At 42.0% G+C, this 72,089-nt stretch overlaps 1 pseudogene; it reads left to right on the top strand.

The window, feature by feature from the left end:
* The first annotated feature begins 50,038 nt into the window (after positions 1-50,038).
* Positions 50,039-51,652, top strand: LOC147443692 (uncharacterized; annotated as a pseudogene).
* The last annotated feature ends 20,437 nt before the right edge of the window (positions 51,653-72,089 follow it).

The following is a 72,089-nucleotide window of genomic DNA, read 5'->3' as shown; positions in this document are numbered from 1 at the left end:
ATCTGCATCAATAATAGGTTGATCTGTAACATTTTCAGAAACCCCCATAGGCTGTACATTTGCCTCATTGGAACTTACATTTATATTTCCAGCACTAAAAAGAGGCAACAAAGTGTCATAAATGTCCTCTGAGCTTACATTACTATCTCTAGTACATGACAGCAAGGGCTGAACAGAATCTTCCACAAACACTACATCCCGTGAAACCAGAATATTGTTTTTTTTGCGGATTATACAACCTGTAATCCTTGCTTTCTGCACTATAACCAACAAAAATACATTTGACAGCCTTATCATTCAATTTTCTGCGTTGTGTTTGTGGCATCAAAGCATATGCCAAACAACCAAAAACACGCATGTGCTCAATAGAAGGCTTTCTATCATGCCATGGTTCATATGGAGTAATAGATTGCAAAGATTTTGTAGGACACCTGTTAGTACATAAGTGACACACATGATGGCCTCAAGCCAAAAAGAATGCGGCAAAGCTTGACTTTTGACCATACATCCTACCATTTCCGTAAGTGACCTGTTTTGCCTCTCAGAAACACCGTTTTGCTGAGGTGTATAAGGAGCTGTACATTGGTGTTTTATCCCACAACTAGCCAGAAATGCATTGAATCCATGAGACATATACTCCCCCCCTCGATCAGAACAGAGGGTGCCCATAGTACATTTCGAGACATTTTCAGCCATAGCTAGAAATTGTTTGAAGCACATAAAAACTTCGGACTTCGCTTTAAGCGGAAATACCCATGCATGCCTGGAGTAATCATCAATGAAATTCACAAAGTAAAGGTAATTTCCCAACGACGGAGTTTGCATGGGCCCACAAACATCACTATGCACAAGCTGCAACCTGCATGTGGCAGGTTGCAGCTTGTGCATGTGTCCCGAACTGAACCATCCTTTGGAAACTTAGAACGCTTCATCTTACCCAAAATACAGCCTTCACAAACATGTTTGACAGTTACTTCAAGAGGCAGCAAAGAAGAAACCATATCAGATTTCTGCAAGCGCAGCAAACTGGGAAAATTCAGATGACCAAAACGTGCATGCCAAAGTTTTGCATCTGAAATAGCCCTTGAATCTGCAACAGCATTTGCAAAATTTTGTCCACATTTGTCGCAACAATTTCATCACCAAAACTGAGATCATGAACTGTACATCTGTCATCCATAAATGTGACTACAAGTCTAAGTCTAGCAAGTGCAGATACAGACAAGAGATTCTTCTTGATCCCAGGTACATAAATGTGACTACAAGTCCAAGTCTAGCAAGTGCGGATACAGACAAGAGATTCTTCTTGATCCCAGGTACATAAAGTGCATCAACAAGTGTGAAAGAACTGCCATTAGCAGCAGTAGTGAGCACAATCTTTCCAACTCCCTGAACCGGATAAGAGGCATTGTTGGCACAAGTGACTGAATTCCCATGAGGGATAGACTCGAGAGAGGTGAACAATTCACGATGTGAGGTAATGTGCTTTGTAGCACCACTGTCGAAATACCACACATGTGAATCTGTAGCAACTGACAAGCATGCATCATGGACAGTAGGATTGCCCGGGGGATTCACCATTTACCGCACCACGTAAGTGCAGGGGAGGGTTTTTTTTTTACAAGTTACATAAGCGTATAAGTTAGGGACAGGCCCCCAATAATTTATCTCCCAAGCTTAAAAACAAGGGACGAGGTTAAAATATTTGGTGGGGGAGGGGGGGGGGACTCATCCGGGTTGATTACTTGTAAGGATTGGTCACCAGTGTGCACTAGAACTCGGATGAATTTTGGAAAAGTTTTTTATTGGGTCACACATTAAATTTTGCATCAAGCCGGTCATAGATAAAGGCTAATTTGGAGCAGGTCAAGGATTGGTTTATACCAGCTTTGGATGGGTAAAAAATGGACAAGTAGCCAGAGTGCAGGTTGATTGGATACATAATTTGAAAGTCAAACTAAGACACATTGAGGATACATCTAGTTATCAACATAAGTGGTTCCTTATTACATTGCCAGTCACTATGCTACACACTCTTTGACAAGCTTTACTCAATTAGATCATGGAGACCTAAATTTTTTATGTACGATAGGGGTATGATAGTTTTCTTTATTGATTGTCGTATAAGCGTAGAAAGGGGGGTCATATTTCCTAATATGAGTCGTATATAGGGGTTTTATCAAAGTTGTCCGTTCGCAGGTGGCGTCTCGTTTTGTATATAGAGTGAATCCCCCGGATAGGATTGTAAGTGCACTCTGCGCTAAAAGCCCATTCTGCATCAACATCAGCATTACAGTCTCCTTTTACAGAAGACTCAACAATGGCTGTATTTTTAGTGGAACCATCATTTGCAGTGCAACCACCCTCTTTCTTCTTAGCCTCTTTGGCCTTCAACTTAGGACATGACTTGATCAAGTGATCATTAGCTTTACAATAATGGCAACACATCTTCTTTTTTCCCTTATCACCAGAATTGCCAGACGAAGTACTGCCAGCAGAAGCATTGGGAACATAAGTTTTGCCACTCGCAGCAGAACCATAAGAAGTGGCTGCATTGCTCTTACCACCCTTCTTTGAGATGCAATAAAAGCCTATTCAACTGCACGCTGTCTAGTCGTGTTTTTTTTGGAAAGTGACTCTTGCAACAACAATGTCATAATGCATCAAACTTGACAACTTCTGGATTTCCTTGGGTCATGAGTCTCCAAGTACTAGCAAAAGTCTGGTAAGAATCTGATAAGGCATCAAGAATAGTCTGCACAAGGGAACTGTCTAAAATGACTTCACCTGCAGAAATAAGTTGCTCATTGATATCCTTGACACCAACAAGAAAAGTGTGCATATCATCTTCCTCATGCATAATCTTCGACTCCAGCTCTTTACGCAGCAAAGCAATTTTAGCCTCATTGCGGATTTCATAAAGACCTACTAGAATATCCCAAGCCTGTTTTGCATATTTTGCTGAACGGATGTGAGGAAAAATGTGCGCTTCGTAGACAACGCAATCAATGCATGAGCCTGCGCATCCTTTACATCCCAACGATCTTGTTCTGCCGTAGGCAAAACAACTCTAATAGCAGCAATCCTTGCAGCAAGACCTGCAACATCCTCAACATCGCCTACATCCTTAGAACCATGACGTACATCAATGCCCTGCACAATATTCCAGACGCCCTTTGACACAAGAACGTGTTGCATCATATAAGCCCACATAGGGTAATTGTCCCCATCTAACCTGTCCTCAGGAGCGAACATCTTGAACACATTTGTGTTGCTGTCAGCCATGGTAAATGTTGTACCTGATGTGAAAACTGTCCAAAAATAGGAGAAACCAAGCGCGAACAACACATGCTATATAGCACAAACCGTAGAAGACTGTAAGGCACATGTTATACACAAAATGGCACTCACAGAAATTCTGTACAAAATGATGAAACAGCCTGTGCAGACCTGCCTGTAGTGGAAATAGAGGTCAAAATGATGCCCAAATCAAAAATCTGAGCAGACTGAGCTCTACAAGCTCACCCAAAATATTTGTTGACCTGTGAACGCTTGCCAAACCTCACTGTAATCGGAAAAAGTGAGCGGGCATGTGCTGGAGGAGCTGGCGACTAAGCCCAGGAGGACGTAACCTACTCTGATACCAATTTTTGGAATTAGGGTTGCAGAGAAACGCACACAGCTTGGAGAAGAAGATGAAGGAATCTCAAGGCACACAATAGAGAGTGTATTACTTAGTGTCCAATGGAAAGATAGATAGCCCCAGAGTGATGGGCGTATATACAATGCTCAGGGGAAAAAACCTCCTAAAGAGAGACAAAATGCCCCGACTGTCCTAGTGTGTTCACACACATCACTACCACATGTATATGGTAACATTTTCCATGTCTTGTTGAAGCCTAGAAACAAGATAGTTAATAGGCATCAGGGCATCATTAGTAGCTTGCTCATTAGCGAAACCAAAGTTATCAACATTAATTTCACTCTCTTTACTATTGTCAACCATGCTAACAAATTTTAGGTGTACTTTGGCACTTCAAGCCCTAGTTGCTACTCCTCTTTACCCATTTAGAAAAAGCACTCAAGCTACTGTACCCATGGCTCGAATATCGTTAATTGCAAGGAATAGAAGAGAGGGTCGTTCAACACCAAAAAATCACCAGCTCCTGTCAAGCTTCTAATAGCTCAATAGTGGTTAAGCCGTAGGAAAGCCCCGCAGGACTCCACTATTAAGACCATAGCTCTCGACGGTGATGCTCCGTTAACTGCACAAAGACAGGCGCACTACAAGGTTGAAAAATCCCTATTCTACTTAGTCACATGCAATTAATAGTATCAACCATTTATAGCTTGAGGACCTCCATTCTTGAGCAAGAAGAGAGAAACCTTGTGCTCAGATACCGATGTAACATTTAATGGCCTAGTAACTTGTGTGTAGAGGAAAATAGCATGAACATAGTGAGCATTTCATTAGAATAGATTCCTAATGAGATTAACAAGAGTGCTTGGGTGGAGAGAGCAACAAAAATCATAACACCTAGTTAGATAGCATGAACAATACGTCTAAAGAGAGAAATTAAGCAATTGACAATAGTTTAGGATCGGATTTGCATGGAGCCGGTCCCCCCTCCAAAACTCTTTGTATTATGGTTTCTCGCATCAAGAGACATTTTACAATACAATTTCTTGTGTTCCTTCAATACTAGCTAGTGCAATGAATATGGAAACTTCATGCACTACGCAAAACACTTATCAAACACAACATCAATTCCCTCACGGTCTCAGACCCAAGACCTCACACACCTTCAAAGATGGTGAGAGCTAGCGGGGTATGAGAGTAGATTGAGAGGAAGAAGGAGTATTCTTTACGAGAAAGATGTACATCTCCTCACATAATCACTCATATTAGCATAGCTTAGCTTAGTAATTAGCATGGTAGAGGAGATGAGCATGCATTGAAGCTTGGCTCTTGGTTGGATTTGCATCACAAAGCCAAGAGTTGTTGGTGTAAGCCCCCCTTCTCACAAGCTTGGAGTAGGTGATAAGCTTTCCATTAAAGCTTGATAAGGAGAGAGAGAGAGTCTTCTTTTCTGCACACATGAGCTAGTGTGAGTGTGTAGGTGATAATGCCTTTGAAAAATCAGCCCCCCCCCCTCTCTCTCTTGGTCGACCCCTCTTGGTATTTGCTCTTGCTAGCATCTTATTGGACCTCCCCAGCCTTAGCGAATGGTAATTAAGCAACGTAAGTGATAGCCTTTTGATATGTGTCCCCCTTTCTCGTCCCCAAACATCTGTGTGCACCACCTCAAGTGGTGTTTTAAATACATTGCGCTCATGTGGAAATGAGCCCTTTGACTGTGTTCCAAACTGGCACGCTACACACACTTTATGCATACCATCCACCTTGAATTTGGGCAAACCTTTTACAATCTGTTTTGATTGCATGTTGTGCAATCTCTGCTCATTGACATGGCCAATGCGTTTCTGCCAAATGTTAACATCAGCCACAACACCTGTGCCTTGTGCAAATAATGCAGCTTTTACCTCAGGCATGTCTACATTCAGCATAAACATTTTGCCCACACATTTGTCCTCTATGATCAGCTTACAGCCATTCTGGAAATCTTCTACATAACAGCCATTTGGATTGAAGCGAACCTGCAAACCCTGCTCAACCATTTGTCCAACAGAAACAAGATTCTTTGTAATTTTTGGGACATGAAGTACATCTGTTAAGTACTTTGATTTTCCACTCTTCGTATTTAGAGGTATGTCCCCTACATGAGCAATGGGGTGAGCTGTGTCATCTCCTGTCTGCACATAGCCTGACACATCTGGTTTGCGCATATCTATAAACCACTCTCCACGAGACTTCATGTGATTAGAGGCACCTGAATCCACATACCAAAGATCATCTTGGGTGGAATTCTCTGCAGTCATTGTATTCATTACATGCTGCATAACAAACATGCGCTCGTTTTTGCTGTCATCTGCATCTCTGCTAGTAGATGCATAGTTGCCCTGTTCTCTCTTTCCACTTTCTTTTCCCTTTGGACAGTCACGTGACATGTGACCTCTTTCACCACAAGTCCAACATTCTCTACTATCTGGAGTATGTTGCTGCCTGCTTGATCCTGCACCACGACCTCTTTGACTCCCCCTGCCTTGAGACTGGTTTCCCCTGCCACCTGTATTGTTTTGATTTGATTGACCTTCCAGAAATTGGCCCCTGCAACCCCTTGGGCCTCGACCACGACCTCTACCTCTACCTCTACCTCTGTTGGAGTTAGAATAGAAGGCCTGTTCAGAATTATTTCTGCCATGAGAAGAAGATGTGTCAAGGTTCTTCTTCTCAAGAATAAGCATAGAAATCAAATCTTGGAACACGGGGATGTCGTCTCTTTTATTCATGGAAGACCTAAAATGTACATACTCATCTCCTAGACCATCCAAGCATGCACGGACAATGTCATAATCTTCCACTGAGACTTTAATAGATCCAAGAGCCTCAATGATACTCTTGATCTTCAAGGCATAATCATTGATTGAGAGGTTGTTCCTCTTAACCTGATTTAGCTCCGACTTTAGTTGAAGCTTCCTGGCCTTGGTGTTCACCTTGAACACTTTGCCTAAGTTTCTCCATGCAATGTCGGGGGTTTCAGCATCCTGTAGATAGCCCATCATGCCATCTGTGATGCTCATAGAAAGCCAATACATCACTTTGCTCTGGCCTTGTTGCCAGTCCCTCAAAGCTTTCCTTTGTTCTGCTGTAGCATTTGCCTCGGGAATCTCTGGTTCCTTTTCATTGTCTCCTTCTACATAGTCCCAATAACCTTTTCCTTTAAGGAAATTTGTTATTCTGAACTTCCATGCAGGGTAGTTATTTTTCTCAAGCTTCTCAGTAACAATCTGACTGAAACCGTCAGACATCTTGAAGCACTAAGACAAAATAGCTGCAATCTGCAAAAACCTGCAAATCTGTTGAACCTGCTATCATGGTACCTGTAACGCTTTCTACGCTCAACGAGTGTCCACAATCAAGCGTACATACAACCACTATACTTGCACATTAAATCTCTGTATACTGCACTTTGGAGACCTGTTCAGAAACTTGTGCGAAAAACTGAGGCATCTGGTCGTGGATTGCGAACGAAGGGATTGTAATGCTCTTGCTCTCTTAGCCTCTCTTGCCTGCACCAGGCTCTGATACCATGTAAAGAATGAGGATGCAAGAGAGCTACACAAGACAAGCACAAAGCACATAGAGATGGAAAGCTTCTTCTTCTTCTTCACAGAAAAGAGAGTACAAAATGACTAAGTGCTAAAGCTGAAAAGTAGCACATATGTACATGCGGTCACTAAGTGTGAACTTGCTAGAAGCGTACTAGGCTGGCACTATAAGTGTAGTCCAGCTGTAGAATCACTGGCAGAGATCCTCCGTGTCGGTCACCTAACGTGCCAGTGAGTAAATGTCGTAAGCGGCCAAGACCTGTAGTGGATGCCAGCTCAAGGTGTAGAGCTCGACATCTCAACATGTCCCTCATTCCCTTTGTGTAAAGGGATCTTGTGTGTGTGTGTGTGTGTGTGTGTGTGTGTGTGTGTGAGTTTCTCACTCATCCCCTACTTCCAAGGCTCACCCCCTCCTATGTAGGGATTGCTAAAGACTTTTGGGACACACACAAAGCATCCAATTCCCCCAATGTTTGACCTTTGGACACAACCTTTGAATTTTGGAACCTTAGCATTTTGGAAGTTTTAATGGGCTGAACCTTAGGGTCTTTTAAGCCCATTGTTGCACATGGATCTTTTATAGATGGACCCCCCCTTTGGATCCCTATTTTACCTCCTTTGGATCCCTACTGTGGCCGGTTTGCTAGCTTAGCCAATATTCTAGCTTTTTCTCCCCTGGCACTTCCCCATATTAAATGATCAGTTTAACATGAGAAAATCATTTAGGAGAATTAGATATTGATTATTATGACAATAATGATGCGATCATGTAATCCATATGCGGATGCCTCCTATAATGTTGGACAAATGTTACGTGATAGCCTTGGTATCGAGATCAAAATGACAAATTGTGAGAAAAGAAATACTTATAGGCAGTATTTGATACCTGTTGGCAGTGAGGTTGCTGGAATTATGTTAGGTCAAGGGGGGATCTACAAACAACTGGCCATCAAGACATTATGATTCATTGTCGCGATGGAATATTACATACAATATCAAATCTACACAGGTTGTACATGCCACTTTTGGAGGTTCTTCTCTTTCCTTGGGGAGAATATGGATGGTAGATTAGAGCCCTTTATGCTGATGCGCATACTTTTTTGGATGCACTGAGTAATCAAGAATGTGCCAGTCAAAGAGAGTACTATGCTTATCGGCTACAAGTTCATGCTGATACAAAACTATGCTTGCTTTGTGGTGGTGGTCATTTACTTCAACAGTTTATGGTCGACGCATATTGTGCCATTGAGGAGTGTCGCCTTTTGTGGGTTCATAAAAATCAACAGACATTGAGGGAAGAGGTATACACAGGCTTAGTTGACATGGTGCATTCATCTGAGAATGATGTTCTCCTTGGTCGATGTGTGAGTCGAAGAATTGTCTTGCCCTCATCTTTCACAGGTGGCCCTAGACACATGTACCAATTGTATCAAGATGCAATGGAAATTGTGCGTGCAAAGGGAAAGCCATACCTGTTCATCACGCTCACATGCAACCCTAATTGGCAAGAAATAAATGAGGCATTGCTACCAAGACAGGATACCACTGATCGACCAGACATAACACCAGGGTTTTTTTTCAGAAACACTCCAGTATGATGAAGCATATATTGAAAAAAGACATTTTTGGGAAAGTGGTGGCTTACATGTCTGTTGTGGAGTTCCAAAAGAGGGGCTTGCCACATTCTCACACCCTGCTAATTCTAGATCCTCGATGTAAGCCTCAATCAACATTTGATAAGATGGTTTATGCAGAGTTTCCCGATAAGAACCGATTTTTGTTGCCGCATGATATCATTGTCAGTTGTAACATTCACGGTCCATGTGGTGAGTTCAACACTTTATATCCTTGCATGGTTGATGGACGATGTATTAGAAGATATCCACAACCATTCTATGAGAAAAAAATTGTGGATAACAATGGTTACCCCATTTATGTGCGACATAACAATGGCTCCACTGCCAAGGTTAGGGGTTCCACTATTGATAATCGATGGGTGGTGCCATATAATCCTATATTATCAATAATTGTTAATGCACATATAAATGTTAAGATATGCTCCACAATTTCAGCTGTAAAGTGTGTCTACAAGTACATCTACAAGGGGCATGATAGGGCAACTATAAGAATTCATACGTCGGTGCAAGGCGTTGAAACGGAGAATGTTGATGAGATAGATATGTATGTGGATGACCGCTATGTATCTCCATCTGAGGCTTGTTGGAGGATTTTTTATTTTCCTTTACACAGTGATGCACCAATTGTACAGAGATTGAGCGTGCATGTTTCGGATGGTCAAACTATGATATTTTGAGATAATGACAACCAAAATGATGTCTTGCAAAGGGAGGGCATGGAGGATGTAGATCATTTGAGGATTTGCGTTCTTTAAATGGTGTATTGTTCCCCACCTTCAAGGCAGCATGAATTACAAGAGGTATCCTAGAGGATGATGGGGAATGGTTTGCTTGCATGGAGGAAGCTTTAAGTACACATACAAGCTTGCAGTTGAGGCATTTGTTTGTGACAATCCTATTGTTTTGGGAGACTTCCTCCCCTGATTACTTATGGGAGAGACTTTGCCAGTCTTTGTCTGATGACTATCGACACGGATTGGAGAGGAGATATGAGTCCTTGGATGAATGTGCATAGAAGGGTATGCATTACGAGATTTGCAAAAAAAAAATTTGTACATTTGGACAAAGTTTATCCGAATATCCTGGAATTCCAATGCCTAATGAGTGCTTTTTTCCGCCTCATGATAATACTTTGATTGTCCACGTGCAATGATTTGATGCCTATGAAAGAGCTATTCACATCACGTGCAATGGAGTAGAGTCTGAATGAAGATCAAAGAATTGCCTTTTAGACAGTTCTAAATGCATTGGCTGTTGATGGTGGAGTTATTTTCTTCCTGGATGGGGCTGCAAGGACTGCAAAAACATATTTGTATAATTGTTTTTTGTCACGATTGCGTGGCCAAGGAGATGTTTCATTGGCTACATCATCTTCAGAGATTGCATCATTGCTATTACAAAATGGATGCACCACACATTCTAGATTCAAGATACCCTTGGAGTTAAACAATTGTAGTACATGCAATATCCCTGCTCAAGGTCAGCTTGCTGAATTGCTTAGACTATGTAAGCTCATTGTGTGGGATGAGGCTCCCATGATGCATCAATATGCCTTTGAAGCTTTGGACAGGCCTTTGCAAGGCATCATGTGTTCAAAAAGGCCATTTGGTGGTAAGGTGATACTTCTTGGGGGAGATTTTAGACAAATCTTGCTAGTGGTGTTCAATGGAACACGTGCTGACATTGTTGATGCTACACTCTATCGATCACACTTATGGCCATATGTGAAGATTCTTATATTGACATGTAACATGAGTGTGGGGGATGGTGATGTTGCAAATGATGCCTACAGACAATGGCTTATAGATAAAGGAGATGGGACTTTGGTAATTGATGGTGAAGATAGAATAGAAATGCCCCATCACATGGTGCTTTCTTCATCTTCAGTGGATGGATTGATAGGTTGCATCTATTCAAAAATGGATAGAGATGTGGATCATGATAAATACTTCAAAGAGCCTGAGGTTGATAGTCTCAATGCTAGTCCTTGTATGCAATGAAAGGTGATGTTGTGACATACTTTAGCACTAAATCTGTGAAGGGAAACTCCACGCAACATGCTTCCTTATACTCCGTGGAGTTTTTGAATAGTCTCACCTTGGGTGGTGGATTCCCAACACATTGCTTGGAGTTAAAGATGAATGTACCCATAATTCTACTACAAAACGTTGATCCAAGTCGGGGTCTATACAATGGGACATGATTGGTGTGCAAGGGATTTCAAGGAAGGATCTTAGAGACAAAAATTATCACATGTACGCATGTTGGGGCCAGGGTTTTTATCCCTCGAATATGTTTTGTGTACTCTGGTACAAATTTGCCATTTTTTCTTAGACGGAGATAGTTTCCAGTCAAATTGGCTTTTTGCATGATGATAAATAAGTCATAGGGCCAAAGCATATCATTGGTGGGTCTTTACCTAGTGACTCCAGTCTTCACTCATGGACAATTATACGTTGCACTCTCACGTGCGCGTTCAGCTACTGGAGTGCAGATTCTCTTAGGGAACTTTGATGCAAATGGCAGAAATGCATTAACAACGAACATTGTATACAAAGAGATATTGAACAATTCCATGTGAAGCTCCATTCCTTCGCCTCATTGATGTCTATTTTGTGTTCCAATTAATATATTGTGAATTAATTTATCTTTCCTCTCCATGTCATATCATACTCTGTCATGTGAGTGCTCCATCCCATCTTCTCATCGCTTTTTTTTGGGGTTTCCACTTTGTTGTATAGGTCATGGATCACTACAAGTACATCTTTGAGGTATCCTTTGATATAAACATAGAAAATGATACATATCGTGGTATGTTTTTGTCCATTAAGTCATTGTGTGATGCTTATCGTATTCGTTTTTGAACCTTGAAGTATTTTTTGTTCCTTTAGCAGAGCCACATTTTTGGTGTGCACCTTTGTCACACACAAAAATTGTCAAGACCATTCGCAAACACTACAAGATGAGGTGTGTGCACATGAAAGTAGGAATTGGCTAACCATAAAGTAAGATGGATGGTTTTGATCCATTCTAATGTGTTGTGAATTGTAGGAAACTTTGATCAATCGATGCTTTCATGTTGCTTATTTTGGCATACTCATCCGACATTGAGTACGATGTATACTCAGTTAGGAAAGAGTGTGTCTCCTCCAAGGAGCAAGATGATGTTCGGTGGTTTGCAACGTACGAAGGATACTCCATTCCGGATGATTTGGAATACCTTCAAAGTTCAAATTCTCTGTGCTCATCTACCAGATTTACTTGCCTAAAAAACTTGCACACTTAGCATTGTCATACGTGTTTAGAATAACTGGTGCGTACAAAGTGTTAGAGTTTGGTGCTTTGATTGCATTGTGTGAAAAAATTCTTGCTTTTTTCATTGCTTTCATTGTTTTGTTCAGGAGATAATCAGCCTTGGGATGGTAAAACGGTTCGTAATTTAGCGATGGAGAAACTTCAAGCCAGTTTTCAATTACATGATGAAGCGAGTTGCCTTAATTTTTCTTCATAGATCATTTTTGTGGCACAATAGTGTCCCTCATTTAATTTGTTTCTTTGTCACTTATATCGAGAACTTAACCATGGTCATTAAACATTTCTTTAGATATCTTAATACATTTGTTAAGGTCTTCATGTTTATTGTGACTTTTCTAGTTGTCTGTGTAGTAAATCTTTTTTTCTCTACATACAAACCATTTTGTTCCTATTGTAGGCATTGTTTTTTAAGAATGTCAAATTTATGCATTGATCCTCAATGCATAAATTGATCCTCAATTTTGTAGAAGGCTCTATCACGAGAGAGAGAGAGAGAGAGAGAGAGAGAGAGAGAGAGAGAGAGAGAGAGAAAGAGAGAGAGAGTAATATACACTAAGGTAGAGAGAAAACCATATACGTTGCGAAGACGTAAGGTAGACTATAAATTATCTCCATGTATTCTTGCTACACTTGAGCACCTTGGTCATTGTGTAGTATACGCTTCTTTTGGCATTGATGGGGGCTTTCCACAAGCCAAGCTCCCATACCCCTCTTCTCTCGTCTTCACCCCATGAAAACCCCCTCTGTTGTACAACACCTGGATGTGTCTGCTAGAATTACTAAATGGCTAGTTCGTCTGCAAGAGTTTGACTACATGGTACAGGTAGAAAGCACGACAAGGGCAAGTTTGGGGGGACTCATGACCTACCAAGTCTTTGAAAGGAAGGAGAAGCAATCTAAGGAAGGAGAAGCCCGATTACCTCCACTACCACCGATGGTAGAAGGAGCATACTCTCTCTACTTTGATGGAGCCTACAAGCGAGCGTCCAACAAAGCAGCTGCAGGCATAGTGGTCTTTGATGACAAAGGGACAAAGGTATTTTCGTTGGGCCAATTGTTAGATTCACATTCTAACAATGAAGCTGAGTATGCAGCACTAACCAAGGGTCTACAATGGTGCGTCTCGCAAGGTGTACAACACCTTAATGTATTTGGGGATGCTCTACTTCTGGTAAAGCAAGTAAATGGAGCATGGACATGCAAGAATCCTAGTTTAAGGACTCACTTAAGTGGTGTAAAAACCTTGTTGGGTAAGTTTGAAGAAGTTCAAATACACCATATCCCAAGGGCTCAAAACCAAGAAGTAGATGCCCTAGCAAGTGAAAGACTACAGGAAGTGGTGGTTGGAGCAATAAAACTAAAGCTCCCTCTATTTCAAGGCAGTGATGCCTTGCCTGACATCATGCATTTTTTGGAAACAGGGGAATGCCCATCAGATTTAACAAAGGTACAGAAGCAATGGCTGACGCGGAAGGCCACAAGGTATCGAATCATCAATGATGGTTTGTACTGTAAGGGTAAGGACCAAATACTCAGGAAGGTCCCTCTCTCTCACGAAATCACGGGAGTAATTGCTAGCTGTCACGACAGGGTTTGTGGTGGTCACTTTGCCCTAGACATAACAAGTAGGAAAATCTTGCAGGCAGGCTTCATATGGCCTAGCCTCAACCCTGATGTACACCATTGGTGCAAAACGTGTAAGTTGTGTCAAAAGGCCGGCACTAGGTCACTTATGCCTGAACCACAGACACCTATTCTCTCATATGGCCCATTTGAAAAATGGGGTATCGATGCCATTGGGCCATTACCTAGGGCCAACTCAGGAAAATTCTACATTATCATGGGGGTCGACTACATGACTAGATGGGCAGAGGCTACAACCACCACTAGAATCACAGCGGTAGAGATAGCTAAATTTATCTACGAGCACATATGGTGTAGGTTTGGCACACCTTTAGAGATCATCTATGATAGAGGGCCAGGTTTCAGAGCAGACTTGGTAGGAGAATTAATGCAAAAACTGGGCATTACAAGGAGGCACTCTTCACCATATTACCCTCAATGTAATGGCCTAGTTGAAAAGGTAAATGGAATGGTTTCTAAAATTATTACCAAGCAGGTAAACAATCATCCCGGAGACTGGGATAAGTATCTACTACCAGCTTTATGGGCCTACAGAACTTCATTTTGTACATCCTTGGGATTCACACCGTATCATCTAGTATTTGGTAAGGAAGCAATCTTGCCCATTGAAGTGCAACTACAAAGTCTCAGAGTAATGGCAAGCCAACTTCAACAACCCAACATGCATTTGAGAGATCACATCATCAACTTGGAAAGACTGCAGCTGGACAGAGAAGAAGCAATAAATTATTATGCAGCACAAGCAGAGCATAGACGGCTTAGCTTTAACGAGCATCTCCGGAAAAAAGAATTGAAGAAAGGAATGTTGGTGTTCCGCTACGACAATCGCTTCGACACGCGCAAGGATAAGAAAATTCTGCTCCGATGGAAAGGCCCTTTCATCATCAGGAAAAAGTATGCCAATGGAAGCTACCAGCTTATGGAGGCTGATGGAAAACTTCATAAAACCATGGTAAATGGTTGGCGACTTAAACCTTATTTTCTTCGATTTGACCAGGCTCCACCAATTGACATTCTAGATGAGGACACACCATCAGCCGCCACCTCCGACGATAATGATCAAACAGATGAGCTAGAGACATGAATGCCTCTAGCCAAAAGGGGAGGGATAATGATGGGGGCTTTTCACAAGCCAAGCTCCCATACCCCTCTTCTCTCGTCCCCACCCCATGAAAACCCCCTCTTAGGGAGGGAGTGATAAAAGGCATTGGAAAAAGTAAGAAAAAAATAAAGTATGATTATGTAAATATATAAGAAAGGTAAAATACGCCACCTCATGCCTGCGGGGTAGCCCATCCCCACCTTGCCTCCTTTTTCTTCACTGTTGCCCCGTCGGGTGTCCCTTTTCCTCTCCTCCACTCAAAAGGTCAACCCCCTCTCTCTTCCCCTTGTCCTTTCTCCTTTCTCTCTCCCCTCAAGCTACCCCACCTCTCACCAATAATGCATTATAACTCACCAATAATGCACCCTAACTCACATGCAACTTACCCTATCTTCCAAAATAGTATACCCCACCCCCTCTTTCTCTGTCCTATCATATCCCATGACCCAAATACCCCCTCTCTCTCTAAAGGGCGCCATGTCTCTTGTCTTGTAGCTAAATAACCTCCCCCACACTCACACACACTCAGTTTCACTGAAAAAGGTGCCCACAGACCCATCCCCACTCGGTGGTTACCTGATTTTTTCTTGTGTTCACACACATCTGCACACAGATTCACCTCTAAACACACTCCCCTCTCTCCCCTCTTGTAATTACTTTATTCTCCATGTCACCTCTCACTTTTTTTCATCAACCCATCTCTCTCTCTTAGTCTCTCTCTCATGAGACTGCTGTTCTGGCACATATACACACAGCCAGACAAGTGGGGCCCACAGTCACATGGCCTATGTAGATAATGATTTCTTCATTTTTAAATTCTAGAATTTCTTCCCCCTCCTCCCCTATATAAAGAGGGGTCACCATCACACTAAGGACACAAACCATCACCAAAGAGTACACTATGCACTGTGTGTGCCTAGTGCACACACCCACACCACACCATCACCATCACCGCAATCACCATGCTCCTCTTGAGCATGACCTCTACACCCTTGGGCTATGGAAGATGAAGGGAAACTAAATGAAGGATGATGGCCATAACCCTCGTGCGAGTCTTCGCCATCAACTCCCACCTATCCGCCATGTGCTCTACCACGCTCTCCCTTCTCATTCCCCTACCCTATGCTCCCCATTTCATCGCCTTATTCTCTAAATAAAGCTTGAGGTTTTGTGAGTATGTTTTCTTGCAATGTTTTGCCCATGTGAGGTGTACGGAATCGCCACCTAGTCTTGTGTTTGGAGTGAGCTTGTGTATGTGTGAAGGGTGTGCGGATTCGCCATCCTTTTGTGGTGCCTAAGTACTAAGCCGTTGTACCCTCTCCCTCACTCTCTCTCTCTCTCTCTCTCTCTCTCTCTCTCTCTCTCTCTCTCACTTGATCTCATTCCCTTTCCTCTTCATCATTACTCCCAAGCATCCATCTCTCTTGGATGAAAACTTTTTTATGGTGGTGTGTTGTTTGCGTCCTAGCCGTTGAAGCTAGGTGGTGCCCCCTGTTTGCTTTACCATGACAGGCTCGAGGCGCGCCATTCGGTCCCCGGTGTTTTAGAGGCCGTCGGGGTTCGGGGTTCGCTCTGCTCCCGTCATTTGGTACCCCCACTGAGGATCTTTTCATGAAACCCTTCAGTTTACAAGACTGAAACCCCTAAACTATTGTGAATGGATGAATGGCTAGCAGGATTTGCTAATTGGACGACAGAAGAAGAAGAGCTCCAAGCACAACTAGACGAACTCCGCATCTCCATCGAAGCTCGAGTGCCAGGCGTAATGGTAATTGATTTGCAGTGGGAGAGTCAACCAACACGCCAAACCTAGTGGATATACATAGGCAAGTGCCAAGAAGAAGAAGGAGAAGGTCGAAACCATGTCCGCAACCTACAACCAACCCACAACAACAAAATGGAAGGAGCTCTACACAATAGAGAATCAACACTATTCTACTTTGAGAATCGGGTAACTCAAGTCACCGAGGTAATTATCATAGTCAGTTTTCAAGTCGCACCTGATGCTACAGCACAGATAACGGAATCATTGGCTAACACTCTCACTAGAGAAACTAGGGATCTACTGAGTTTGTTTCAGGAAAGAACACCACCCTCTTCCACAAGCTTGGACAGTGACTAAGCACCTCTAAGCTTCACATGAAGCAGTACAACCTACCTCAAGACAGATCACACATACCAACACGTGTACGCTCAATCAATGTAATACTAGATTTGAAGGCTCACTACCAGCACGTCATTGACACCATGCTGGGTGGGGAGCGATTTTTTGAGGTTCTGGCATCAGATCAACCATTTGTCCTACCTTTGGTACAAGGCAATGTACCGTTTGAAGTTTTAATCTATGTCCTAGTATAAGAGGGTATACACGCCTCCTTATAAAGAAGAAAAAAACTTTTGCAAGTTAAGCAGTGTGTCTTTCTAGCTCTCTCTCAGTAATCATGGCAAGTGTAGCATTTCCAACATTTAAAGGAAAGAAGGGGGAGGATTTGGTAACAGACTTCCTAGATGACTTTGAAGTAGCATGTGTAGTGAGCAACAAAGATACGGATGAATCCCGGGTTAGAATCTTTAAGCATCTCATGAAGCTAGAAGCTAGATCATGGTACAATGCACTTCCACAACCAACCAAGGATGACTGGGAACCCTTAAAAAACGCTTTTAAGAGGCACTTTGGGGGAGGTACCACTTCAGAAAAGTTGAGAGACTTGAAGCAGGAGGGTCTTTTAGAATATGCCACCTATGAGTCCAAATTTGTGGATTTGTGGGAACGGTGGGTTGAGTCATTGGCAAGGGGGGAAGCTGCACCCGATTTCCTAAAAAAAGATCGGTTCACGCATGGTTTATGGCCGCTTCTCAAGGAGAAGGTGAAAGGTAGATTCCCGTCTACGTACGAGTTAGCCGTTGAGATTGCTCGCCTTAAGGACAAGAAGCTGCGAATGAAAGCCAAAGAAGCCGAGTCAACAGAAACAGCAACATCACGTCGACCAGCAACTACGACAACCACCATTCCACCACCTCCACCGGCTCTTGGGGTAAAAGATGACCAACAAGATATGTTGGCCCATATTACTGACCAACTGTAGAATTTGTCTGTCCACTTAATACAACAAGGGAGGAGTCAAGAAAGAGATCAAGACCCTGGAAGAGCACGATGACAAAACAGGGAGTATCATTGCTACAACTGCGGAGAAGACGGTCACGGTATGTACTACTGTCCCAAACCACGACAAAACTATAATAGAGGAGGTAGGAGGAACCAATTGTCACCCCCTAGAGAAAGAACACCCCCACCCCGAGCACCACCCCCACCAACACAAATTCTACGTCCACCCCAGACACCACTACAAGCATCCATTCCACCTCTTCCACCAGCCCCACCACCTGATCGCCCTGTAAACATCATAAGGCTAGAAGAGAAAGGAAAAGCCGTAGTAGTGGATCCACCTAGAGCAAAGGAGAGGGACAAGGGTAAGGAGAAGGTAACCTTTTTAGAACCACTTGAAGCCATGACTATGAAAAGAGCTAGGAGGGAGAAAGCTACACAATCAGATGATGAGAGAAGCATGAGAGGAGAAACTAGCAAGAGGCCATCCAGGCCACGACGGAAATTGGGCATCACCGACTTCCAGCTAGGGGAAAGTTCTAAGCCCTATGATCTAACATTGGATGTGGCAGAGCAAGGACCGAAGATTACATGGCCACAGCTGCTACATCTTGTACCTAAAGTAAGGCGACAATGGTCTAAAATTGTAAGTACAAGACGGTCCAAAACAAAGGTAGCCGGAGCAATTTCGGGACGCAACATGGATGACATCCTTCCAATTGTCGACGTAAACATAAAAGGAAAGAGGGTTGGAAACACCTACATTCATGGAGGTGCACAAATCTGTGTAATGAGAGAAGCTATGATGCTTCGATTAGGGCTCGAGGTTGACAGGCCTTCTCCATGCAAGGCAAAGATGGCAAACAACGCAAAAGTAAAGTGTGTGGGTGTGGTAAGTGCTGTGAAAATCAAAGATTTCAACACTGAGGTAGAGGTAGATGTTTTTGTAATGCCTACTAAGGGGGAGGGCTATCGACTAATTTTGGGAAGGCCATGGTTGATGGCCATGAAGGCAAAACAGGACTGGGGTACTGGCCTTCTACACATGACCGGTAAGAAAGGGGAGACAATCTACTATGACATGAGGATTGGCGAGCAGAAGCAAATGAATCTGGAAACATCGGCAGATGAAACCACTAGCGAATCTTCCAGTTCTAAGGAGGAGACCACATCCACCGACGAAAGTGACAGTTCCATTGATGTGATGGGTATCATTATGAAGGATCCACAAAGGGTAAGCACAACTGGTGATCCATCACCAAAAGGGCAACCCAATGAAGAGGAGAGCAAATCACCTGGCCTAGGAGGAAGTAGGTTGAAGGGTATGTTGTCTACGGAATTAACACTTGAGGAGAAAGATAGTTTTTTGCAAATGTTGATGGGATTTCCTAACTTGTTCATTGACAACTATGAAAAAATCACAGGCATTACAGTGGTGGAACATCATATTAAGCTGAAGGAAGGGGTAAAACCAGTTGTGCAAAAGCTACGACGACTGGGGGTCATACAAGAAAAGGCACTCTTGGCCGAGGTAAGGAAACTTCTGGAGGCGGGATTCATCTATCCTGTAGAAAACTCAGAATGGGTGTCACCCGTAGTGGTGACGCCTAAAAAGAATTGTAAGTGGAGGGTCTGTGTTGACTACAAACCACTAAATGCAGCTACAAAGAGAGACCACTTTCCTCTCCCTTTCTTGGATGAAATTCTGAATGAAGTAGCGGGTTTTGAATGCTATACCGTCTGTGATGGTTATTCTGGATACTATCAAATACACATAGCCTTGGAAGATCAGCTAAAAACCACTTTTATCACGCCATGGGGTTGTTTTGCATACAGGTTTATGCCATTTGGTCTCACAAATGCACCTGCCACATTCCAAAGATATGTCACATATGTTTTTCAACCGTTCTTTGGAACATCCATAAGAGTGTTCATTGATGATTTTTGTATATATAGCTCCCGTATTTCACATTTAGAAAAGGTAACTGAAGGTTTGGCCAGGTTGCAGAGCCTAGGTGGGCAATTAAATGTGGATAAATGCCACATTGGGGAGAGTAAAGTCATTCTACTAGGCCATGAAATTTCAGCAAAAGGTATCAACGCCGACCCAAGTAAGGTGTCCGCACTCATAGCCCTACCTTCACCAACGACCGCACGTCAACTGGTCTCTTTTCTACAGAAGGTGAGGTACTTAAGTAGATTCATACATCTACTATCACAACTTGTTCTACCACTGCAACAACTCACTCAAAGATCAACTTTCACTTGGGACGAGGAAAGCGAACATCACTACAACAAGGTAAAGGAGGTCTTAGCCACTCTACCAACTATCTCACCACCTAAGTGGGATGAAAAATTCTATGTCACCTCAAGTGTTGGTGATGACTCATTGGGGGTTGTGCTACTCCAAAAGGATACGACGACATCTTTCATGAGGCCAATCTACTTCTCTAGTCGAATGATGACATCAGGAGAAAAAGGTTTCACCCATGTGGAACACTTAGTCCTAGCTCTTAGATTTGCAACTACAAAGTTTAGGTCATATTTGCTGCCTAAGCAATTTGTGATTCTAACCACGAATGAAATATTTCCCTATGTTGTACAACACATGGATGGTCTGCTAGAATTACTAAATGGATAGTTCGTCTGCAAGAGTTTGACTACACGGTACCGGTAGAAAGCACGACAAGGGCAAGTTTGGGGGACCTCATGACCTACCAAGTCTTTGAAAGGAAGGAGAAGCAATCTAAGGAAGGAGAAGTCCGATTACCTCCAGTACCACCGATGGTAGAAGGAGCATACTCTCTCTACTTTGATGGAGCCTACAAGCGAGCGTTCGACAAAGCAGCTGCAGGCATAGTGGTCTTTGATGACAAAGGGACAAAGGTATTTTTGTTGGGCCAATTGTTAGATTCACATTCTAACAATGAAGCTGAGTATGCAGCACTAACCAAGGGTCTACAATGGTGCGTCTCGCAAGGTGTACAACACCTTAATGTATTTGGGGATGCTCTACTTCTGGTAAGGCAAGTAAATGAAGCATGGACATGCAAGAATCCTAGTTTAAGGACTCACTTAAGTGGTGTAAAAACCTTGTTGGGTAAGTTTGAAGAAGTTCAAATCCACCATATCCCAAGGGCTCAAAACCAAGAAGTAGATGCCCTAGCAAGTGAAAGACTACAGGAAGTGGTGGTTGGAGCAATAAAACTAAATCTCCCTCTATTTCAAGGCAGTGATGCCTTGCCTGACATCATGCATTTTTTTGAAACAGGGGAATGCCCATCAGATTTAACAAAGGGACAGAAGCAATGGCTGACGCGGAAGGCCACAAGGTATCGAATCATCAATGATGGTTTGTACTGTAAGGGTAAGGACCAAATACTCAGGAAGGTCCCTCTCTCTCACGAAATCACGGGAGTAATTGCTAGCTGTCACGACGGGGTTTGTGGTGGTCACTTTGCCCTAGACATAACAAGTAGGAAAATCTTGCAGGCAGGCTTCATATGGCCTAGCCTCAACCGTGATGTACACCATTGGTGCAAAACGTGTAAGTTGTGTCAAAAGGCCGGCACTAGGTCACCTATGCCTGAACCACAGACACCTATTCTCTCATATGGCCCATTTGAAAAATGGGGTATCGATGCCATTGGGCCATTACCTAGGGCCAACTCAGGAAAATTCTACATTATCATGGGGGTCGACTACATGACTAGATGGGCAGAGGCTACAACCACCACTAGAATCACAACGGTACAGGTAGCTAAATTTATCTACGAGCACATATGCTGTAGGTTTGGCACACCTTTAGAGATCATCTCTGATAGAGGGCCAGGTTTCAGAGCAGACTTGGTAGGAGAATTAATGCAAAAACTGGGCATTACAAGGAGGCACTCTTCACCATATTACCCTCAATGTAGTGGCCTAGTTGAAAAGGTAAATGGAATGGTTTCTAAAATTATTACCAAGCAGGTAAACAATCATCCCGGAGACTGGGATAAGTATCTACTACCAGCTTTATGGGCCTACAGAACTTCATTTTGTACATCCTTGGGATTCACACCGTATCATCTAGTATTTGGTAAGGAAGCAATCTTGCCCATTGAAGTGCAACTACAAAGTCTCAGACTAATGGCAAGCCAACTTCAACAACCCAACATGCATTTGAGAGATCACATCATCAACTTGGAAAGATTGCAGCTGGACAGAGAAGAAGCAATAAATTATTATGCAGCACAAGCAGAGCATAGACGGCTTAGCTTTAACGAGCATCTCCGGAAAAAAGAATTGAAGAAAGGAATGTTGGTGTTCCGCTACGACAATCGCTTCGACACGCGCAAGGATAAGAAAATCCTGCTCCGATGGGAAGGCCCTTTCATCATCAGGAAAAAGTATGCCAATGGAAGCTACCAGCTTATGGAGGCTGATGGAAAACTTCATAAAACCAGGGTAAATGGTTGGCGACTTAAACCTTATTTTCTTCGATTTGACCAGGCTCCACCAATTGACATTCTAGATGAGGACACACCATCAGCCGCCACCTCCGACGATAATGATCAAACAGATGACCTAGAGACATGAATGCCTCTAGCCAAAAGGGGAGGGATAATGATGGGGGCTTTTCACAAGCCAAGCTCCCATACCCCTCTTCTCTCATCCCCACCCCATAAAAACCCCCTCTTAGGGAGGGAGTGATAAAAGTTATTGGAAAAAGTAAGAAAAAAATAAAGTATGATTATGTAAATATATAAGAAAGGTAAAATAGGCCACCTCATGCCTGCGGGGTAGCCCATCCCCACCTTGCCTCCTTTTTCTTCACTGTTGCCCCGCCGGGTGTCCCTTTTCCTCTCGTCCACTCAAAAGGTCAACCCCGTCTCTCTTCCCCTTGTCCTTTCTCCTTTCTCTCTCCCTTCAAGCTACCCCACCTCTCACCAATAATGCATTATAACTCACCAATAATGCACCCTAACTCACATGCAACTTACCCTATCTTCCAAAATAGTATACCCCACCCCCTCTTTCTCTCTCCTATCATATCTCCCTCTCTCTCTAAAGGGCGCCATGTCTCTTGCCTTGTAGCTAAATAACCTCCCCCACACTCACACACACTCAGTTTCACTGAAAAAGGTGCCCACAGACCCATCCCCACCCGGTGCTTACCTGATTTTTTCTTGTGTTCACACACATCTACACATAGATTTACCTCTAAACACACTCCCCTCTTGTAATTACTTTATTCTCCATGTCACCTCTCACTTTTTTTCATCAACCCATCTCTCTCTCTTAGTCTCTCTCTCATGAGACTGCTGTTCTGGCACATATACACACAGCCAGACAAGTGGGGCCCACAGTCACATGGCCTATGTAGATAATGATTTCTTCATTTTTAAATTCTAGAATTTCTTCCCCCTCCTCCCCTATATAAAGAGGGGTCACCATCACACTAAGGACACACACCATCACCAAAGAGTACACTATGCACTGTGTGTGCCTAGTGCACACACACACACGCACACCATCACCATCACCGCAATCACCATGCTCCTCTTGAGCATGACCTCTACACCCTTGGGCTATGGAAGATGAAGGGAAACTAAATGAAGGATGATGGCCATAACCCTCGTGCGAGTCTTCGCCATCAACTCCCACCTATCCGCCATGTGCTCTACCACGCTCTCCCTTCTCATTCCCCTACCCTATGCTCCCCATTTCATCGCCTTATTCTCTAAATAAAGCTTGAGGTTTTGTGAGTATGTTTTCTTGCAATGTTTTTCCCATGTGAGGTGTGCGGAATCGCCACCTAGTCTTGTGTTTGGAGTGAGCTTGTGTATGTGTGAAGGGTGTGAGGATTCGCCATGCTTTTGTGGTGCCTAAGTACTAAGCCGCTGTACCCCCTCCCTCACTCTCTCTCTCTCTCTCTCTCTCTCTCTCTCTCTCTCTCTCTCTCTCACTTGATCTCATTCCCTTTCCTCTTCATCATTACTCCCAAGCATCCATCTCTCTTGGATGAAAACTTTGTTATGGTGGTGTGTTGTTTGCGTCCTAGCCGCTAAAGCTAGGTGGTGCCCCCTGTTTGCTTTACCATGACAGGCTCGAGGCGCGCCATTCGGTCCCCGGTGTTTTAGAGGCCGTCGGGGTTCGGGGTTCGGGGTTCGCTTTTCTCCTGTCAGCATGATTAAATGTTGGGTTTTTAGCATATAGTACACAAGGGTCTACCCCCTATGTGGTAGTTAAAACATAGTTTACCTTTTGTATGTATTGTGATGTAATGTTTAATGGTATAGTTATGGAAAACACTAATACCAACCTGATCGTTGAGACTGAATCCGATGGAATTGAGCCCACTCCTCCAAGGATTTCCAATGTTTAAGCAGCAAAGAGAAGTGCTCGTGCTATTGGATCTTCTTATGCTATTCTAGTGGTACATGATGGGATTCAGAAACTCTTGGTAGCAATGTGGGAGTTCTTTACCCGTGCTGAGTATAGGCAGTTGAAATTCGAAAGGCACTTAGAGGCTCTTTTGGATGTGACTCAACAAACCAATGGCCAACAATTTGTAAAACTTCAGAATGACGTGCATTTAAGTACACAGCACTTTGATGACGGAATTACTCATATTGAGCAGAACTAGTCTGACATGTTGGTACGCCTAGAGCAACAAGAATTTGAATCGGTACTGATCTCATACTTGACCGGTAGGGAATGCCAAATTCAGATTGATGCACTTAAGGAGCAAGTTCGTGCTCTTGAGGTAGAGGCAACAAGGCTCAAAGTCCACTTGAACCGAATGAATGCGCTTATGATAACAAAGATAACTCGAGATTTTGATGCCCGTACCATATAAGTGCCTTCAATCTTGGCTACTATGAATAGTTCAAGCACCTACTTTTGTGTGATGTACTAAAGCATACATTGCGTTGAACTGTGTTGGTAGAGTAATGTAATGAACATGTTTTCTTGTTTGGCTTTATGGTTGTGTTGCTTTGTGTGCATGACATAAAGGTGTAGAGTTTACTTAGCCTAATATTTGAGGTTTTGGTTTAGATGATCTTTGCATCAAAACAATGTGAAGTACTACCTTTGTGGGTTGAAAAATGTAAGGTCATTAAAAAAGAGACTTCAAATATTGTATCTGTGTTTGCGTCCCTAGGATATGGCACTCTTTGGTAAGGTGAGTTTTAGGGTTGAGATGACGTACTTAGAAGTTCAACATATTCCAGGTTATGTTTTGTAATGTTTCAACCTCTTTGTAACAATTGTCTTTGGGTTTACAGTAGAAACTTTCTTACTTCTGTAGATTTGGTATGCTTTCTACAGTCCCAAATAATTGGGTAGCACCTTTCAAACCCCATGAGATTGTCATGACCATTGTAGACGACTTCAGACAAGGGTAATGCATGCTATATTATATTCAGTAAGTCTTTGGGTGCATTGATGGATATGTATATGGTTGAAGTTTGTCTCACGTTTGTAAGCAACAAAGTTCCTCCTATGGAACACTTTGCATTGGAAATCATGGAGCAGTCCATTGAACATTATGATGTGCATCCACAAGGTGTATATGATGTAAACCTTGTGGAAGAATCAAATGAATGGTGGACGATAGAGTTTTTGGGATTTCATTTGCAAGAAGGGTGGACAATGTATGATAGGTATAGGGAATTTGGCTATTGTTACAGTTATAATCTGTCACCAACTACGACTCCACCAAGGCATCCTTTGTATGATAATGGTATGCCACTGCCTGTTTCATTCGTTCTTTAATAGTTTTGATATGTTGCATGGAATATACAATGTTAGTATGAATTCATATTTTTTTGTTTGTAGGTCCATTGGCATCACATTTGGAGTTATTTGTTTTCAAAAAAGACATCTAGAATGTCAAAATTAGGCGTTGTCTTTTCTTCTAGATTTTTATATTTGTGTTAGAGATGCTTTTGTAGATTGTAACCATTACAAATGCTTTTTTAGCTTACTTTGTATGCATAAATGAGTGAGAAAAACTAAAGTTCCTCCATAGACTTAAGAGATTTAATGGCATTGATGGGACTATTTTATGATATGCACCACTATTTGGTCACATACTTTAGTTCTGGTTCAATTGTCTGTGCACTTTTCATTGTCATAAGAAGTTGACATTACATTAGGAATGATTAAATTATTGAAGGAAATACGATAGACGATGGAAAACCATAATACCACTCAAAAATATTCATGATCTCATGAGCTTCACAATGAAGCACTCATACATAGAGACTACTTGGATGTCGCCAAGAGGAGGGTGAGGAGTATATTTACCAAGATTGTAGCATCTTCTTCTTGGTCGCGGCATCGCACGGGTCATATACTAGTAGTGCACTAAGGGCTTTAGCACGCCAAAAATCCTTTGTTTATACCTTCAGGGTGAGAAGAATTGCATTTGAAGAATCTCAAATCCATAATTGCTTGTTACCACACAGCTTGAGGTTTACTACACCTCGCACCTCTCTAAGCTACAATTGCTCTACCCTCCACCCAAATAACTAGTCACCACTAGCCTCACTTGTGAGTATGGGCTAGGTCCTTGGCCACTACCCTCTTATTTTCCAGTTGAGGCTGTCGGTCACTACTTAGTGTGTCATAATAACTAATATCTAATTCTCCTAAATAATTTTCTCATGTTAAACTGATCATTTAATATGGGGAAGTGCCAGGGGAGAAAAAGCTAGAATATTGGTTAAGCTGGCAGACCGGCCATGGTAGGGATCCAAAGGAGTGAAAATAGGGATCCAAAGGGGGGGTCATCTGCAAAAGAGCTATGTGCAAAAATGGGCTCCAAAGACCTTAGGGTTCAGCCCATTAAGACTTCCAAAATCCTAAGGTTCCAAAATTTAAAGGCTGTGTCCAATGGTCAAAGGCTTAGGAAATTGGATGCTTTGTGTGTGTACCAAAAAGTCTTCGCAAACTCCAACATAGGAGGGGGCGAACCCAAGAAGTAGGGGATGAGAGAGAAACACACACACACACGCTTCCTTTGTACACAAGGGGAAAGAGGGACACATGTCAGCTCCCTAGGCCAGATGCCCACATGTGTACTCTAATCCTATTGGATGGGCATGGAGGTGGACCAATGAGAATTAGGCTAGAATAAATCTAGTTTAATTAATTTAAAAACACTTGATAAAAGAACCAATAAGAATTAAGCTTTCTAGAAGACTATTGGACAGTCTCCCAAGGGGTCCAACGAGCATTCGACAGCCCAATGTCTTGCGTGATTCCTATTGGCCAGGAGACAAAGGGGTCCAATGAGAGTTTAATTGCATTCAATTAACTAAAGCTCTCACAAAAGGGAAAAGGGGGACACATGTCAGAAGGATATCACTTATGCTCCTGAAATCCTATTGGCTAAGCCTGGGGAGGTCCAATGAGGTGCTAGGAAGAGCAAATAGCAAGAGGGGTTGACCAAGAGAGAGAGGGGGCTGATTTTTCAAAGGCAATTATCCACACACACTCACAGAATCTCATGTGTAGAGTAAGAAGTCTCTCTCTCTCCCTCTCTTGTCAAGCTTCAATGGAAAGCTTATCACCTACTCCAAGCTTGTGAGAAGGGAGGCCTACACCAACAACTCTTGGCTTTGTGATGCAAATCCAACCAAGAGCCAAGATTCAATGCATGCTCATCTCCTCTACCATGCTAATTACTAAGCTAAGATATGCTAATATGAGTGATTATGTGAGGAGATGTACATCTTTCTCGTAAGACTACTCCTTCCTCTCAATCTACTCTCATACCCCACTAGCTTTCACCATCTTCAAAGGTGTATGAGGTCTTGGGTCTGAGACTATGAGGATATTTATGTTGTGTTTGATAAGTGTTTTGCTTAGTGCTTGAAGTTTCCATCTTCATTGCACTAGCTAGTATTGAAGGAAGACAAAGAATTGTATTGTAAAATGTCTCTCTTGATGGGAGAAACCATAATACAAAGCCTTTTGGAGGGGGGACCGGCTCCATGCAAATCCGGTCCTCAATTGTTGTCAATTGTTTAATTTCTCTCTCTTTTTAAGTACTGTTCATGCTATCTAACTAGGTGTTATGCTTTTTGTTGCTCTCTCCACCCAAGCACTCTTGTTATTCTCATTAGGCATCTATTCTAATGAAATGCTCACTATGTTCATGCTATTTTTCGCTACACACAAGTTACTAGATCATTAAATGTTACATTGGCATCAGAGCACAAGGTTTCTTTTTTCGTGCTCAAGAAGGGAGGTCCTCAAGCTAGCTATAAATAGTTGGTATTATTAGTTGCATGTGAGTAAGTAGAATAGGGATTTTTCATCCTTGCAGTGCACCTGCCTTTGTGCAGTTAACGGGGCATCACCGTCAAGAGCTATGGTCTTAATAGTGGAGTCCTACGGAGCTTGCCTATGGCTTAACCACTATTGAGCTATTAGAAGCTTAACAAGAGCCGGTGCTATTTTGGTGTTGAACGACCCTCTCTTCTATTCCTTACAATTAATGGTATTCGAGCCACAGGTACAATAGCTTGAGTGCTTTTTCTAAAGGAGTAAAGAGGAGTAGAAACTAGGTCTTAAAGTGCCAAAGTACACCTAAAAATTTTACACCTAAAAGTTGTTAGAATGGCTAACAATAGTAAAGAGAGTGAAATCAATGTTGATAACTTTGATTTTGCTAATGAGCAGGCTGCTAATGATGCCCCGATGCTTGTTAGCTATCTTGTTTCTAGGCTTCAACAAGACATGGGAATCCATCCCTCCAAAGTGAAGTGCAACAACACGGAAGGGACGAGAAAGAGGTGAATCTCTTGCCACCTTGGCGGAGATGGCTCCACAAAGACGGTGGGCTAAACGCTCTCCATCACCTCGAAAACGGAGAAGACCATTGCATGCTTCTCCACACCATAATTCAAAGAGGGATGACAAAAAGCAAGAGAGAAAAAAGGCGAGAAAGAGGACACCCTTTTTTCCATCTCCTTCATCCTCTTCCTCTTATGAAAGTGATGGTGAAGACAAAGAAGATCAAGGCAAGAAAAAGGTGAGAAAGAGGTCACCCTCTTCTCCATCTTCCTCAAATTCTTCACCTTCTGAAGAAAGTGATGGTGCAACCTTTGAACCATCAAAAAGAAGAGGCCATAGGAAATCCTATGCCGCATGGAAGAGGTCATCGAAGCTCAAGAATCTCAAAGAGGGAGGGAAGAGCATCTCTTTCCTTACCTACAATGGCACCTTTGGTGCTACGGACAAAGTCTTGGCCTTTATCCAACAGTTCAATGCGGCGTTTGGAGATGAGGGCTTCACGGAGTCCTCTAAGCTATGCCATGTAGCTATGCACTTTCAAAAGTCCACCAGGCAATGGTGGTCTAACCTACGGGCCAACGGTGAAGCTCTACTAACATGGAAAGCTTTAAGAGCTTCCATTATGAAGCAGTTTTTGGCCACCGATGCCGAAGACAAAGTACTCACCAAATGGCAAAGCTTGAAGGTCTCTCCCTACGAATCCATTCACAAATATGTAGACAAGTTTTGGGACTTACAACTCAAACCCACTATCTTTAAGAAGTTGGATTTTGGAGAGCAAAAGAAACAATTTTGTGCAGGCTTAACTGAAGAAATGGTGGAGTATGTCAACTCCCAAAGGCCACGCACCATATCGGCGGCTATACACCATACTATGGTGGCTTCTTGAATCAATTTCCAAATGGGGGCTAAAAGAAATTTTAAGCCCATAGAAAACAAGGGTTCCAATGAGCTAAGGGGAAGGACAATGTACAAAAGTTTCGTAAGGGCAACTCCAACAAAGCTAAGGAGAAGGGAGTTTACAAAGGTAAAAGCAAACTCTCTCCTGAAGAGCTTGAGCGTTATCGCAAGGATAACCGCTGTTTCAAGTGCGGCGAGCAAGGGCATGCACACCGCGCTTGTCCCCAAAAGAACAACCACCATGAACCTCCTAGAGTTACCTTGGTCAAAATCCAAGAGGAGGAAACTCACCACAAAGGATCTCCTCTATGCCATGCTCGGGGAAAGGTAAGAGAACATGATGCTTTTATTCTCTTTGACCCTGGCTCTACTCACAATTTCATAATCCACAGAGTTGGTCACCAAGCTAGGCATACAAGCTTACAAGATGGGAGATGTCCTACCCATAGACGGTGTTTTCAAGGGGCAAGAAGCTTCAATCACTCCCTTAATTAGGAAATTGAGGCTCCATGTCCAAAGCTATGTGGACAAAGAGGACTTCTTTATCTCTCCTCTCAAGCATGAGGATGTAATCCTAGGGGCACCATGGTTTGATTGCATGGATACCAATGTTAAATTCCCTGAAAGGAGAATCTCCTTTAGGTTGACGGAAAAAGATATGTACATAGATGCCAAGCAAATGGGTAACACCATACCCATTGTACATACACAAGCTTTCAATAAGTCAATAAAGAGCTCTATTTCCGTCTACATGATTTTTGTTAAAGATTCTCAAAATGAACCTATGTTTTAACAAAAGAATATAAACACACTTACAAGGAATTAGAGTTATCCAATGATGACCATGCAATTGAGCTTCTTCTAGGAAGTTCACCGCCTAACAAACCTCCTTATAGAGTTTCTCAAGCTCAACAGAGGAGATTATGCAACAAGTGCATGAGTTACTTGAGAAGGGCATGGTTAGGCCTAGCTCATGTCCATTTTGTTCTCCTGTGCTACTAGTGCAAAAGAAAGACGGTACATATCGTATGTGTGTCGACTATAGAGCACTAAATAGGATCACAATCAGATTTGATAAGCTACAAGGGTCCACCTACTTCAGTAGGAGTGACCTAAAAAGTGGCTATCATCAAATAAGGATAGTTGATCAAGACATTGTAAAGACCGCATTTTGCACTACGTTTGGTCTTTACGAATACATTGTCATGCCTTTTGGCTTGACCAATGCACCAACCACATTCAACCACGTGATGGAGAAGCTCTTCAGGCCTCACCGAACCTTTACTGGAGTGTTCTTTGATGATATCATCATCTACTCTAATTCATTAGACGAACACAAGCAACATCTCCAGGTAATATTTCAAGTTCTAAGAGAGAATAAACTTTATGTTAATCGAAAGAAAAGTGAATTTTTATTACAAGAAATTCAGTATTTAGGTCACGTTATCTCTCAAGATGGCATCCAAATGGATCCATCAAAATTAGAGGTACTAAAAGGATGGCCTAAACCAAGGAATCTTCATGAACTAAGAAGCTTTATAGGTATGTGTGCATACTATAGATGCTTCATAGAAAAGTTCTCACTAATAGCAGGACCATTACATGACCTAACAAAGAAAAACGTTAGGTGTACATGGTCTGCCAAGGAGAAAAATGCTTTCGAAAAGCTTATCTCTCAACCTGTGCTTACACTACCGGATCTCTCAAAGCCACTTGAGGTCCAATGTGATGCTTGTGGTGATTGCCTTGGAGCTGTTTTGCTCCAAGAAGGGCATGCCATAGGCTATGAAAGTCGAAGGCTTGACCCTGTTGAGCAAACTCTAGGCATATATGAAAAGGAACTCCTCGCAGCTCTACATGCCTTAGACTCATGGAAGCACTATTTATTGGCGACTCCTTTCATTCTGCGAACGGATCACCAAAGTCTTAAGTACTTCATGACGCAGACCAAGCTCTCCGACAAACAAATGAGGTGGGCAAATTTTCTTTCGCAATTTCATTTTCATATTGCTCACATTGCTGGCAAGCATAATCAAGTAGCCGATGCACTCTTAAGATGACCAAGAGTGAATGCGGTTTCCAAAGCAACTCACAATGATCTATCTTCTATGATAGATGAGTATGCTATTGATCCCGATTTTAGAGATGTGATTTCAGCCCTTGCACTAGGGAAGAAAGAGGAACCATTTACTTTATAAGATTGTTATCTTCTCTATGGCAATAGACTATGCGTTACTAACTCACTCCGTGAGAAAGTAATGTATGAATCTCATGCTCCTCCTTATGCGAGGCATAGAGGGATTCAGTCTACCCTAAAGGGGATTGAAACATATTTCTATTGGCCTACCATGAAAGCAAACATACAAGAGTATGTTTCTAAATGTGTGGTATGCCAAAAGACAAAGTTTGATAGAGGGAAGCAACCTGGATTGCTTCAACCTTTCCCAATCCCTAATTCACCATGGGAGAACATATCCATGGATTTTATCTTTGGATTGCCTAAGTCTATCCAAGGAAACACGGAAATATGGACGATAGTAGACAGGTTCAGTAACAAGCTCATTTTATACCTGTCAACAAGACTATCAAAGCCCATCAAATGGCAACCCTCTTTATTTCACAAATCTTCAAGTACCATGGCTTGCCAATGTCCATAGTGTCAGATAGAGATTCTAGAATGACCAGTAATTTCTCAAAGGGTCTCTTTGAGAATTTAGGAACAAGGCTAAATTTCTCTCCGGCCTATCACCCGCAAACGGACGGCCAAAGTGAAATAGCTAACCTAACAATTCTTGATCTACTAAACTCCTATGTAACGGAAGTAGATCAAAGATCTCAATAGGAGAAGTACTTACCCTTAGTGGACTATGCCTACAATAACACTATACATACTTCCACAAGAAATACACCTTTCGAGGTAATTGAGGGAAGATTAAAAAAATCCCCTGCTACTTAAGGTACACGGGAAGATCTTCGCTGCGGATGAGTATAGCCGAGACCTACAAGAATCTTTCCAAAAGATTAAGGATGCTATCTCTATCTCACAGCAAAGGCAAAAGGCTGCTGCTGATAAGCACAGAAGAGCCCAAGCCTTTAAAGAAAATGATTGGGTCTTATTCAAATTTCACAAGGCTCGATTAAGGCACACGATGGGCAAGAATCCTACAGGACACCAAAAATTCTATGCTAAGTTAGCAAAAAGGTACTATGGTCCCTTCGAGATTTCTTAGGCCAATCAATGAGATGGCCTATCAACTCAAGTTGCCCAGCCATTGGCTCATACACAATGCTTTTCATGTGAGCCTATTAAAGCCTTACAAAGGAGAGCCACCTTAAGAACCTACTATTGAAGACCCACCGGAGAGTGAGGACCAAGAAGAGGTGTTGCATCCTGAGTCCATCCTCCGACATGAAGCCAAGGTACTAAGAGGTGGTAAGACTATCCGACGATATCAAGTTATTATGTTTATCCTTTTGAAGATGCTAGATGGATGCAAGGCATACAATTAAAGGATAACCTAAACCTTGTCAATGCTTACAATGCTTCCCAACAGTAAGCAAATGTACAAATGTTAAAAATGAACAAAGTTTTTGTCTTGTAAGACTCTCTTTTTATTTATTGTGCACAAAAATGAAATAGTATGCATGCTTAGATCAAGTTTGCGGAGACGACATCTCCTGAACACCAAGTAGAGCTTGTCACTCTACTATGGAAGATTGATAGGACTAATGTGCACACATGCTTGCGGAAGCTTAGGCTCTCAAGCGCCAAATGGACTAGTCATACATTCTGGAACGATGTCGTAGGGTAACATAGAGATCCTCTACCCGCTAGGAAAAGTACTAATGAATATGCTTTATCTTCTCTACCCCATAGTCGAGGACGACTATGATTCCAAGAGAGAAGTAATGTCATTGTTGGAATTAGGGTTGCAAAGAAACACACACAGCTTGGAGAAGACGAAGGAAGCTCAAGGCACACAATAGAGAGTGTGTTACTTAGTGTGCAATGGAAAGATAGATAGCCCTAGAGTGATGGGCGTATATACAATGCACGGGGGAAAAAATGCCCCAGCGGTCCTAGTGTGTTCACACACATCACTACCACATGTATATGGTAAAAAATCCCCCCTGGAGTGATGTGGTGAACGAGAGCTGGCACATGAGTAAAGGGAAGTGCCATGCCCTGAGGACAGGATCAGTCCACAAAGGGGAGTAAGCCCAAAGCTTTGCGGAAAGCTTCAAGCTTCTCATGAGACAATGCCTTTGTGAAAAGATCTGCAAGGTTGTCCTGTGTTGGCACATAAGCCAAGCTCATCTCTCCTGCTGAGAGCCTCTCCCTAACATAGTGGTAATGTACCTCAATGTGCTTTGTGCGAGCATGAAAAATTGGGTTCCTCGAAACTGCCAATGCGCTCTGACTGTCAATGTAGATAGTGTTGGCAGTGTCCTGTCCAACACCCAAATCAGCCATAAGGCGTCTGAGCCATACACACTCAACCGTAGCTGTGAAGACTGCCCTGTACTCAGCCTCACAACTCGAAGTGGCCACAGTAGGTTGCTTCTTGCTCAACCATGATATACATGAACTTCCAAGCATGAAACAAAAACCACTTGTGGACACTCGCGTGTCAAAACAACCAGCCCAATCTGAGTCCGAAAAAGCATGTAAGTCTGGCGGCAATGATCCTCCCTTGGGATAAAACAAGCCAAGATGTAAAGTGCCACTAAGGTAGCGGAAAATCCTCTTGACAGCCTGCCAATGCTTAGACCCTGGGCTATGCATAAATCTGCTGACCTGTGAGACTGCAAACTGAATATCTGGCCTCGTATTGCATACATAAATGAGGCAGCCAACAGCAGTTTGGTAAAGAGTGACATCAGCAGGATCACCAGCATCATGTAGACTCAACTTCAAACCTGTTTCCATGGGAGTGGCAATAGGTTTGCAATCCTCAAGTCCAAACTTACATAGCAATGTCTCTATGTAACTTTTCTGACACAAGGAAATACCACCATCACACTGCTTAAACTGTATACCCAAATAATGATGCAACAGCCCCAAATCTTTCATCTTGAAAGTAGCATTCAAATCAGCCTTAAATTCAACAATATGTCTCTCATTTGGTTCAGTGATCAGAAAATCATCAACATAAAGAACCACAATGAGAAATACATCACCCTCACGCTTTACATACAATGTGCTTTCTGTTGGACTGTTACGAAAGCCTTGTTTGACCAAATGAGTGTCAGCTTTCTCATACCAAGCACGAGGAGATTGCTTCAACCCATACAAAGCCTTGTTACATTTGCACACTTTGTCCTCTTGTCCTTTTATGACAAAACCGCGAGGCTGCGTTACGTAAACTTCCTCAAATATGTCACCATTCAAGAAAGCAGTAACAATGTTTGATTGATGTACATCCCAACCAAAATGAGCTGCCAATGCACATAGAAAACGCACAGTAGTCATACGACAAGTGGGAGCAAAAGTCTCTTCATAATTTATGCCTTTTTGCTGTGCATAACCCTTTGCAACAAGTCGAGCCTTATGGAGATCGATCTCACTATCCGGTTTGCGTTTCAACTTGTAAACCCACTTCGTACCAATGGCCTTTTTGCCAGGAGGCAAATCACATAAAGTCCATGTGTCATTTTCTATAAGTGCATCATATTCTGATTGCATGGCAGCCATCCAATTTCCTGAATTCTGTGCTTCATCAAAAGACAGAGGCTCCTCAACATCATGTAAGCTAGAAACAGCCAAAGCATAACAATATGATGCATAAGATGCATGGCGAGAGCGTGAACGAGTACGACTAGACAAAGGTGCATCCAATTTACTATCACGCAAAGTGTGCACCAGCCATTTTGGCATACCTCTAGCCTGCTCATTTTCAGCCCTTTCCTCATCAAGTACATCATGTACATCTGCATCAGTAATAGGTTGATCTAAAACATTTTCAGAAACCCCCATAGGCTGTACATTTGCCTCATTGGAACTTACATTCGTATTTCCACCACTGAAAAGAGGCAACAAAGTGTCATAAATGTCATGTGAGCTTACATTACTGTCTCTAGTACATGACAGCAAGGGCTGAACAGAATCTTCCACAAACACTACATCCCGTGAAACCAGAATACGTTTTGTTTGCGGATGATACAACCTATAACCTTTGCTTTCAGCACTATAACCAACAAAAATACATTTGACAGCCTTATCATCCAATTTTCTGCGTTGCACTTGTGGCACCAAAGCATATGCCAAACAACCAAAAACACGCATGTGCTCAATAGAAGGCTTTCTATCATGCCATGCTTCATATGGAGTAATAGACTGCAAAGCTTTCGTAGGACACCTGTTAAGTACATAAGTGGCACACATGATGGCTTCAAGCCAGAAATAATGCGGTAAAGCTTGACTTTTGACCATAGATCGTGCCATTTCCGTCAGTGACCTGTTTTTCCTCTCAGCAAAACCATTTTGCTGAGGCGTATAAGGCATTGTACATTGGTGTTTTATCCCACGACTAGCCAGAAATGCATTAAATTCATGAGACATATATTCCCCCCCTCGATCGGAACGGAGGGTGCCCATAGTACATTTCGAGACATTTTCAGCCATAGCCAGAAATTGTTTGAAGCACATAAAAACTTCGGACTTCGCTATAAGCCGAAATACCCATGCATGCCTGGAGTAATCATCAATGAAAGTCACGAAGTACAGGTAATTGCCCAAGGACGGAGTTTGCATGGGCCCACAAACATCACTATGCACAAGCTGCAACCTGCATGTGGCTCGAACTGAACCATCCTTTGGAAATTTAGAATGCTGCATCTTACCCAAAATACAGCCTTCACAAACACGTTTGACAGGTGCTTCAAGAGGCGGCAAAGAAGCAACCATATCAGATTTCTGCAAACGCAGCAAACTGGCAAAATTCAGATGACCAAAACGTGCATGCCAAAGTTTTGCATCTGAAATAGCCCTTGAATCTGTAACAGCATTTGCAAAATTTTGTTGTTGTCAGCCATGGTAAATGTTGCACCTGATGTGAAAACTACCCGAAAATAGGAGAAATGGAGCGGGAACAACCTGTGTTGTATAGCACAAACCGTAGAAGACTATAAGGCACCTATTATGCAGAAAAGAGCACTGACAGAAATTCTGTACAAAATGACGAAATAGCCTGTGCAGTACTGCCTATAGTGGAAACGGAGGCCGAAATGAGCCCAAATCAAAATTCTAAGCAGACCCAGCTCTTCGAGCTTGCCCAAAATATTTGTCGACCTGCGAACGCTCGCCAAAGCTCACTGAAATCGGAGAAAGTGAGCAGGCGTGTGCTGGAGCAGCTGGCGACTAAGCCCGGGAGGACGTGACCTGCTCTGATACCAATTGTTGGAATTAGGGTTGCAGAGAAACACACATAGCTTGGAGAAGACGAAGGAAGCTCAAGGCACACAATAGAGAGTGTGTTACTTAGTGTGCAATGGAAAGATAGATAGCCTTAGAGTGATGGGCATATATACAATGCACGGGGGAAAAAACCTCCTAAAGAGGGAAAAAATGCCCCGGCGGTCCTAGTGTGTTTACACACATCACTACCACATGTATATGGTAACAGTCATAATAACTAATATCTAATTCTCTTAAATTATTTTCTCATGTTAAACTGATCATTTAATATGGGGAAGTGCCAGGGGAGAAAAAGCTATAATATTGGTTAAGCTGGCAGACCAGTCACAGTTGGGATCCAACGGATGGAAAATAGGGATCCAAAGGGGGGGCCATCTGCAAAAGAGCTATATGCAACAATGGACTCCAAAGACCTTAGGGTTCAGCCCATTAAGACTTCCAAAATGCTAAGGTCCAAAATTCAAAGGTTGTGTCCAATGATCAAAGGCTTAGGAAATTGGATGCTTTGTGTGTGTCCCAAAAAGTCTTCAAAAACTCCTACATAGGAGGGGGCGAGCCCAAGAAGTAGGGGATGAGAGAGAAACACACACACACTCACAAGCTTCCTTTGTACAGAAGGGGAAAGAGGGACACATGTCAGTTCCCTACGCCAGATGCCCGCAAGGTGTACTCAAATCCTATTGGATGGCCATGGAGGTGGACCATTGAGAATCTAGTTTAATTCTCAATGGTCCACCTCCATGGCCATCCGATAGGATTTGAGTACACCTTGTGGGCATCTGACCTAGGGAGCTGACATGTGTCCCTCTTTCCCCTTGTGTACAAAGGAAGCTTGTGAGTGTGTGTGTTTCTCTCTCATCCCCTACTTCTTGGGCTCGCCCCCTCCTATGTAGGAGTTTGTGAAGACTTTTTGGGACACACACAAAGCATCCAATTTCCTAAGCCTTTGACCATTGGACACAACCTTTGAATTTTGGAACTTTAGCATTTTGGAAGTCTTAATGGGCTGAACACTTAATGAAAGAACGAATAAGAATTAAGCTCTCTAGAAGACTATTGGACAGTCTCCCAAGGGGTCCAATTAGCATTCAGCAGCCCGATGGCTGGCCTGATTCCTATTGGCCAGGAGACAAAGGGGTCCAATGAGAGTTTAATTGCATTTATTAATTACCTAAAGCTCTCACAAAAGGGGAAATGGGGACACATGTCAGACGGCTATCACTTATGCTCTTGAAATCCTATTGGTTAAGCCTGGGGAGGTCCAATGAGGTGCTAGGAAGAGCAAATAGCAAGAGGGGTTGACCAAGAGAGAGAGGGGGCTGATTTTTCAAAGGAAATTATCCACACACACTCACAGAAGCTCATGTGTAGAGTAAGAAGCCTCTCTCTCTCTCTCTCTCTCTCTCTCTCTCTCTCTCTCTCTCTCTCTCTCTCTCTCTCTCTCAGCCGTTTTTTGACCTAGTAGACAACAGTTTACTCTTTTGACCATAACTTGCTCATCCGAACTCCGATTTAGGTGATCTATAGCCTCAATCGAAGAGCATGAAGCCCTCTACGCATTGATGTAAAAACATAATTTTTTTGTGTAATGGAAGGCTTTGCTGTAACAGCATCTCAGAACTGAAAAAACTGTCAAAACTTTTCGTTTTTGTTGCCGACTTGAAGGCAATGTCAGACAAAACTCGCAAGGGTGGAAAAGCCACACTCGCCATGGAGAATGATGCAAAATCTCCAAGGAATTTGGATGCTAATCCAACCACATCGTCTACAACAACGGAAGCAATGATCATGGCTTACTTGATCTCGTTACAAGAAACCATCAACAAGCAAGGTGAAGAGTTGCGCGCACTTGCAATGGACAATGGCACTTTAAGAGTTCTCGTTGTGGAGAATGAGCACCTCAAGAAGGTTCTTGAAATGCAAACAACACGCTTGATGCATCTTAAGAATGAAGTTTAAGAATGTAAACGCTCTCTTGTTGGCATGAATGTATTGAAAGAGCGCTTGGGCAAAGTTGAGAGTGATCATGTATTGAAAGAGGAAACGATAGATACAATACGACATGATGTATGTGAGATGAGAAATGCATCCAAATCATGGGCTGATATATGTAAGGATAATGTGATTTCTACATCTCCTATCACGCAAGTCGTTGTCCAAGCAAAGAATGTAGAGAATGTGGACACTCAAGAATTGCAAGAATGACAAAAACGCTCAAGAACATCGTCATTCATGGAATCAAGGAGGAAAGCATGGAAACACCCCAATCTCTTGCGGTTGCTATTGAAGAGTTTTTTGCTACACACTTTGGCATGTCAGGAATCATGGCTTATGGTGCACATCGAGTTGGAAAACAAGGAGTCCCTCGCTCGGGAGAAAGACCTATTGTATGTACCATGGCTAATGAGGTAAAGAGAAAGATCATCCTTGACAATGGTTGGATCTACCTCAAAGGAACGGGTTGTAATGTATATGAGGATCGCACTCTTATGCAACAAAATGTACGTCGCAAAGCATATGAGGAAAGAAGTAAGAAGGTTAAGGTATCATCTCAAGAAGGAAAGCCACTTGAGGAGGATGCAAGTCCACCCAACAAATAGAGACACATGATCTATGAGACCAACTCACGCTTGCGAATAAGCTTTTGGAATTGTAACGGGTATCCATGGAATGCGGGAATTGGCATTGATGAGCTTACCAATGACTCTGATGTGATACTTCTTGTCGAAACATGGGAGCATGATGCGCAACGAATTCTTGGATTTGACAAATACGATGTGTATTCTTGGATGTGGGCCAAAAATGCAAAGCAACGAAGAGGCCAAGGAGGCGTAGCATGTATGACCAAAAAGGGTTTGAAAGATGTTTCCATTGTCAAAGAAGGTAAGTATAAACGCTACTTATGGCTGAAAATCAGCCCACCAAATGGTCAAGTCATGTTTGTGGCTGGTTGCTACATTCCTCACTATGACTCCAACTTTTATGCTCACTTGAATATGGATAGAGATCAGCCCTTTCTTGAACTAGAGGAAGACATTGCTCATTACAAGGATCAAGGTGAAGTCATTGTTTTTGGAGACATGAATACTCGCACAAAAATGTTACAACACGACACACAACAAGTCGACGTGCCGCATGTCTCAAGAAGAATGGATGACTCATACATGTATAATCGAAGTTCTAATGATGCAAAAGAACTTGATCACTATGGAAAGTCACTTCTACATATGTGCAATAGTACCAGAATGCTCATTGCAAATGGTGTATCTCTATGGCAAGGCACCAATGACTTTACATGTAGAAAGCACAATGGTGATAGCGTGATTGACTATATGTTGTTCTCGGAAGCCACTCTAGAATGCATACAAAGCTTTACACTTGGTGAATGGAATCCGGAATCGGATCATAGGATGTTATGTATTGACCTCAAGTGTGGTAAACGGCCCGAGCATGTAGCATCCAATCATGATGTGAATCATTTGTACCTACGTCTAGACTTCAAACGAGCACTTATATATGTTGATATGGTGGACCAAATGTTAAGCATGATAGAGCATCAAGAGAGTCCAACATTAGAATGTAAGTGGAAAGTTTTCAAAGAAGTAATTTGCTCTTGTGCGATTGAATGCTTTTCGGTGAAACACATGTCTTGCAAAAGGTCTAAGAAGTGTACCAAGAAGAAATGGTTCGACATGGAATGTAGTCAAGCCCGAAACACTTGCTAAGATTGGATGCAATCAAAGACAAGGAAGTTTAATTGGAATGTTCACACACATACAAAGCACTTGTTCAAAAGAAGAGGAGAAGGTGGGAAGTCAAAAAACAACTTCTTTTAGCGCAAGAGAAAGCACATGCATGTGGCAAGTTTTGGCAAAATCTAAAAGTCAAGCGTGTTGAGAGCTTTGGTGACTTGACTCTTGAGGATATGTATATGCATTGCAAGAACCTCTATGAGAAACCCAATGTTGATAAGATGGAGTGTTGTAGCTCCCTTCCGTTTATGTCTCCCTTCTTTACCATTGAAGATGTATGCCGCGTGCTTGAGAAACTTGCTACTCGCAAGGCAGGTGACCTTCAAGGTGTCAAGGCTGAAATGATTAAATGGACAAGCAAGAAAACACGATATTGGATATGCGATATGTTTAAACTTGCACTTCAGTATGGCATGCCTCATGATTGGAGTGCAAATTGGATCAAACCTTTGCACAAAGGAGGAGATGTAAACAATGTGAACAACTATCGCACTATAATGGTTGGTTCATTGATGGCAAAGTTATTTGGATGTATCATGGAGATGAAGATAAGTGAATGGGCTGAAAAGAATGGCAAACGTGCGATTGGCCAAGCAGGTTTTCGAAAGCATCATAGCACTATTGATCACCTTGTCACTCTTCGAGTTCTTATGGAAGCGTCTCGATTGAAAGGAAAAAAGTTGTATTGTTGCTTTGTGGATTTCAAGAAAGCTTTTGACATGGTACCGTGAGGAAATATTTGGAGACGTATGCAAAGCCTTCAAGTGCCAAGAGAATTTATGCATGCAGTCTTTCGCATCTACCAAAAAGTGATATGTCGATTACGTATGGGAGATGGAATTTCAGAATTTTTTGCAAGCACCATTGGTGTCAAACAAGAATGTCCACTTTCCCCAACCCTCTTTGGGCTACTCATTGATGAATTGGAATGCATGGTTCTTGATTTTATGCAGCAAGAAGGCATAGAAGAGGTTAAGATCAGAAATGCGGTGATCATGCTTTTGCTTTATGCCGATGATGTAGTACTCATGGCACATACCTTAGAAGATGCACAAAAGCTTATGAGTGTCTTGGAACGCTTTTGCCTACACAGCGGGCTGATCGTGAATGGATCCAAAACCAAGGTTGTGCTTGTAAAGACCCTCAATGACGAAAATCCATGCATTGTATACAACAATGAGAAACTTGAAGTGGTAGATCACTTCAAGTACCTTGGCCTTGAGGTTCCATCCAATCATAAATGGAAGGATTGTGCAATGCGTCGCTTGGAAGCTGGAAAGATGGCTTATTATGCATTTGAGAACATGTGCAATGCTAGAGAGATCATGTGTTGGGCTCTCAAAAAGTACCTCTTTGACACATTGGTGACACCGGTGCTTCTTTATGGAGTGGAGGTGTGGGGTGGAAGCATCGGGAAGTCTACTTGGAAAGAGTTTGAGAATGTCCAAAAGCGTTTTCTCACCAACTTTCTCCAAGTCAAGACACAAACACCCTACATGCTCTTACTTCTTGAGTCCGGATCGCTTCCCATTGAGGTCTTGGCTATGCAAAGGGTTGTGGAATACGTGTGTAAGACACAACGTAGCCCTTTGCATCGACTTCCTAGAATCGCATATGAAGCAAGTCAAAAGGTTCAAAAGACATGCAAGAGCAAAATACTAAGTTCGGGGTGGATTCTTGACATCAAGAAATGGTTTGGAAGATGGGATGCATGTCACTTGGTCAAGGATGCGTCGATCGACTCCCAAGTTAATGAGGCCTTCTTACAACGCCAATGTATCACGGCTTGGGAGAAATCCGAAGGTTCTCGCTTCAGCCATTACACCACACACGTTGCCCCAAACTACAAATCTCTCTTTTTCTCCGAATGAGGTAACCGAACCCATCCCTACATCCTTGAGCCCATCCCGTTGAGTGCGATCTGCACCATTGCCTCCATTCGTCTTAGCTCCCATTCTCTACGCTGCGAGATAGGACGTTGGGGCACTGGTGAGGAGTGTCATCGACTTTGCACCTTATGCCCTCGTCAAGTGCAAAAGAGTGAGTACCACACACTACTTGAGTGCTCAGCTTTTGACCACATTAGGTCCTCTTTCCCCCATATATTCAGCCATGAGCTCTCCCTACATACCTTCCTCTCCCAACCACGATGTGGACTTTCTATTGCGACACTCATTTCAGCCATTTTTGAGCATCAAGAGTCACTTATGACCTCCACTCACACCACATGACATGTTCATTTGGCCCCATAGGTCATATTTGACCTCCGAGGACGATAATAGAACTATCTATCTATCTATCTATCTATCTCTCTCTCTCTCTCTCTCTCTCTCTCTCTCTCTCTCTCTCTCTCTTCAAGATTTAATGGAAAGCTTATCACCTACTCCAAGCTTGTGAGAAGGGAGGCCTACAGCAACAACTCTTGGTTTGTGATGCAAATCCAACCAGAGCCAAGCTTCAATGCATGCTCATCTCCTCTACCATGCTAATTACTAAGCTTAGCTGTGCTATTATGAGTGATTATGTGATGACATGTACATCTTTCTCGTAAGACTACTCCTTCTTCCTCTCAATCTACTCTGATACCCCAGGGAGTTGATGTTGTGTTTGATAAGTGTTTTGCTTAGTGCTTGAAGTTTCCATCTTCATTGCACTAGCTAGTATTGAAGGAAGACAAAGAATTGTATTGTAAAATGTCTCTCTTGATGGGAGAAACCATAATACAAAGCCTTTTGGAGGGGGGACCGGATCCATGCAAATCCGGTCCTCAACTGTTGTCAATTGCTTACTTTCTCTCTCTTTTTAAGTATTGTTCATGCTATCTAACTAGGTGTTATGCTTTTTTGTTGCTCTCTCCACCCAAGCACTCTTGTTATTCTCATTAGGAATCTATTCTAATGAAATTGTTACTATGTTCATGCTATTCTCCACTAAAACACAAGTTACTAGACCAGTAAATGTTACACAGTGAAAATCCGCAATGGTCGGGCTCATCATGTCGACAAATGTTGGTCAAAATCTCGAAAAGCTAGCGAGGAAACGACCGTTGCTCGAAAGACAAAGCGGCTGCTCTGTATGGGTAGAAGACGACAAAAAATGCACACGTTTCGAAGGTGAATTAACATGTAGAGAGAGAAGAGCCGATAAGGGGTTTATTAAGAAGGTCAAGGAAAAGCATGCCACATAACCTAGCCCTAAGAAGACCTGAGGTAAATATCCTTGAAACAAGTGAAAGGGTCACGACGGCTTTCAAAAACAATAAGAAAGTGATAAAATTGCTAGGTTTAACTAAACTGGTATCAGTGTTTGGGAAAGGATTTCCTCAGCTTAGTCTTGAGCCGATTGAAAATCAAGACTAGCTAGCTGCAAACTATGATAAACGAAAGAAAAACCGATGAAATATATGAGAAAGTCGTCCAAAAATTCTACAAATCTCAAAATTTCTGCTAGTATTTTCAATTTTCTTCTTTGTGAGAAGGAAAATCGATCAGCAGAGCCGCTTAATAAAAGAGACCTCGAACGTTAACACTCACTTGAATCAAGCTATAAAATGGAAGAAATGTAAAGCCATGTGAAGTTGTGAAATGAAAGGTGAAATAAAAAGAACTAATTAATATATGTGTGTGTATAGAATTTATTAGAATTATGCAAGGTGAAGCTTCACTTTAGCATTCTAAAACAATAGAATGCAACAAAAAACATATATGTGTATGTGTGTGTGTAAAATTTACTAAAATTATGCAAGGTGAAGCTTCACTTTAGCATTCTTTTTTTTTTGCAAAACTCACAATTGTGAGTGAATAGTATTAAGAACATCAGAAATATACACCAACCTCGAGCTTAGACCGAGCCGTGAGGGACAAAGGATTACAAGTTTTCTGCTTGACAGAGAAACCACAACTACTCCTAGGCTTTACTTATTACAAGATGTCATCATGACATGTATTGTTCTAGACCAGTCCTCTGAGGCTTGTTTGCCTCCGATCATGTGGATTGTCACTCTGCTCTCTTGTATGATTTCACAAAAGCTTGCCACAACCAGATCCCCCTCAAATACGTGGTGGTTCCTTGCTTGCCAAATCTGGTGAAAGAAGTAGTACCTGATTATTTGAGTGCAGACAAGAAGAGCAGGACTTCCCAACATGTTACTACCAAAGAACATATCAGTCTTGAAGAACTTAATTTGCCATGTCCTTTGAATCCACTTGCATATTTTCCCAGCCATGCCACTGATTGCCTGGCATCCCATGAACAGGTGGGCTAGGTCTTCACTAGCTATTTGCATCCCGAGCAACGATCGGATTCGATTCCTCTTTCTTGAATCTTTACGCCCGTCCATAGAGCACCCCACATCACTTTCCATAGAAATATCTTCATATACTGAGCCCACCTTGGGTTCCAAATGTTCTCCACTTTAGCATTCTAAAACAATAGAATGCAAGAAAAGTAAAGACATGAAAGTATGTGAAATGAAAGGTCGGTCTCCGTCATGCACTGAAAACAATGAAAGTCTCCCTAACCCAACACAACACTAAGGGTTTCTTTTAGAAAGCCAATTATAGATTACCCCACAACTAGTGGGGACACCTAATCAGGAAGAGGTCAAAATTCAAATGGTTACAACAACATGCCAACAAGCATAGATTGGTTGTTCTAGTCAATCATATGGTGTGATGTTCAAACATTACACTTAAGACAGACTTGATTTATGAATTACTCATGATAGAATAATGACTGAAGTCGTGTCCTCTTAACTTCAAAGAGTGGCTTCCTTCTCTTTATGTACCAGAGGGTGGGATGGATGGGATCAATGGACCTCGTGCAATGGCAACCCCATCGTTTCATCTTGTACGTAGATCTATAAAAAATTAATCTCAAAGTAAAAACTAATCTCGAGATTAGTTTTTATGTTAAGATTAGCATTTTTAGAATTACAATGACATGGATATCTGTTGGCAAGCGTTCAAATTGTGAGTGCGAGAACGTGGGACATCCCAAGGTTAGGACCCGCATCTCGAGATTAGTTTTCCCTGCACTAATTTTGAAATCTCAAGATTAGTTTTTATGGCGTGACGATTGAGACCTCACACCTTCGAGTCCCATCTTCGATCCCATCCAACCCACCATGTGGTAGATAAAGTTGAGGACTTTCTTCTTCCGATCTATTACTTGAAGATGACTGGATCCACAACAAAAGGCAAGGTGAATTTCAATGCTAGAGTTGACTAGAGAGCACCCTTCAGTAGGAAAGTTTTCGCACATTGCAAGTTGCAAATTGCAATCACATTTCAAGCACATTCTTCGAATGAGCAAATTCTCAACTTCAAAACCGAGAGAAAAAATGTGCTTGATGGGTATGTGGGTAGAGCCTAGACGCTAGAGGAGTTGATTTTGGTCGAACACAATTGCTTGGGTGCATCTCTAGACCATTGGATAAAGCTTGCGCATCAGTGCCACATGGCAAGTTAATGTTAATATATTTTTGGTGCCTTTTTTACTACATAGCTAGTCCTTAGTAAAGAATTGGATTTTGGGTGCTCTCTGATCATTGGATAAAGCTTGCGCATTAGTCTCACATGGCAAGCTCATGTTATTAAAAAAAAAATTAAGCCTTTGTGAGAGGGTGTTGACATTTGTTTGCCCCTCTCTCTCTCTCTCTCTCTCTCTCTCGGATGTGCGTGGGGGTGTGTACGCTAATAAAATAAGGAAAAAGGTATAACTTTTCTATCACCCATTCCAGTGTTAGAAAAAAACCGGGGTCCAATGTATTTTAACCGGTTGAAATCCTAAAATCCCGATTAGATTTTGAGCTTGCCTTGAAGAAAACCGGGCAATTTTCATAAGTTTTAGTGTAATTACCGGCAAAAACATTAAATTTCAACCAAAAAACCGAGAGTATTTCAAGTTTGCCCTTTTTGAATAACAGGTCTTGAGTTCAACTCCTCGTCAACTAGATCTTTAAGGTCTTTTGGGATAGTTTCCTACGAAGTTGAAACTCTCTTCTTCTTCTTCTCTCTCTCTCTCTCTCTCTCTCTCTCTCTCTCTCTCTCTCTCTCTCTCTCTCTCTAGCCCTGACCCATTCCCCTTTTTGAATAACAGGTCTTGAGTTCAACTCCTCGTCAACTAGATCTTTAAGGTCTTTTGGGATAGTTTCCTACGAAGTTGAAACTCTCTTCTTCTTCTTCTTCTTTCTCTCTCTCTCTCTCTCTCTCTCTCTCTCTCTCTCTCTCTCACACACACACACACACACACAAGAGGGACTTTAAGTATTGTGTCCAACACAATCTTTTTCATCCGCTTTCACGTTGTTTTTTTTAATCATTATTTTTTATGTTTTTGAAATATATTATATATTCTAAAGAGTTCATTCTTATACTTTTTTCCAAAAAAAAAACACAATATTTTATTGTGATACCACATGTTTTAAAATATTAGTGTCACCTTTTATTTCTCTCTCTTCCTCTTATTTTGAAATTCTTCTCAATAATTTTATGTAGGTCATAGTGACCCAATAAAAATAACCAAAACTCCTCAAAAAAAGTAAAATGTCTGATGATAGGAGGAAGAGGAGAGAGAGAGAGAGAGAGAGAGAGAGAGAGAGAGAGAGAGAGAATAAATACGTGTGTATGTACGTAAGTGAGAGAGAAAGACACTATAGCTAACTTCAAAAGCACCATCTTCCTAGATGTCTATGTATGGATGGATGGAGAGAGAGAGAGAGAGAGAGAGAGAGAGAGATCATAGACGCATAAGCTACCATATCACCATCAAAAGCACTATGTTCCTAAGCGAGGGAGAAGGAGAGCATGGCCTAGCTACTTCAAAGTTCACAATCACATGCATGTAGAAGAAGGGAAAGGGGGCGCGTCCGCAATGTCCCGAGCACATTGACATCACCAAAACGCTACCTTCATTCTCAACTCTATCGATTTTGGCAGAGTTGGAAATCCCGTTTTCTACCCCCGCCTTTTGAAATGCATCTACATTCATGCACGAGAGCGCTGTTCCGCCAAGGTTGTTGGTGACGAGGGGCAGTGGTTCTACCCTCTCCGGTGCGAAACTGTACTAACTACCTGTAACCTAACAACCTTTCCAGTCAAAAGCAATATCCATACAAGGCAAGGCCCAAGTGCGAGCTCAAAAGGTTGAAGACATAGTCAAAAGCTCGATAAAGAAAGAATGAGAACAGAAAGAAAATTATGCGAAAGGCCGACACTCAACAGCACATTTTAAGAAGAGGATAAAAGAGTACATTCCAATAAACAATAAATGATTCTTCCATAGTTCGATTGGATTACTTCAAAGTAGGGCCCCAATATCCTTTGTAGCAGTTGAAAGCCTATTGAGAAGAGGCCATTCACGCGCTTTCTCCTTCGATTGTAGAAGAAGCTGGCAAACTCCTATTATGCTTCCCTATTCCATGAAGTATTCATAAGGATGAAGTTGTGATAGGTGCCTAATTGCTAATTGTTCACTCTAAAGAATCAGCACAACAACCAGGGTAATATATTGCCATATTGTGTGCATAGAGTGCCTATTCTAGGCATTTCAAATCGGCACAAACTGTCTAAAGTGGGTGCTTTTGATCATGTGCACGCCCTATTGGTATGTATGGCTTAACAAGTTCATAATTGCATTGTTCTAAATTTGGATAAATGAACTGAGAGAGAGAGAGAGAGAGAGAGAGAGAGAGAGAGAGAGAGAGAGAGAGAGGTTGAGGGAGACCACACTTCTTCCGTATGCTTATTTGAATGTTCACTGTCTCTTGCCACACTCGATGTAATTGTGCACATGGAGCTTGAACCTTTGAAGCATACATGAAAGTGCAAGAACAAAAGTAACTACCCATTCTAGAGGCACCTTTGAAGGAAGCTTGCACAAACCCAGAGAGTAACAACCATCTTTTCAAGGAAGCTAACCTAGCTTTGCTACTAGATGCAGAAGAAGGTTTAACAGTAGCGAAGAGCCCCAATAATTTTTTTAGAGGTAAGGGGTTGCTGTTCCTTGAACCAATATGGGGCATGTGGGTATATGTGGTTATAAGGACATGTATAGGTACCTATGGAGGACCTTCCATTTTGGAAGGCCATTCCATCTCTAAAGCTTGAGTGCGTGTGTGTGTGTGAGAGAGAGAGAGAGAGAGGGAGAGAGAGAGAAGCAGAAGAAGAAGAAGAAGAGTCTTAAGAACATTCTTAACATCGTCAAAAAAATCCAAAGAGACGTCTGATGAGTCTTAAACTCAAGACATGTTATGAGCAAGAGGCTCGAGCATTAAAATCCACACATTGATCACCCTAGCAGATGCAATCTATGCTGGGGAATGATCACTCAAAGTGTGACGGGAACAAGTTTGCATTCTATGTAGAAAATGCGTGCATGTGATGTTTGAGCTTCAAATTGATGACGTCTTGCTAGGGAAGACATGTGTGCTCTATCCATCATATCTTCTTGACATACATGAGTCCTTGTGACATGTATATGTTCAACAGACTCGGAGAAGTGCCTAAACGTGTCGAGTATAGTAGAAAATTCTTATGAGAGGTATTTTTCGAAGTCCCCTTTCACATGCTTTTGTTTAAAGTGGTGTGTACATAGATACAATATGCACAAGAAAGGCTAATACCTACATAGTTCTCACACACACACACACACACACACACACACGTGTGTGTGTGTGTGTATATATGGAAACTGACAGGGATTTCATACATTCTAGCATGTCAAACGAGATGATTTTTTTTCCAAGCGCTTGTTTCGACAGTCAAAATGGCCATTGACAAGAAGAACAATTGTCAATATTAGGCCCTATCCAAGATCGAGATGTTGCAGATAGAAAGTGTGGTTAACTATGGACTCTGGAGTTTGCATATGAATCCCAGCTCCATGCCATTTAGACACGAGGTGATGAGGGACATGGGAAAGGTGTGCACAAAAAGGAGAACGAGGGGCTTTGTTGGCTTCAAGCACGAGTAGGTCAAAAAAAGATGACCGCATTGATGATGCAGGCAATAGACGACATCTGAAGTGGACTGTGTCACGCCTTCCGTGGCCCAAATCCGAAGACTTTGAAGGCAAGATTCCAAATTTCCAATCGTTTTAAAATTAGGCTAGTAAGTGTCGGCCGCTTATAAACGCAGACCCAGTCTCTCCTCAACTTCAAGTCCACTCTTCGACCTCTCCCCTTTTGTGTTTCTCTCTCAGATGGGCTCTCCTCCTGCATCCCCCCTTTCCTTCCTCTCCCCTCCCCTTCCTGCTGACCATGCCTCATCCCCTTCTTCCTCCCTCGGCTCTGGCTCTGTCTCCTCTTGCTGCACCTCTGACTCCTCCGTTGCCGCTGCTGTTACCGCCACCGATCCCCCTCCCTCGCCCCGTGCCGTTGCCTCCACCGACCCCCCTCCCTCGCCCCGTGTCAATCGCAAGCGCACCCGCGGCTTCGACCTCATCACCCATAGCCTCACGCAAAAGCGGATCCTTCTCCAAAAAATGGGACAGGTTGTCAGAGAGGAGGCCTTGGCTGGCAACCCTGAGGCAATGTCCTTTTGTGGGCAGCTATGGAGTAATCAACAGGTTTCAAATGGGGGCAGACTTTCCACACAAAGCTCCTTCACAGAAAGCTCTATCTCGCGTGTGCTCGTGCCACTCAAGCTGGAAGGCAGTGGCGGAGAAGAGGGTGATGTTGAGCTTGGATGGGAGGGTTTTCCCTCAGGTGTAGGCCATGCCATTCTCAGAACCAAGCTCTTTGCAGAGAGCATAGAAAGCCTTGCAGATGTGGGCAGACAGGTTGACATTACGCGAGATTGTGATGCAAATGAAGCGGCAGTAGTGCGTAAGAAACATCCTTCGAACGGGTGTCGCCGTGTCCGGCCCCTCGACCCACTCTCGTTTGCTCGTACAGATTGTTCACAGAAGCTGTCCACAAAGCTTGCCATGGCCAGCAGTCCATGGAGACTTCCTTCCTCTCAAGTCACCCCAACTTGCTTGAGATCATGCTTGGGCACAAGCTCTGGTTTGCCATTGAATGAAAATGACTCAGATGACATGATGGTGTATGGCATTCTTAAAGAAGCTGTGAACAAGACAGGCTGGGTTCCGCGCACCCCAAAATGCGAAGATGCATCGACGGAGAGTCACCTTGCACCCAGATCATCAACACCGCAAAATAAAGGCATAAAAAATGGTGCTGCATCTACATTGTGCTCTACCCCTTCAAGCTCGTCATTAACACCTGCAGAGCTTGCCAAGAGCTCCAACAAGAAACATTACCGAGGAGTACGGCGTCGGCCGTGGGGCAAATATGCAGCGGAGATCCGAGACTCTGCAAGGCAAGGGGCCCGTGTTTGGCTAGGGACCTTTGACACGGCTGAGGAGGCAGCTTTGGCATACGATCGAGCGGCATTGAAGATGCGCGGGGCACGTGCATTGTTGAACTTTTCTGTTGATGTCGTGGCTCCAATGCTAGAGAAAGAGGTGGAGACAAAGAAGAAGAAGAGAGTGAAACGAGAAGCACTAGTCGAAGATGGAGTTGCAGGCATCGTGCAACAACGCATGAAGCGCTTGCAAGAGCCATCATCATCTTCACCACCATCAAGTCTGGTAGTGAGCTTTGAAGGAGAAGGGGTGAAGATAGAAGAGCTAGATGATGTGTTTTCTTTGCATGAGCTGCTACCTGTATGTTGAGAGTCCAGCTTGTGGAGTCATGGCTCCAATCATGCTTTGATGGAGAGCTTGTACCATATATATAGTCTGTTGGTTTGCTCTTGTATTGAACTCGACTCTCCTGTCTTTTTGTGAAATTTTGTGTCAAACCATTCTTCCTAGACTTACTTATATGTGTTCTTGCTAAAAATGGTCGTACAAGTAGATTTAAATTTGTCCAAAGGAGCTAGCTTGGTTGGTTGAGTACTCTCCTCTCTAACTCGGGTCATGAGTTCAAGTGCAATCAAACTACCTTGGTAGCGCTCACGGATGCCCTCTTGTATCACCACAAGCGGGAAAGCTCGTTCCGCTACAAAAAAGTAGATTTAAATTTAAAAAATATTAAGCAATAGCTCATTGATTAAGGTGCTTGAATAGCATCGACATTGCTCGATAGTTCGAGCACGGTTGCGTCGACCCCCATCGAGAAGTAAGGTGTGCTTGAGTGAGTGAGTGAGTGTTCTCTCTAGGCTATTAAGGAAATCCAAGCAATGCATTCTAGCACTTGTATACATTTGCACAAATGCTTACCTACATATCTATGAAGACTTGAGAGACAAATTCTATTTGGCAGGACGACTTGCTAAAGTTCACCAAAATTGATATTGTAAAACACAGTTAACTTGCAACGGAATATCAACCTACTTTTGAGAGCCAAAAGAGAGAATCAAATCTCTTAGGACCTTGTTTCACTAATTACTAAAAGTATCTATGGAAGAACAAGAGATAAAATCACATTGGCTTCCTATATGGGTAGCTACAAAAAGTTTGGCGCATCTAGATGGATTCGGAGAGAGCATGAAAGCACATAATGAGGAAGATATATTGTGTGCTATGATCCATCATTTGTGCTATGTTTCCTTGCCAAATTAGACGCCTCACAAAGGCTTATCTAAGAAGGATACAATTGATACGCTGAGTAATCGGTATATTTTTTAGCCCTTCTACATGCACAAGTTTTTTGCATGTTCTTGAAGGGGCGGGGGGGGGGGGGGGGGGGGGGGGGAGGGTTCAACATTGAGGATTATTTTAATATATATTTTTTCACATTTTTACATACAAAAGGGTGTTGAAAAAATATTCTTGAAATAAAAAATAGATTGAATAGGAAAAGGGTCCTTTTTATTGGTGAGAAATTCACAACTAAAAGGTTTTATAAATAGTGCTTGAATGTACGCGATATATAGGTTTTACATATAATGACAACCCCTCCGTGGGTGCATGTTGATTATGCAATGTCAATCCATTTTTTTTCATTTTGGAGAACTTCATTGTGCACAACACGAGTTGCCATTTTATGTTAAGCTTTACTTTAACACTAGTTCTGTAATTGGACACTCAAATGTTGTAGGACACTAAAGTGTCGTCCTTTTTCATCAACTTTTGACATTTATTTCTATAAGCTAACAATTGACTTTTAAACTCTTGCTCATTGTGCATAGGTTATGAGGTGAAAAAAGTACATCATTTTTTTCCACATCAAAATATGTACTGTATTAAAAGATATATGATAAGTTTTACAATGAAAATCCATGCAAATTTTGATCTATTGTTGGTAAAAAAAACATAAAAACTCTATAACTTTCTAAAGAAATTATATCAATTTTGAAAGCCTATATTTATCATTTATTGTAAGTAGTAAATGAGGAATTGATTTTTGCAAAATATTGTTTAAGAGATAATTTTCAGTCTTTCAAAGCTCTTTTCAAACAACTCATGCTATCTTTTTGCAAATTCATGTTCTAAGCTAAATCTAGGGGTTGAAACCGAGATACTACATATTTTTTGAAAAATTTAGAAAGCATATCCTCTAAACAAGTTTGGATTTTGAAATTTTATGAGATACGTTTTATAGTTAATTTACCTTTTTTATCTACAAAATCAATTAAATGAGTATTCAAATGTCCCAAATGCCTTATTATCAAGGAATGAGCTATACTTTACTAGTTTTGTCAAAATTTTCAAGTATTACATGGAGTTTTCTAGCTACTATTTTGTACATAGAATATCAAGAATTTCTAGCGTGCGCAATGTTACAACAAAGGAAAAAGTACCTCATTTACTTTCTTCAACACTCGTCAATTATAATCTCCCTTATAATTTAGAATCACACACACACACACACACACACACACACACATATATATATATATATAACACAGTCAAGACTTTAATGCACGGATATAATGTGTTTTGCTTTGTATATGATCCAATTTATAAAACATGCCTGTTTGACATACATAGCTAAACATATTTAAAAACAAATGTAAACTTATTTTCTTTGAGTAAAAGCCTACATAATTACATAGCATTGGTATAAAGTGTTAAGAGATAGAGAAGGAGAGAGCTTGAGCTCTTGCAAGCGCGCACACACATACACACACAAAGATGGAGGCAAAAGACTGTACTTCTTCTTCTTCACAAACTCAAGGTAAGAGGTCTACAAAACATAAGGGAAAAATACAATAAAAAGGGGAATTAGTACAACGGTCTAATATGAACCGCTAGTGAGTGAGATGAGTACATAAGTGTGCCATCACTCCGACAGGTAGACCAACTCGGTGTACTACAACTACAGTATCACTGGGGAAGGTATGCGTATCCACCAAGGCGTGCCAGTGATGATGATTGTCGATGGTAGTCGAGTCCAGGAGTCGTACATGTTGAGCTTAACATCTCAACACTCTCCCTCAAGCTCAATGCCATCTCTCATATGCCAAGCATCACTCAAAACCGATGTAGCTTCCTCGCTCCAAGGGCCTTCGTGAAGATATCTGCAACCTGCTCATCGATCGCCACGTACTCCAGGTCGATGTCGCTTGATAAGACACTCTCTCTGATGAAGTGGTAGTGCACCTCAATGTGCTTTGTCCTTGCATGAAACATTGGGTTTCGTGCCAATTATATGCTGCTGAGATTGTCACAATAGATGACAACCGACCTCTATATATGTACTCCAAAGTCGTGAAGTAGTAATCCCAGCCATGCTACCTCACATGTAGTCAGTGCAACATCCATGTACTCTACCTCTGTACTCCAAAGAGCAACCGTAGTTGCCCCTGACTGCCATGTGATAACAGCACTTCCAAGTGAGAACATGAATCCGCTGGTAGACCTGCAAATCGTATATACTACCAACCCAATCCACATCTGTATAGCCATAAAGCTGCAACTCCACATCAACCCTATAAAAGAGTGCATAATCCAAAGTAGCACCCATGCGTCTCACTGCATCCAAGGGTGGTTTCTTGGAAGACTGCATAAACTGACTCACCAATCCAACTGTGTAGCTCAAGTCTGCACGTGAGATAGTCAAGTAGATCTAGCTGCTAATAATCTTTCTATACATGGTAGAATTATATTTGTCATAAAATCTAATATCAAACCAACCCAAATGATTTTCTCATATTAAACTGATCATTTAATGTGGGATAATAAACGGGAACAAGGGTTAGAATATAGACATGTGCTTGCAAATCTATCTCAACATGGGGCCAATGGTAAAGGGGTCCAAATAAGAGATGGTCTGTCAAAGAGAAATGCTACCTAAGGGAGCTTAAAAGACCTTAGGGTTAGCTTCATTAAAGACCTCCAAAAGTTAGTGTTAAAAAGTCCTTTGACCTTATGCAAGCTAAGGCTAACCTCGAGGTGGGAATCATATCCAAGCATGAGGTACTAAGATGTTTAAAGTGGTTATGGGAACCTTGTCCAAAGCTTGAGATGATTTTTATGCTTAAATGACTAAGAATTTTGAAATGTTAAATTCAAAGATAAGTTCTCAAGAGGCATGAGCGTCCATGCTTGATTGACTAAGGCTTGAAGTATTCAATTCAAAACAAATGACCTAAGAAGCATAACAGACACATGCTTGCTTGATTGAATAAGTCCTTGAAGTATTTCATTCAATCAAATGACTTAATAAGCATAAAAGACACATGTTCAAATGATCCTCCACATGTGGCCCTCATGATGTGCTTGAATGCTAGTGGTTAGGTTTTAAAGAGATCCAATGAGAATTTAGATACATAAAAATAAATAATTAAGTTCTTTCTCTCAAAATAGGAAAAAAAGGACAAATGTTCAAAGAAAATAGTAAAATAATGAGAGAGAGAGAGAGAGAGAGAGAGAGAGAGGTGTGGACAAAGCATGAGAGGGGGGGTATACTCCCCCCCCCCCCCCCCCCCCCCACACACACACACATTCTCTCATTGTGTGGAGTGCAAAATGCAAAAGCTCCATCTCCTTCTCCAAGTTTGTTGAGAAGTGGAGAGCCTACACCAACACACTTGGCTATAGAATGCAAATCCAACCAAGAGCCATTGTGCGCTCCTTGCCGCACTGTCGAAGCAAGGGGCTTGCCAATACACCGTGTGCGAGCCACAAATGGCTCCAAGCACACAACAAGCCTAAACTAGCAAGCTCAAGAAAGCAAAGGGTGTGTCACTCACCGCTCTATGCTCGCCTTCGTGGTGGATTCCTCGCCGCGATGAAGAAGAAGTTGCAGTCGTGCCGCGCTCAACCGCTTCGCCGCCGTCGTGCCTTCGTAATGCTCGATCGCACACACACTCTCCCTCTCTCTCTCTCTCTCACACACACACACACACACACAAGGAGGTGAAGAAGAAGAAGATGGAGATGGAGATGGAGATGGAGCAAGAGCACTCTTCTGTTGCACAAATGAGAGAATGAGTGAATTTTAGGTTTAGTTGGCTTTTATATGAGCTCACCCCATTCACACTTGGGCGCCCATGCTTAGCCAATTAATCCCTTGAATGTCCCAGTTAGAGTGCGCCTCTCATCGGCGATCACTCTTACCCTTTTCCTATTGGTCCGACAAGCCCGGTACCTGACTCTACCAAATACATAATACACGTCCGTCGTAGGTGATGGGGTGTCCGTGAGCCATGAGGGTTAACATGTCCCCCTTCCTAATGTAGATTCCATCCTCGGAAGCTATTGAGTTGAAGCTGGTTCGTCGAGGTGGAAGAGCATTTGAGATGAATGTCCTTAGCCTTCTTCAGTCACTGCAAAATCAAACAACATTGGCACAGTAATTGCTTTCTCTTAAAAAGCATATGCAGTTTTAGGTAGACAAATTGATTGGTAAAAGAATTTCAAACAATTTGTTAGCAATGAACATTAAATTGCAATGTAATCAAATGCATAAACAGATGTAAAGGTAGAAAATTAAACAAGTCTGGGGTCGCTAATTTGACGGTCGAAAGGCACTAGAGATCGAATATTAATACCATGGGTAAGCTTCTTAATTATCTGTGGTCAATTAAGTTGTTTAATCGCGAGAGCCAAGTATTCATGTTCGAGGGCTGACTAGAGGCTATATCTAGAAAACCTTGTAGTTAAGCTACCATAAAAGGAATTTCTCATGAAATCATCGCCTGACTGATTACTTTTTCTTTGACCCCCCAAAGTCTTTTCACATTGATTCAATTATGATGTGTGTGCTTATTTTGTATGCCTTGGGTTTTTTGCTTTTCAAGGAAAAGCGCCCACACTGGGAACCTCTAGGGCTCTAGTACCATAGGCGATACATGTGAGTGAAGTACCAAATCAAGCTGAGATTTCTCTTCCAGCTTAAGATTTTACATTGTGGCACTTTGATTTTTTGTTTGTTCATTTTCAACATTTTAATTTTGTAACTTTGGGGGGTCATATAACACTGATACACTCCCCAGGCTCATCACATTAGTAAACTCCCTTTATAATACTTAAGCTAAACGTCAATAGGGTTAAGCCCACTAGAAAGCCCTAGTACATTTCACACAATGCTGCCTAAATCGGATTAAGAACCTAAGTAACCATTGCTTATTAGGAAGGCATTCCCCATGGTATTAAGAGAAGATTTCTAATACCTAGCTTGGTCAAACTAGCTTAGTCGGACTGCTTGATTTTTAAACCTAGACAAGTGATTATGACAAAACATTACATTGAATTAAACGTTTGATAGTAAGCAAATGCGTTGCATATTATGCTACCAATCACAATCAAAGCAGACAAACATGGATGCAAGAAGATAAGGGCAATGCTAATGGATATAAAACACATGTTTGTGTTGATGGTCGCGCTTGATTTGAAGTGTGAACGAGAGAAAGGTTCCATGAAGGTCCAAATCCTATCAATAGCAACACGCTCCTGTACACACTAGGAAACAAAAGGAATACCTCCAGGAGGCACATTAGTGGGAAAAGAGAACTTCGCTAATCTCTCAACTCTAAAACAGAAACACTCCTATCGTACTAATCTTACCTACCCTCCATCACTCAAGTGATGAGGATCAAAGGTGTTTCATGACATAGATTTCTGTTTCAGTTTACCGGATGTAAATGTGTAGGTCTGGGTCAATGTTTTGACTTTTATTGCGCATACTCGTTTGCTAATTTCTCTTGCTCTTTATTTTTTTTTTTATGAGTATAAAGATTTATATGTACATTCCCTAAGATTGGTGATTGAGAGGTCAGGGAGAAAGGTTGAGAGGGAAGCCAGTGAATGATGGATGTCCACAAACACTCCCCCCTTCCTTGGGTAGATCATACCGTTTGAAATGAGCTTGTCGCCCTTTGAAACCAATTATTCCAGTTGGTAATAGGTGAGGATTTTTGCCAGTAGTTTTCTGTTACCCTAGGTGCCTCGTCAAGTTGCAAGGGTGGTAAGGTACTCTCCCAGGATCGAACTTGAAGTGGTTCATCAGGTGATTCTTGAACACTAGGAGGTGTGGATTCTTTTGTAGCTTCATGGAGGTCCACTACTATAGATGGAGGCTGTGTAGAAGCTTTTACCTCTATGGATGTATTACATGAGGAGCTAGAAGCTTCAGGGGACTCCCCCCTTCCTGAGCTAGGTGGAACAAATCGTTCTTTCTTTGGTATCCAAACTAGCTCGAGAGCGGGTGTGTAGCAGTCTGTGATTTTTTTCTTTCCACGATCATTGATTCGTTTTGGAGCTACGGGATTGGGCTCACTTGGGTCAGGTGATAGGTAAGAGCACAATCTACGTTTTGGCACCCAGATTTGATCATTTCCTTAATAGTAGCCTTGGGCTTCCAATAGTCGTTTAGGGATCCATCGCAACATTTTCTTACTTTTCTTGGAGCGAGTGGTACGTTTCTTACAAGGCTTCTGTTTTTTAGCACTAGCTATGGTCACTAAAGAAGCTTTAGGGACCCACTTGTATGTTTTCTTTGTGACATTAGGATGAGTCTTGTCGGAAGCGATATGCATTGCTTGTAGCATATTTAAGGGTACAAGCATTTCATCCCCCTCAGGTGTTACCCAGGTCGTCCCCCTATTTCCCCAAGTGTCTATGGTTGATGCTAGGTGGACCCAATCCACATTGTCCGACTCAGTCATCCCAGGTAGGATATCCATATGGACACTCTTTGGGGGTGTGGGATCCACGTGCGATGTGAAAGGAGAGTCCACTTCCCCACCCCCTTCGTGTGCTTCATTTGCATCACGTTCCGAGCGAGTAGCTCTACCTAATGTTTCCATGAAACGGCTAAACATACTAGTACTAGGCTGTGGAGCTTCGGGAGGTGCATGGACTTCTCTCTCAGTGTTTTGGGTAGGGTATGCTTCCATGATTTCTGAGTCGGAGGAGGAATCACTAGCGGCTATTTTAGGGTCTTGGGTGGTGCTACCTTGTGTCCCCGCTGAGGGTCTAGAGCCTATCGTGGATGGGTAATGGGTGTCCGTATGAACAGAGGCACTACCAATGTGATCGTGCTCTAACACTCGTCCAGAGCGTAGGTTCATATGACTTGATCCCCTAGAAGTGTCAGTGAGTGCCCGTGAAGGCTGCTCACCTAGTATTTTTGGGTGTTTTGCAACCCAAGTCTTTCCTTAATTTGACTTTTTGGTCCTTTTTTTCTGACCCGGCTATAGAATAGAGCGTATGATAGCTCAAAATGAGCGTCTCGGTCAGAGGGTCGTGCTGTGCTTTACAGCCCTCCGTTTGGTCACTCTATGCCCTCGGAATCCCTAAAACTGTCAATTTCCAGTAGGGAACTAGGCCCAAACTAGAAACTCTAAGGGTGCAAGTGGGAAGAGAAAGGAGGAGAGTGGAGGACTTGCCCCACATGCTCTCATTCTCTCTTGAGAGAGTAGGGTATATATATAAGAGTGAGTCTAGAATATATCATAAGGCTGAGGAGTGAGGCTTGGGCTTGGGAAAATGATCCCGATCCCGATCTATCTTTTATACAAACCAACCCGTCCGTTTTTATAACTCACGTTTTTTATTTTCAAAAATTTAACCTCTCCCTCACTCGCGTTTTTCTTTTTCGGCTTTTTTTTTCTAGATTTTTTTTTTCAGAAATTTTAAATTAACTTTTTTTTTTTAATGCAAAAAATGCAGAAATTGAAAATGCAGAAAATGCAGAGATTGAAAATGCAGAAATTGAAAATGCAAAAAATTTAACACAGAAAATGCAGAAATTGAAACTTGACAGAACCAGAAAATGCAGAGATTGAAAATGCAGAAATTGAAAATGCAAAAAATTTAACACAGAAAATGCAGAAATTGAAACTTGACAGAACCAGAAAATGCAGAAAATGCAAAAACGCAAGAAATGCTAACTGTGCAGTGCAAACCAGAAAACGTAGAAAACGCAGAAAACGCAAAAAATAGAAATCTCCACACAACTACATACACTCATTCCCTTCCTTTCCTATGATAGAAATTGCACCACAAGAAATCGTAAAGTGCTTAACCGAGCTTAGTGTAAGGCATTTCCCCGGCAGCGGCGCCAAAAATGTGCGCTCCTTGCCGCACTATTGAAGCAAGGGACTTGCCAATACACCGTGTGCGAGCCACAAATGGCTCCAAGCACACAACAAGCCTAAACTAGCAAGCTCAAGAAAGCAAAGGGTGTGTCACTCACCGCTCTACGCTCGCCTTTGTGGTGGATTCCTCACCGCGATGAAGAAGAAGTTGCAGTCATGCCGCGCTCAACCGCTTCGCCGCCGTCGTGCCTTCGTAATGCTCGATCGCACACACACTCTCCCTCTCTCTCTCTCTCTCTCACACACACACACACACACACACAAGGAGGTGAAGAAGAAGAAGATGGAGATGGAGATGGAGCAAGAGCACTCTTCTATTGCACAAATGAGAGAATGAGTGAATTTTAGGTTTAGTTGGCTTTTATATGAGCTCACCCCATTCACACTTGGGCAACCATTCTTAGCCAACTAATCCCTTGAATGTCCCAGTTAGAGTGCGCCTCTCATCGGCGATCACTCTTACCCTTTTCCTATTGGTCTGACAAGCCCGGTACCTGACTCTACCAAATACATAATACACGTCCGTCGTAGGTGATGGGGTGTCCGTGAGCCGTGAGGGTTAACAGCCATGCTTCGATGCTTAAACTTGCCATCTTCTTCATCTTCATTACTATGCTATGCTAAGCAAGAAGAGTGATTATAAGTGAGGAACTATTTCTATGGAATGTTTCTTCTTTCTCTTCCCTACCCTCATTCTCCGTTAGCTTTCTCCACCTTCGAAGGTGTTTGAGGCGTTGGGACTGAGGCTTGGGATAGTTAATGCTTTTTGCAAAGTTTATGTTAAGCTCGTGATGCATGAAGCTTTCCATCTTCATAGCATCACCAAGGTCACAAGGAACACAAAGATTGTATTGTAACAAAGTCTCTCTTGATGGGAGAATTTATAATACAAACGCCTTTTAGAGGGTGGACCGGCTCTAAGTAAATCTGGTCCTCATGTATTGTCATGTTCTCTAATAATTTCTCTCTTGCAAAAGTATTATTCATGCCAAGTTAATTAAGTACTATGTTTATGTTGCTACCATCAATTAAGTTCACCCTCCATGTTCTCAAAGTAATCTCACAAAAATGCTCACTCTAATTCTCTTAATTCTGCTATTCTGAAAGTTCATATGCCAATTGCATTACATTGATATCAGAGCATTTGGTTTCTCTTTTCTTGCTTAAGAAGAGAGGTCCCTAAGTAGCCTATTAATGGTTGATTTTGTTAATTATATTAGGGTAAGTGGGACTGGGATCTATTATCGATTTTGTTGAGCCCACTATGTGGGATATGGTGCACACCTCGGGAGCTTTGGTCTTAATAATGGAGTATTATTAGACTTGCCTACGGCTTTACCATTATTGAGCCATAAGAAGTTCGAAAGGAGCTATCCCTCGACAACTTTGCTATGTTATACCCACTCCACTACTCTCTATAATTAACCAATTTGAGCCGTAGGTGTAGATACTTAAGTGCCTATTTTCAAAGGCTAAGAGGAGTAGTAACTAAGGTTTTGAATTGCCAAAGCATACACTAAGTAAACACATAAGTTTAATTAACATGGCTGACAATAACCAAGAGATTAGAATGAACATTGATAACTTTGATTTTGCACAGGAAGGTGCTAATGATGATGCCCACATGTTTGTTAATTATCTTGTTACTATGTTGCAACAAGCTATGGGCAACTCCGCTTTGCAAGCCGAAGTTACTCAACAACTTTGTGCTTATGGGATTTCCTTTCCTCTCCAAGAGGAGAGAGAGCTTAGGAGGCCTCTTGATGAGACCCCCAAAAGAAGACTCTCTCCCTTTGGAGAGGAGGAATCCAAAGATCAAGAAAGTAATGAATCCCTAGATTCCTCCGAAGATGTGGCTCCACAAAGAAGGCGGACTAAACGATCGCCAACTCCTCCCAAGAGGAAACGGTTAACCCATAGTCCTTCTCCTCGTCACTCCAAAAGGGAAGAGAGGATACAAAGGAAGAAAAGGGCAAGAAAGTGGTCACCCTCTTCTCCTTCTTATTCACCTTCCTCCTCTACCGATGAAAGCTATGGCCATGCTCCTAGAGAATACAAGAGGGGAGGACATTGCAAATCTTACCCTGCATGGCGAAGGTCACAAAAGCTAAAGAAGTTCAAAGAGGGAGAAAAGAGTATCTCTTTTCTCACCTATGATGGCACCTTTGGTGCTACCGACAAAGTATTGGCCTTCATCTAAAAATTTGATGCGGCCTTTGGAGACAAGGGCTTCATGGAGTTCTCCAAGCTACTCCATGTAGCTATGCACTTCCAAAAATCGGCTCGTCAATGGTGGGCTAGCCTTCGTGGCAACGGAATCCCAAAGACATGGAAAACTCTATGAGTTTCCATCATGAAGCAATTCCTTGCAAGCGATGCAAAGAACAAAGTGCTCACCGAATGGCGGAGTTTGAAGCTTCTCTCTCATGAGTCTATCCACAAATATGTGGTCATGTTTTGGGATTTACATCTCAAGGGTACTGTCTTTCAAAAGATAGACTTCACCGAGCAAAAGCAACAATTTTGTGCAGTATTACCTAAAGAAATGGCCGAGTATGTCAACTCCCAACGGCCTGGTTCTATCACCGAAGTAATCCACCACACCATGGTTGCTTTCCGCATCAATTTCCAACAAGGGGCTAGACATAATGTCAAACCCATGGAAAACAAAGACAAAAATGATGCAAAGGGAAAAACCAATGCCCAAAATTCTTCCCAAGGAACTTCCTACAACAACAATAGTAGGTCCAAGGAGAAGGGAGTTTACAAAGGTAAAAAAAAACTCTCTCATGAAGAGCTTGAAGCTTTTCGCAAGGACCTTAAGTGTTTTAAGTGTGGGGAGCAAGGACATGGCTATCGTTCTTACCCGAAGAAAAATGCTCGCAATGAGACTCCTAGGGCTTCCACCATCAAAGCTCCAAAAGAGGATGCTCATTGCAAAGGATCATCTCTCTCCTATGCTTAGGAAAAGGTAAGGGAGCATAATGCCTTCATCTTGTTTGACCCTGGCTCTACTCACAACTTCATATCAATGGAGTTGGCCACCAAGTTGGGCATTCAAGCCTTTAAGATGGGAGATATTGTAACGGCTGGCACAACTTTCAAGGGACAGCAAGCCTTCGTTACTCCCTTGATTGGGAATTTGAGGCTTCATGTACAAAGCTATGTTGACAAAGAAGATATTTTCATCTCTCCTCTCCAACATGAGGATGCTATCCTAGGGGTGCTATGGTTTGATCGCATGGCTTCCAACATGAAGGTCCCTGAGAGGAGAATCTACTTCACCTACAAGGGAAAGAACATGTATATAGATGCTAATGAGTCTGGTCGTACTATACCATTTGTAAATCCTCTTGCCCTTGATAAATCAATGAAGAGCTCAGTTTCTACATGCTTTTTGTCAAAGAGTCCCTAAAAGGTCCTAATGTTTCATCAAAGGTGAATGGTAGGAATCAAGAAGAGTTAGACTTGTCTAACTTTCTAAAAGGATTCCAAGATGTGTTCATCGATGATATCCCTATGGACTGACCTCCAAAACGAGGGGATGATGACCATCAAATTGAGCTCCTATCAAGAAGCTCACCGCCTAACAAACCTCCTTATTGAGTTTCCCAAGCTCAAAAAGAGGAGATCATGAGGCAAGTACAAGAATTGGTAGACAAAGGTATGGTGAGGCCTAGCTCCTCTCCCTTTTGTTCTCCAGTCCTTTTAGTGCAAAAGAAAGATGGAACATACCGCATGTGTGTGGACTATCGTGCACTAAACCATATCACTATCAAAAATAGATTTCTCATACCTTGGGTAGAAGGTCTGTTTGATAAACTACAAGGCTCTACCTACTTTAGTAGGATTGACCTTAAAAGTGGCTATCATCAAATAAGGATAGTGAAGGAAGATATCCTAAAGACCACGTTTCGTACAACGTTTGTTCTTTATGAATATCTAGTCATGCCTTTTGGCTTGACCAATGTACCTGCCACTTTCAATCGTTTGATGGAGAAAATATTTAGACCCCACCACAAGTTCACTGGAGTGTTCTTTGATGATATCATCATCTACTCCAAGTCCTTGCAGGAACACAAACAACATCTCCAAGTGATTTTTCAAGCATTGAGGGAAAACAAGCTTTTTCTCAAGCAAAAGAAAAGTAAATTTTTTCTTCAAGAGATTCAATACTTATGTCATATTATCTCTCAAGATGGTATCCGTATTGATCCATTGAAGTTAGAGGTAATAAAAGCATGGCCTAATCCAAGGAATCTACATGAGCTAAGAAGCTTTATTGGTATGTGTGCATACTATAGACGCTTCATACCAAAATTTTCTCAAATAGCAGGACCATTACATGACTTAACAAAGAAGAACGTTAAGTATTCATGGACTGCTAAGGAGCAAAAATCTTTTGACAAGCTCAAAGAAGCTTACCTCTGAACCAGTCCTCATGCTTCCGAATCTCTCAAAACCATTTAAGGTCCAATGTGATTCTTGTGGTGATTGCCTTGGAGCAGTCTTGCTTCAAGAAGGGCATGCCATAGCATATGAGAGCCGAAGGCTCAATATGGATGAACATGTGTTGGGAATTTATGAGAAAGAGCTTTTAGCTGTTCTACATGCCCTAGATACATGGAAGCACTATCTATTGGGGACTCCATTCATTTTATAAACAGGCCATCAAAGTCTCAAGTACTTCATGACACAAACAAAGCTTTCCGACAAACAAATGAGGTGGGCAAATTTTCTTTTGCAATTTAATTTTCACATTGCTCACATTGCTGGTAAGCACAATCAAGTGGCTGATGCACTTTCACAACGACCAAAAGTTAATGCTGTGTCTATAGCAACTCACAATGATCTATCTTCTATGATAAATGAGTATGCTACTGACCCTGACTTTAAAGACATAATGTCAGTCCTTGCTTTAGGAAAGAAAGAGGAACCATTCACCTTGCTGGATGGTTATCTTCTTCATGGAAATAGGCTACGTGTTACCCACTCTCTTCGTGAGAAAGTCATGTATGAATCCCATGCTCCTCCCTATGCAGGGCATAGAGGCATTCAACCTACTCTTTGAGGAGTAGAGACTTACTTTTACTGGCCTACCATGAAAGTGGACATACAAGAGTATGTTTCAAAATGTGTGGTATGCCAAAAGACCAAGTATAATAGAGGGAAGCAACCTGGATTACTCCATCCATTTCCAATCCCTAATTCACCATGGGAGAGTATATCCATGGATTTTATCTTTGGATTACCCAAGTCTATCCATGGGAATACAGAAATATGGACAATAGATGATAGGTTTAGCAAGCAAGCACACTTTATCCATGTCAAGAAGACTATTAAGGCACACCAAATGGCAACTCTCTTCATATCCGAGATTTTCAAACACCATGGATTGCCAACATCCATCGTGTCAGATAGAGATCCTAGGTACAAGATTGAATTTCTCTTTGGTATATCACCCACGAACAGATGGTCAAAGTGAGATAGTCAGTCTTACAATTCGTGATCTACTAAAGACCTATGTTATAGAAGTAGATCAACGCTCACAATGGAAAAAGTACTTACGTCTTGTAGAGTATGCGTATAGTAATACTATCCATACTTCTACGCGAAAAGCACCTTTTGAAATCATAAAGGAAAGACCTAAAAGTCCCTTGCTACTTAAAGTACATGGGAAGATCTTCGCTACGGATGAGTATAGCCGTGACCTGCAAGCATATTTTTAAAAGATTAAGGAGGCTATATTTATCTCTCAACTAAGGCAAAAAACTGCTGCTGACAAGCACAGAAGGGCCTTAATATTCAAATAAAATGATTGGGTCTTACTTAAGTTTCCTAAGGCTCGATTGAGGCAAATGACGGGCAAAAATCCTATGGTCATCAAAAGTATTATGCTAAACTAGCAAAAAGATACTATGGCCCTTTTCAAATTTTTGAAGCCAATCAATGAGGTGGCTTATCAACTCAAGTTACCTAACCATTGTCTCATACACAATGCTTTTCATGTTCTCTCTCTCTCTCTCTCTCTCTCTCTCTCTCTCTCTCTCTCACACACACACACACACACACACACACACACACACACACACACACACACACACACACACACAAAGGCCATTGAAAAACTAAGATCCAATATGACGGTTTATCACCCCCTCGGCCACTTGTGCACCATCTGCCTCTTTGCCTCCTTGTGGCTCACCGCTCCTGGTGTTGGAGTGTGTGGTTCTTTAGTGTCAATCGAGAAAGCGTCTGGTTTTTGGTTGTGAGAGAGTTGAGAGAGATAGAGACAACAAGAAAATATAGAGAGAAAATTTCAACATAGATACACCCCAACACTGAATTCTTTCAATTTTCAAAACATGTACAAAGTGTAGTTGAAATCGACCCTTGATAATCACCAAAAACCTTCCTTTGACCATTCCGTGGGGTTGAACGAGTCGCGTTCTGAGAGCAAAGTCAATCTTAATTTCTCAATACTGCACATTGAGCTGGAAGTAGAAGCAAACAGCTGAACAATCTTGAGGGTTATTCTTAGCATTTTTGAGTTTCCTTTAAGAAAGAGCAAAGACCCATCTACAAACAGATTAGCAAGCAGTTTTTTTCCTCCTGGAAGTGAAAGACCTTGAATTTCTCTTTTCCTCGCACTGTCTTCGAGTGTAGTAAGCTTGCACAAATACCAATTCAAAGACAATGAAAGTGGTAATTTAAATCTAGAAGACAAAGGCAACTTTAAGCTAGTGGACATTGCCAAGAGGTTGGACTAAAAATGGAATCTCAGGTTTTGCCCATGGAGGAAAAACAGAGTCAATTTTTCACAAATTCTTGCGGATTTTTTTTTTGGCAACAAATGATGAGGTAGCACCGATGGATGAAGGGGAAGGTTCGACTTCGCGACCTTAGAACGATGTCGCTACTATGAAGGGGGAGACTCCAACAAGTGGTCCGGCCCAGGTAAACAATAAATCTCTGTCGGAGGACAAGGTTCTCTTATTTATAGAAAAAGGAAAATAGCCAGTAAAAACTACTCAAGGAATCAATTTTGAGGTGAAGACCCTTAAGGCAGACATGCCCCAGGGGCCGATTTGTACGAATGTGAACAAGGGAGCAACAGTGTTTGCTGCTCTCAAACCAGGCATCTCATTCAGAAGCATCTTGAAGGGTCCAAACTCCAAGGAATCAATATTGTCTTTAAAAAGGCCTCTTGATAAAACAAAACCAAATACATCATTACAAAAATTAAATTTTTGTTAAATAACAAAATCTCCACAAAAATTGTCTCTACTTGCCTAGGTGGAGTGAAACTCAACTTATACATTTATTCTATATACAATTGAAAGTCTTTTGTCTTTACACTGTACCTTGTGAAAGGCTTTTCATTTCTCTGTGCATGTCAAATCTTACCCTTCACTTTTGCATTTTACATTAGATGTTTGCTTTAAATATTTGTGAAGTGAACCAATGCATGACAGGTGGAGGCCTTCTTCTTGCTTGAAAATTTTAAGCTGCATTATATATAGTATAGAAGTATAGATATGTTATTAACACTTCCTAGAATCGTACGTACCCACCTGATCACGTGTTGGCTTTACTCTTGCAAGAAGGAATTAATTTGTAAGATTGATTCCCTCTATCCATATTATATCTAAGTATCTATCCATCTTACATCTAAGTATAAGACCTAGCACCTTTGAAATGTAAAATATTTGAGTATGAGAGAGAGAGATAGAGGTTTTGTGGTTGTTTAAACGTGTGTGTGTGTTTTTTTTTTTTTTTGTGTGTTTGGGGGCGGGGGGAGGGGGGGGGGGGGTGGGGTTGTTTGGTTATGCCATGCAAAAGATGATCTTATTTATAGGCAATTGAAACTTCACATTTCGTTACCTCATTTACATTCTTTGACTTTTGAAGAAGCTTAAATTTTTCAAGGAAGGAGAGACCTTCCTTCCATGTATCATTCACCGTTTCACTTCACTTTAGAGAAAACCTTATAAAACCTCTATTCTAGAATGCAAAACGGTGAAGGGTTGGAAATGAAAGGACTTTTGGGAATGGAAAATCAAAGACTTTCTACTTTACGCAAAGTATACATAACAAACAAACAAATTTCACAAAAATGTAAAGTCAAAAGACTTTTTACTTTACATAAAGTAAATGTTTCAGCTTAATTGCACATAAAAAAAAATGACCAAAAAAAATAACAAATCTAATTTTTAAAGATAAATTTGGCTTTGTCATTTCAAAGAGTTTCTTTTGAAATCAATATTAATATCTTTTAAAAATTTGTGCAAGTGTATTTTCAAATAATTTTTTTTGGCCAAACTCACAATAGTGAATGAATGTATTTAAATCTCAAAGAAATTATAAAACGGCCTCAAGCTCAAGCCGAACCTTGAGGTATTAAAGAATACACATTTGTCCTCTCTTCGAAGCTACTAAGAACACAGTAGATGTACTATTATAACAAACTTCTAGTCCTTCTATAACTTTTCAACTTTCATATCCTCCACACTAGCATATGGACTTTCGACATCCTTTCCATTCTTGACTTTCAACGTGCTTGAGTCCTCGTGTTGGGGAAAAATCAATTTCACAAAAATTGCCTTCAGGGTAGGTTCAAAGGGAATTTTTAAAACATAATCGGTATTTTTTTAAACCTTAACTCTATTTTTAAAAAAATTCAAGCAAACTTTCTCCTTCTCTATGAGTTGGTTTGATTTTTCAACTGGCTCAAGGCTAAGCCGAGACACATTTGACAATGAGTCGTTTATTCTTTTCACAAAGACCACATTTGTCAAAGTACTTTTCTTCAAAGGTCCGAACCGAAGAATAAACTGGAAGCACCTACTTTTCACACAATTTTAGAAAGTTTAACATGGACTCCTTGTCATCATTATCAACTAGTCATCATTATCAACTAAGACACTAATAGATGCAAGGGACTCACATCCTCATGGCTAAGTAACACATAGCATTAAAGAGGGGGGGTCGGATAAGGGGATTAAGGGCAAGGAAATTTGTGCAGGAAATTCAAGGAGATCGTAATCGTCGATGCACACTTAAAAACTAAACCCGGCCACGAATTAAACCCGGCCAAAAATTAAACCCGAGCATAGCTTATAAATTAATAATAAAGGGCTGTACAGTTGCACATGGGTACAACATGCGTGTGCAGGTGAAATTGCTACCCCATGCTTCACAAAACTCGGGCTGTGAAGTACTAGGTTCAAAACCAAGCGACAGGCGGTACGATTTTTTGCTTTATCCTAGTTTTGTTTTGCCTCAGGATCCTGCCTTGGACTTCCCAACCGTCGATCCCCTTACCCCTGCTTTCTGTCACTCACTGTCGTGGGACTCACATGCATCCTTAATCTTCAAACCATTGTCAATCAGTGATAGGTCCACTTTCTTCACAATGTGGAGCTTTGACTCCAAGTGTAGCTTTCTTACCTTCACCCAAACAGGGTGAATAATATATCAAAATAACCAAAGAAATTACATCAGCCATGTGTCCAAACCGAGCCATGAGGAACAACCACAAACCACAATAAACTAGTTGAGAATGAAAGAGAGACGAGAGGAGCATGCTCACTGCGATATGAGTTCATACAAGGCTTTTTACAAGGATGCTTGTTGTCGTAATTAGAAATAAAAACACATCTAAACAACTCATGTATGGGTGCCACCACATCCCAACTCCCTCACAACAAGCTAGATGTGTCCACACACAAAGCCGACAACACATACTAAAGACGATAAAAAAAGAACCAGCATACCCGAAGTGGTGCCACCCGAATTAGAACAATCCCGAGAGAAACTACCGTCGAAGTTTCCATGGCCAGGACCTCACTACCACGGAGGACCAGGCCACCTCCGAGGAATCCACCAAGTAGGACTAGGAGCCAAATACTAAATCCAACCCAATCGATGCCATTAACCACCTCCCAACTCGGGCTTTTAAGGAGAGTCGTGATCACCTACAAAAGACAACCCATCGATGCCATGATGAAGGCAGAGCCTACCACACTTGAACCCCATCTTGTCGAGGTAGCTGCAACAGCATGCTCCACCAAATTTCTCTCCATTAGAGGCGCAGGAGAATGGAGCACTCCTCATGAGCCAAAAATTGACCAGGGGGGGTGAGAATCTATCAGGGCCTCCCTCTCGAGGTATCCCAGCCCCTCAAGCTGCAATCCTTTTCCCTAATCTCCCATCCCACAGACTTAGAAATGCCAACATCATGTCACCCTACCGTAGGACGCCTCGTGTGATCCTCACAGGCTGCAGCAAGACCCTAATGCAACTCCCCACCCTTAGCACTCAAGCTTTCGTTATGTTGTAGTTTTCTTGCCTTATTATTTTTCACATCCTCCAACAAAACCAAATTATTCCATACCTCCTTGGAAAAAGCAACATCTTGATATGCCCAATCATGGTATTCTCGTCTCCTAGGTTCCAATCTTTGAAGGCATGTTGAGGAGTAGGATTCTCCTCGAGCAACATTAATGTGTCTTTTAGTTCACCTTCAAGGTACTCCCAATAGCCTTCAATGTACTCCCAATAGCCTTTACCCGCTAGAGACTTCGTCATTCTGAACTTCCAAGCATGGAAGTTGTTCTTGTTGAGATTATCATTGACAATAGTGTTGATTCCATCATTGTTAAACATGTTTGTTGTAGATAAAAAATCTAAGAAAAACCTGCAGTGGACCAAAAAAAGTATATATCTGTCACAACATGTGTACATGCATTTGCTAAAGGGTCTCACACTACTATTCAATATCTACAAAATTGTAGCGCCAATTTAACTCAAGAATGGACGTTGATACATGCGTGAAACTGAAATCTAGCTACACAGATTCAGTCCAAAGGACTACATAGAATTCCAAAATGCAAGATCTCTAGCAAAAATTGTCAATGTTATCAATGCCTCCCGAGATTTCGGGGGAGAGTTTAGCACGAACACGCTAGTGAGGACAATGCAGAAAGGATTACTGTCAACTACTTCTTCTATTGATGTTTCTTGTCTCTCACTGCTTTTTAGCCACAATTAGACTCTACTGCTATGTAAAGAGATATAGAAGGAGAGAGCTTGAGCTCTTACAAGCACAGCTGTACACAACCAAGACATATAGAATGATCTTACAAGCACAAACTTACACAACAACCAAGAGAGCACACAATAGAGATGGAGATTTGGAAGTTACTTCTTTTTGTTCACTACTCAAAATGGTGATAAGGTCTACAAAAACATAGGTGAAAAATAAGATATAATAAGAACTATGTACAACAACCAATGTGAAACTGTCAATGAATGAGCTAACAAGATAAATGACTATCACTTTCGGTAGGTTGACCATGTTAGAAAAGTATCAGTAGCGATGATCCTAGCGTACAAGGATTTAATATTTACGTAATTATGACAAATTTTGTGTGATCACAAGGTCTTATTGACAAATTTACATGATTACACTAAAAATGATCACAAAGAATCCGATTAAGGGCGACCTGCAAACCCACTAAATTCTCGTCAGGCTTTTCCATTTTCCCTGCGGGCCTTTCGAGAATACTAAAAAGCCCGGCGGGCTCGGAAACTTATATATATGCGGGCCCGATCGGGCCCGCTGGGTGTTATTTCTTGCTTTCATCTTGAGAGAGAGAGAGAGAGAGAGAGAGAGAGAGAGAGAGAGAGAGAGAGAGAGA

This window comes from Adiantum capillus-veneris, chromosome 13, assembly GCF_014529385.1.
Source record: "Adiantum capillus-veneris isolate H3 chromosome 13, ASM1452938v2, whole genome shotgun sequence".
NCBI classification, from domain to species: Eukaryota; Viridiplantae; Streptophyta; class Polypodiopsida; order Polypodiales; family Pteridaceae; genus Adiantum; species Adiantum capillus-veneris.
Note: the sequence above shows the minus strand (reverse complement) of the source record. Positions and strands in the feature narration are given on the sequence as shown.